The 53,175-nt window shown below is 45.9% G+C and overlaps 2 long non-coding RNA genes across 2 annotated transcripts in view; both read left to right on the top strand.

Moving 5' to 3' along the window:
* The first annotated feature begins 30,432 nt into the window (after positions 1-30,432).
* LOC148055122 (uncharacterized) lies at positions 30,433-37,799 on the top strand. The gene is made up of 3 exons (XR_015705846.1): positions 30,433-30,888; positions 33,729-33,878; positions 36,107-37,799. It is a non-coding gene; the product is annotated as an uncharacterized LOC148055122 (long non-coding RNA).
* A 14,642-nt stretch (positions 37,800-52,441) lies between these two features.
* Positions 52,442-53,175, top strand: part of LOC148055121 (uncharacterized) — a 2,801-nt gene continuing 2,067 nt past the window's right edge. The window contains exon 1 of the long non-coding RNA XR_015705781.1: positions 52,442-52,459. This is a non-coding gene — a long non-coding RNA (uncharacterized LOC148055121). The remainder of the gene's footprint in view (positions 52,460-53,175) is intronic.

Genomic DNA, 53,175 nt, shown 5'->3' with positions numbered 1-53,175 from the left:
TCTACCAATTTCTGGCAATCTAGAAGAATAGACTCCCTGATTCAGAAGATACATTTGAGGGCTACATATTAAATATAATGAATTATATTTAATCCTACAAGAATAAGTTTTCTTCTGAACCCATTTACACTTTTGACTTGGACACTATTCTTTGGCAGTGTGGCTAAATTTTGCATGAGAGTTACTGACCTACAGATTGGTTATCATAACTCTAAATCATCATCTAATATTTTTTCTGCTAGCTCTGCCAATCATCTGACTCATTCTTTATTTGGATCATTTGCAAGACATGTGAGCTAGATAACTGCAGTAAACTTCAGAAATCCAGGAATGATGAGACACAGTCACAGAAATAAACCTAGGGTAAGTCTGTTGTGTCTCTAAGGATGTCTGATTAGTCTTTTTAATTTATGCCTATACGCATAGAAAATCAGCTGATGGGAGAGTCTAAGAACAAAACTGAGAAAAATCTTTATGCGAAAGAGGAAGCAGTCATCAAAATTTGTCTATGTAATTATGGGCTATACACATATTTACTGAAAAAGAGGAAATGGAACAACTATAAACTACATGTTTAAAATGTGCTTCAGCCAATAGCCAGCATGATTAAAATCTATCTATTTTCACGCCTCTTTGCTTTAGCCTTAATTGATGTTTACACGTTTCAGTAATCTATGGTATAGAGAAGAGGATAGGAGGCCTCACTACAGTCCATTTTTATACTGTTTCTCTGATTGTTTATCAGAGAATTATCAGGGATTCTTGCTTCTAGGTACAGACTAGCCCAGGATGTTGCAGATGTTGACAATGTTAGGAATGGGGAGAAGGGGTCCTTTTAAAAGGATATAGTTTAGAAGTTTTAGAGCAGTGACAATTTTTACTAATTTCTAGGTGATGAAGCATAGAGATGAACAGGATTGTGAGGAAAGCTGCACTCAACTAAGACCATTAAACTATGTTCTCAAAGAGACTAAAAATGCAAAAAATGGGAAGATAAAGGGAAAAAACCAAAAAACCCTCCAAGGACCCCTTATGAGAATCAAAATCTTTGCCCCTCTCCCTTCTGTAGAGACTAGAGAAGTAGCTGCTACTTGTTATTTGGGGTCAGATGCTCTGCTGATGATTAAATTGCTAGATAGTGCACTGGAAGGTCACTCTTTGTTTAATGTCGATCCTTTCTACTCTCCATTGTGTCATGGAGATTTAGCCTAACCACAGCCTCTCAGTGGAAATCCCAATAGGTAATATTTTCTCTTTCCTTTATTCCTTTGATATTTGTTGTACAAAAGCTATATGGAAGTTGTTGCTATTTTTCAAGCCATTGGTGCAGAGGACAAAGATTGAAGGAGAGGCCACCCAGGGAAGGACCTAATCATCAGATAAATAATTGTACCCCTTCCCTAAGTTCTTTTCTAGGGCCCCCAGAGCTGGGGACTGAGCCAGGCTCATGGCACTGGGACAAACGTGTGAGCAGGGGATGGGATACACTGTCTTCCTGTTGCCTCAATTTAACAAACCCAGTTACACAATTTAACACTTGCATCAATTGAATGCTACCCCTTTCCTTAGTACTGGCCCCTTGACTTAAAATAATGCTGCGCATCCTTGAAGAGCTGCCCCAGTGGGTCACCTGCATGACCACAGCAGCACGGTCAGAGATGTGCCCCTCTTGCAACACCTCCTCCTCTTCTGCCATTAGCTTGGCTTGCAGAGCCCTCAAATCCCCATCCTGATTTCTGGGAAGAGGAGTATTGGATTGAAGATGCACTAAAAGGTACTACCCCTGCTCCATGTCTGTGTGGGTACGTGCCCGGAGGAGTGGGGTGTTAACCACTGCCGCTTTCTCAGAGAAGTAGATCCCCCCTCTGCGGTGGCTTCTGCCACCCACTGCATGTCAGTGAAAGTTTCTGGCCCACAGGAAAGTGAAATAATCACAGGAACTCTCAGTGGTGCTTGACTCCCTGTGTTGCAGTTTCATGAGTTCCCAATCAATAAAATTCACTAGAGGGCTGGTTTGATTTCTTCTGTTCTTCCTTTTTTTCCCCATTTTCTTTCCTTTTCTCTTTCCTTTTTTTTTTTTTTTTTTTTTAAGAAAAACATATTTGTATACCTCCTTCTTAAACCTCAGCATTTTGCATTGCAGGACTGCACAGATATCTGCAAAAAATGTTTGTACTGTGCACCAGGATGAGGGAACCTGCAGATGACAGCTCTTGGCAGAATTTCATTTAATTGCTCACTGAGGTGGCCTGAAAAGCCTGATATTCAGGTTTGCTCGAAGAGGACCTGAAATGACACATGGTCCATGTTTAACCCCGTGTTTGAAGAAGATGCCCTCATGATTGTGGAGACCCTGTTGAATGCTTTGATCCATGACAGCAAAGGTGCTGCCCGAGTAAAGAGCACTTTGGAAACTGCTTTAAAATACTGTGTTTTGTCCTCTGCATAGTAAAATTCATTTCCTTCCTTGTATTAGCAAGGCCATAATAATGATCAGTCATGCTTACATAAAAGGGTTTCTTTTAAAAAAGGGGAATGCGCAAAGGACAGAAAACAGCTTGATTTTCAGAGGAAGATGCCCAGACTTTACACAGCTATTTCAAAGGAAGCAGCACTGCTGTGTCTGATGTAGATGTATAACAACAAACAGATGTGATGGATATGCAATGAGTTTCCAAACACAGTCTTCATTTAGACACCTTCATATAGTCTCCAAATGGAAGAAGGGAGACAAGGTCTCTTTTATTTGAGCGTAGTCCCCCAAAACACCTTTCCAGCCCCCAAGAGAAATGGAGGACAGGTGCTTTCTGAGGAGTTTCTTCAGTTCAATCCTGAGAAACCTGTGATTATGCCATGCTGCATCTGCAGTGCTACACTGCCCATCTAGATGTGCCAGGGCCTTAGGTGTGAAAGAGGCAATAGAAAAAGGGGGCAATGTGGGGGGGAGTGGAAGTTTTGAAGTTTCCAGAGCCTCTGAAGCCACTTTGAAGGAGGAAAGGAAGAGGAGCAAAGAGGAGAATACAGGAGAAATGGTAAAGGATAAAAGTATGACATATTTCCATGTGCTGGGGACAAGTGGCCATGGAAACAGTAACAGGAACCTCAAAACCTGAATGGTCTCTCATCATCTTACTGCTGATAAAGCAAAACCTGCGGGTGATGCACGGAGCTCAGCGCAGGAAGCTGTTACTGAAGCTTTTCCCAGGCCAATTCCTGGAAAATAGCTGTTCTGGTGCTCTTGGAGTGGAAACACAGAGCTGTTCTGCAGAGAGGAAAACTAATGGAAACCAAAGCCTGAGCGTTCAGAAAATCCTGTGAAAATGAGGGCTTTACAGGAGGTAATTCAGGGGGAGACTGTGAAACCTTCTACAAAATGGGTATTGCATCATTTCAACAGAGGGCTAATTTGTTGCTCCACATGAGCAGGCATGTCACCGCCACCTGGCAGAGCAATGAGTCATCTGCCAAAGCAGTTCTCAGCCCGGTAAAATTCCTATCCATTATCCAGCTTTGATCAGGTCACGTATTAAGTCACCCTCATTTTACAAACCAAACCCTAAGTTACTGATTCAAACACCACAAAAAACCCAAACTCTTTCAAGGCTGGAAGAAAATAAATATCTAAATTCTTGAACTCTGTGACAATGCAGGTTTTCAGACATTACTTGCTGGTTGAAAGGCTTAATCCTGAAAAAGTCCCTGCTTCAAAGCACACTGAGATCAGTCACCCTGTTTATGTCACACTTCTGTAACTACATATATTGAAAGGTCCCCAAAGCCCAGTACACTAATCTTTTCTATTTATAATTTTGTGAAAAACCTCAGACCTCACCTTGAAGTCTTTCTCATTGCAGGTATCCTTTTGATTTAAATGTGATTGCTGATGTCTGAGTTTTTCTTCACCTTGTAGTTCAGCCCGGGTTGATTGTGGTGACTTGCCTGTAAGATAATGCCATTTTCTCTAACCAGCTACGGTAACAGATCCCTTTGGGCAAAATGGGCTGAGCAGTTCCTTTCCATCATTATTATGTGGTGTAATCAAAGATCAGTATTGTCTGATTAAGATGACCTTCATCTGTGTGGCTGACAGAAGTTTATCATCTGACTGAATGAGCTGCTGAAAAGGAGCACTCGCATTTACCTGGATTTCACTAAGTGCCTCTTATCTTGCTTTATTGTTGCTGGATGGTTGAAGAATCAACGATCATCTGAAGGTGAGATCCCGTTTGCCTTCCTCAGAGTCCACACTTTCACTTAATGGCAGTTACCTAGAGAAATAGTGCTCTGGAAGAAAGGGCCTAAGAGCCAGTTATGAGAAAGCAGCAGGTTCCTTCAGAAACTTAGCATGTTTCTTAGTCTGGGCAACTGTAGCAAACACTACACATCAAGGTTATCCCACTAGATCTCCAGCCGACCCGGGGCTTTATACCCCCAGCAGTAGGTGTGTCATGTTATAAGGGGCGGAGACAAGGGAGGGTCGACCCTTAACTCTTTCCGTACAGCACGTGATCTTCCGGTCGCCAGCCCTTATCTTTACTACATTTCCCCCTCCCTTAGCTCCAGTAGTTCTGGATCTTGCTGGGGAAGCTACGTGTAAAATAATCGATATATGGTAAGACTTATACAGACACGCATCCGTTACGTTCATAGATTTTGCCCAGTCCAGCCAGTAGTTCGTCGCGGCTCCCTCATTACTCCCCCACACCATCAGGATGCATAGGGAAATGGTAACCTGTCAAGATAAGACTCAATAGATTGATTAATGTCTATACGGTCGAATATTTCGACTGGGTACCCATTCTAGCGTCCCTTTCTCGGTTTGCACACACGCATACCCACGTCCCAAGCAACGGAGGGAATAAGGGCCCCCCATTCACGGGTTTGCAGGTCCCGTACTTGAACCAAAGGGTAAGGCCCTTCGTTCTCATCGAGCCGGAAATGTGCCTGGGTTGCAGTCTGGGTTTTATAGGTGTTCCCTCGAATGGTATGATTTAAGGTAATTAGTGCCGTCGTCAACAGACGCTGTGCCCGAAATAAGGGAGGGTCAAGGGGAGGGGGAACCCCTGTTCCTGGGCTTATCTTTTCCCCCTCCCTAAGTCGGTCGAGTAACTCTTTTAATGTGCGGTGCACGTGTTCTACAATGCTTTGGCCCGTACTGTTATAGGGAATGCCATGACTCAACTGAATATCCCAGCGCGCGCAAAAGTCCTTTGTCTTCTTGCTGACATATGCCGCTCCATTATCTGTTTTAATTTTTTGTGGGATGCCAAGTTGCGCCATACAGTCCTGCCAATGTAAAACAACTGCAAGAGCATTTTGTTTAGCATGCATAGTCGCTAAAATAACTCCACTGCAGGTATCAACTGTGACATGCAGATACTTACGTGGATTAAAGGGTTCATAAATCGTAACATCAGACTGCCATATTTGGTTGGGCTGCAACCCTCGAGGGTTTACCCCTGCCTCCCAGAGGGGACCTTTGGAACACACAGGACAAGCAGCAATCACAGAGCGAGCATCTTGCAACGTAATGCCAGCGAGCCTAGCTAAACCGCGAGCTCCACAGTGGAGGAGCTCATGCAGGCGGAAAGCTCGCCTTAGGTTAGAAGTTTCTTCAACCGCCAGTACGCTCTTTGCTAAGCTGTCCGCTATTTCATTCCCAGCAGAAAGAAAACTCGGTATGGAACTATGACTATTAACATGGATAGGACAGACAGGAGCGGTTCTCATTTGCAGTGCGGTGAGCAACATTCCGGCAATCTCTGACGTTGCCCCAAGTGCCCATCGGCACTTCTTCAGTAACTTATATACATAGCAAGAGTCTGTGATTAGATCCAAGGCCTCTTTGGGCCATTGAGCGAGAGCCATCCATACCGCTTTGGCCTCAAGATACTGCACGGATTGCCCTTGATCTTGATAACTAATGTGGGTCCACTGACCATCCACCTGCCATGTAACGACAGCTTTCCCAGTAATCGATGACGCGTCAGTAAAAACTGTGCGGCCTCCGGTGGGTTGTTCAACTATGGCACTAGCTGGCAAAAAATGGAGTACCTGGATTATCTCCCCACAGGGGTGTGGTCTTAGACCTTCAATACGACCCGTAAATTCAGCTATCGCCGCTTGCAGGAGCCCCACTTGTGGAAGTACCAACTCCCACTGTGCCAAAGAACAGGGCAATGCGATGACCTCCGGGTCCTTCCCTGTTAAGTGTTGAGTTTGCCTCCGACAGCGGAGAATAAGCTGGGATAATAATGTTGGCCAAGAAATTAAAGCCGTCTTTGGTTTGCCTTGATACAACCAAGCAAAAGGCCAGCCTTTTTCACCATTATTTTGAATTAGTAAACCATGGCCAGCGGTATCGGTCATGTAAATCAGGGCAGTGACCGGTTGTTCAGGTGTAAATCGAGCGAGACCCCAATGCTGGGCTCGCTCCATAATTGTCCTAAGAATCTCCTGATGGTTTCTTGAAAGAGTCCTTGGAGCTAGGGGGGAATCTCCTCCTTTCAGGAGTTGATATAAGGTAGTCATTTCTGCCTCAGATATTGGAATAAAGTTTCTAAGCCACAACAGTTGTCCAATTAATTTTTGTGCCTCATGGAGTGTTGTCACTGCAGTCCGAATTTCAAATGATTGTGCTGTCACGCTTCGTGGCCTCAGTTGAGTACCTAAATACTTTACTGCACGCCCTACCTGTGTTTTCCGAGGCTCAATGTGTAACCCATGTCGCTCCAAACTGACTATCAGCTGCACGCGCGCCTTTTCCAGTAACTCCTCTTGGTTGGACGCCAATAACACGTCATCCATGTAATGGAAAATGATGACCGTAGGGAAATTTTCTCGAATAGGGCGTATCGCAGCAGCTACAGCAATTTGACACAGGACTGGTGAGTTTTTCATGCCCTGGGGTAACACCTTCCATTGATATCTGGCGCACGGGTGTTGACTGTTAGGCTCAGGAACAGTAAAGGCAAAGCGTACTCTATCTTCTTCATGCAAGGGAACACTAAAAAAGCAATCTCTAATATCCATAACCACTATTTGATAGTCAGGTGGAATCATGGCTGGAGAAGGGAGGCCCGCTTGTAGCGGACCCATGTCTTGTATACATGCATTAACTGCGCGTAGATCATGTAGCAGTCGCCACACTCCCGATTTTTTCTTTATCACGAAAACGGGGGTGTTCCAGGGACTTGTAGAGGGTTCGATGTGTCCTGCGTCAAGTTCTCGTTGTACCAATTGTCGAACAGCCGCCCTCTTTTCCTCTGTCAATGGCCACTGCTCTACCCACACTGGTTTATCTGTCAACCAGGTGAGTTTTAATGGGCGGACACAGGCAGTGGCCATTATGATAAATTTGTACGCAGCACTATATTCATCTTCTGCAAGCAACATCGTCCCAAGATGACAATGGGTAACTCAGCAATGACGGGGTTACACCATGCTACCCTAGCTTGTCCGGATTCCAGATCCTTCAACATAATTTGCATTGGGTTCCTGCTTTGATGCGAGGTCTGCATGCCTCCCACGCCTTGCAGCGAACCTCTCGGTTCGAGTGGCCAATCGTCTGGCCATAGATGTGATGGGATTACTGTAACATCCGCTCCTGTATCTAAAAGGGCTCTTAACACGAGGCGTGGTGTTCCCCCCAACTCTGGGAGCCATGGGGTAACTATAATATCTACTTCTGGTCGTGTGGTCATGTTTAGGGTGAGTGCCACATACGGCGAGGCTCTATCCCCAGCCTCCTCTATTGCGCGCTCCCATCTCCCCAAGGCAGCTGAGTTGGATATTGCATCATTGGGACCGCAGGCGACTGTGCTGGTCCCGGGGAAGGAGAGACTCCCTGTGCCATACATTGCGCTGCTGTCGTCGGGCCTGTTGAGCTGATCACTGGGGCAGGTGGGGATGGCACGGCCCTCAGCCATCCCCTCTTCTCATTTCCCCAGCCTGGTCTCCTTTGCTGACTCCCCGATTTGCACTGTCGAGCTCTGTGGCCTAGTCGCCCGCAGCGCCAGCATCGTAGGTCTCTCTCTCCTTCCCCTGTTCCAGGGGTGTTTATTTTTGAAGGGCATTGTCGCGCCATGTGTCCTTGCCCCCCACACTTATGGCACATAAGTCGTGCGCCGCGGCAGGCCGCATGGACTGCAGGCACTACCGGTTGCATACTTTGCGCCTGTTCCTGTTCCAGCACGTAACGAATCATCTGTGAAAGCGTGGTCCCTATGGGTAACTGTCTTAGCAACACTGCAGTTTGTGGGTTTGCTTGCGTACGTGCACAGTCAAGCAATATCGCCTCCTTAGCCTGCTCAGGAAGTCGAGCAACCTGGAGCGCCGCTTGCAGCCGGTCTAAAAACTTTGTGAAGGGCTCACTTAACGATTGCCGTATTTGGACCCATGGAGGCTCCCTTTTATCAAGGGCCACGATGATGCGTATCGCTTCCTGGGCAGCTTTCGAAGATGCAGCAAAATCGCGCCCCCGCATTCGCTGAGCCTGTGCCTGAGGAGTTGCGAACTGCCCTTCACCCATCAGCTGCTCTAAAGTCACTCCTGCCATGGGATGGTTGGCCTGTTGCGCCTCGATAACAACTTGGGTGCACCGATTCCTCCACTCCTCCCTAAACAATACCATCATCGAGGGGGTCAATACGGCCCGCATCAACTGAATGATATCAAAAGGTGCAAGCGGCGTTGCAAAAACACAGTCTAGTAGGACTTGGGTTTCTGGGGAATTTAATCCATGACTTTTCACCGTTGTGACCAATTCTTTCACCAACTTTGCATCTAATGGTTGCCACTCATATCCTCCACCTTGGGCTGCTCGGATAGGAAATGCTTGAATCGGAGGGGCCTGGAATCACACTCCTTCCAAGACACAATTTTTTGCAATCATCTGCCAATCCGTCCCGTTTGCCCTCTCTTTCGGCATTCCCCCTGGCATAAGACTTTCCGCATTTGCCACCACCCCTCTCAATCGGCTGATCAATGCCTCAAGTTCCCTTGAAACCTCATTAGTCCGTCTCGGAAGCGGGGGCGGATGAGCAACAATCGAGGATCCCTCGTCACCCCCTTCGCCCTCACTGCTATCAGAGCTCATGGGGTAATCGTGTACAGGCTCCCTCCACTGTGAGGGAATACCAGTTTGATTTCCCATTGCCCTAGGGATAGGGGTTCCCTCTGGTGGCTCAGGTATCACTGACAGTGCCGGGGAGCCCTACCACCCCCCCTCGATGTCCTGCGCTCCGCTCTCTGTGTGTCCAGCACTCGTCGATCACTGGGATACAATGGGGCGTCCTCAGGTGTTTTGCCTTCTTTTTCTCCTTCCCACCATCTTCCTTCACGTAGTTCACGATACTGCTGGGATCCCACATCAGCCCCCGGGACCCAATCCAGCAACCTATCAGTCAGCTCCCTTTCCACACATTGTTGCAACTCGCCCCAGGGGTATTGAGGAAGTGGCAGATCCGCCGGTGCAGGAGGTGCCGAAGGTTCCGTGGGCGGCCGCTCTAAACTCCCCACTTGTATCGGGAACACCTTTCCCGACTCCTTTGTTCCCGCTGCACCATAGTCTCCCTGCACCTCCCCTTCCTCCGTTGGCTCAGCCCCCAGTAACAACGGTTCCGTCTGTGTCCCACAGGCCACTCCTTCCCAGCCAGCCTGTGTCCCCTCCGAAACTAAACTTGTTGGCTTTTCGTTCCCAGGAGATTCATGCCCCATCAGCACGCCACGTGCGGCAGGCCGGCGCCGCCTTGCCGCAAACCCCCTCTTGAGCACCCTTGTCGTTACCGACTTTAGTACCTTTATGAGTTCCGCGAGCTCCATCGCTGTTGCCTGATCACGTCGGGGTCACCACTGTGTAACAAACACTACACATCAAGGTTATCCCACTAGATCTCCAGCCGACCCGGGGCTTTATACCCCCAGCAGTAGGTGTGTCATGTTATAAGGGGCGGAGACAAGGGAGGGTCGACCCTTAACTCTTTCCGTACAGCACGTGATCTTCCGGTCGCCAGCCCTTATCTTTACTACAGGCAACATGACTTGAGGGGCCAGATCCCATCCTGGAAAACTGAGTTCCAGTATGGCTGTGTGAGGCCTTCACACACAGCTTACCCATGCACAGAAATATCTCCCAATAGCTAATTTGATATTACGTGTTTGAAATTGACACTGTAGCATAAATTCCTTCAGTTTGCAGGCAGGCACGATACCGTGCTATTAGACAGGCAACCAAAAATTCATATCAGCTGTTTGCAAACAGCTGCAAGTTATCTCTACAAGAGACGAAAGAAGCAACAACAGCCTCTAATTATTTGGAGTTGAAAAACAGATTTTAGAATATAATGATATGTTTAGGGACAGTTCTTGGCCAGAGAAACTAGTTAAGTAAGTCTATCAGAATGATATTTTGTGACTGCTCCCCAAGTCTCTAGTCTGCAGTCCCAGGCATGGGCAAGACTAATGTTTCCCAGGAAAAAACTGCACAATTTCTGTGATTTGGTTCCCTTGCCCGTAAATTGTGGAAGACCTGTTTTTTTCCCCTGCTATATCAGGACTGCATTGTTTAGTCCTTGAATGGTATTTTAGAGCTGAAGAATGATTAAAACTCCTTATCCTTTGTGGATTAAAATTTAAGAGATGGAGGTGGAAAAGGCAGGATGTTTATTCTCACACTGGCAAAGAAAAGCTGATATCCCCAAACTATTCTGATACAAAAGCAACTTTGTCTGAAATAGAAGGGTAAGATTAACTAAATGTTGTTTCTTAATCCTGATAAATGTTGATACTGGGGCCAAAACTAACAAGTCATAAGGTGGTGTCCCAGTGTGGGGTGGCCTTTGGGCTGGAGTTCCTGAAACAGGTGCATGTGCTGAGGCCAGTACCACCTGAGCAATGACATGCAGGGTGAGAAGGGGCATGCAAGGTGTATATCCATAAGCCTTTACTAAAATACATGGCTCTTCAGATTGGATTTAAGTCATCTTTTTGGACTTCACAGCTGACTCCTGATGGGGACATTCAGCCAGGCTCAGATATGAATGACTCTGCTCACCTACTGAACAACAGTGGATTCGGTGGTGTTAGAAATTATGGTGAGACCAGAGGGTTATACCTTCTGTATTTTCATAATTCCCATAAGGCGGTTAGACTGAAGCCGTCTTATTTAAGTGAGTCTGACTCTTCCAGAAAGTACTGCACTGAGTCAAAGAGAGGATATTCAACTGGGGAGTTAGCATGGCCACATAAGACACATGCTGAACTTTTAACCAGTGGGATTTTTTTCCCCCATGTCTACTGCTTCATAGTTACCTGTCTTAAATTTAATCTGCCATTTCATTGTCCAGTTTTTCACTGCTGCAAGATTATTCAGCAGTTTCTTGTAACTCAGTGCAGCAGTAGTAATCAGAGACAGCTGTCTCACAAATTGTCCTGCCTCATGAGTACCATTGCCTCATAGAGGAAAGTTGTTTCCATGTCCTCTCAGTTTTGGGGAGATTGCAAGCAACGTAGCTACTGTGGGAAGTAATTGTGGTTTTATGATGTGAAATTCTCTTCTCTGAGAGGGTTGGCCTAAACCAGAACAGGGTTGACATCAACATCAACTGAGGACAGGTTCACAGAGGAGGCCCATGGTTTGTTGGCAGATAATGGGAATCTGGAGTTGGATTAGAGTGAGCACAGAAAGGAAAAGTTTTGAATGTTGCTGCAATGCCTTAAAACCCCAGGATTTATATCCAATATGTAGAACAAAACATGCTGGTAAAAGGGAAATTGTAGAGAAAAAATTCCTTTAAAAAAAAAAATCCCTGAAAATGAAAGAATCCCAAAGACGCAGTCAGAAGCGCTGCATATGCGTTCCTGCTCATCAGCTGCATATTCAGGAGGGGTTTGGGCTGGAAGAGAGGACCTTGCCACAGGGGAGTTTCAATACTGAATGATCGGAGCTTTAGGGCAGAGAACTGACCCGAGTTATACCCCATTTCTCGGTGACAAGGAGGGGAGGTTTTTTTATTTTCTGGTGGCTTGGCTCCCTCTGCCGTGTGTGTGAGCTGAAGGCTGACACAGGAGGATTTGGATGGGCTTCCTAGGGAAATCAAAGGGGAAGCTCAGAAAAAAAAACACATTAGAGGAAATCCTGTGTCAAAATGTGCCAGGCTGTTACTCGCTCTCTGTATTTCTGCTGTCAGCGTCCAACCCCCAAGCAGCTTCACTAGCACTTGCGGTGCTGGGGAGGCCCAGGCAGACTGCTTCCAACGTTCATAACCCAGTTTATTTATTAGGAGACTGACACTTCCAGTTTCACATGGGAAGATCTTCATTTTCTTCTGACCACTACAACAGCAGCTTAATATAAAATAAAAGAACAATGTAACATTTTCACTATTTATTGCTAGGGGAGTTGTTTGCTCCTAATGGATAATTAGTGCACATATTAGCTTTTTCCTGCTGGTTTCCTTAATTGCCTTGCTGGTTTTCAGTTTCCCTTTAATGATTGGTTTCCCTTCTCACAATCACATTGTACTTCTCACTGCAGTAGGCTGAGAACAAAATACCGATTACTGCGTACTGGCAGGTATCTTATCAAAGATACCTCCAGGGCATTTGAAGTGAGTTGTTTCATTAGCCTCGGTCCTATTATGGATGAACTAGAATAATTAGTATTTTAGGGCTGCTTTAAGTGAACTCTGTTCAGTAAGTTAGGAGGACAAAATATATTAAACAGCTTTAGGTTTGGATGGTCTCTGCCAGCTCCAGCTGGAATGACCAAGGGGTCAGTCAGCACAAGACATTGCTCAAGCTGCTAGTTGCTGGCAAAAATCAGCTAGTAGCAGAAAAAGCTTCAATTCCTGTTGGGTTTGTGTGCATAATACATCCCAGATACTTCCAAGATGTACTGTAATAAGATTAAAACTTATTAAAAACTTCCCCAACCCAGAACAAGTCCAGCTAGTCTGAAGCCTAGCACGGGTTGCATTTGTCAAATAAAGCTGTTAATAACTAGGACCAAACCCATCCTTAGGTGCTGAAATAAAGGACAAGTTGTTTTTCTCCCTTTTTTTCATAGCAGTCCCATTTGAAAATTAGGCCTTGCATCCATATGAAAGCCTAAAGCAGTCAATGGGACTCTTTCTATTAACTGCAATGAGTTTGGGATCAGGCTGTAAATTATTAAGAGAAAAACTTTTGACAGCAATTAGCAACAGTCTTTGCAAAAGCTCTGTTCATTTCTTCAGGAGCTGCTGTTGAGCAATGCAGACTATTTTGAAATTTCCTCTCCAGGTACAGCTATGCCTAGGTGGGAAAGACCATAAAAAAGCTGCCTCAAAGCCTGTGTTCAACTTTATTGTGTAAATACCTGAACTCTTTGCTATTTCATAGAATCATAGAATCGTTTAGGTTGGAAAAGATCCTTAAGATCATCAAGTCCAACCATCAACCTAATACTACCAAGTCCACCACTAAACCATGTCCCTAAGCACCACATCTACGTGTCTTTTAAATACCTCCAGGGATGGGGACTCAACCACTTCCCTGGGCAGCCTGTTCCAATGCTTAATAACCCCTTCAGTGAAGAAATTTTTCCTAATATCCAATCTAAACCTCCCCTGGCACAACTTGAGGCCGTTTCCTCTCGTCCTATCACTTGTTACCTGGGAGAAGAGACCAACCCCCACCTCACTACAACCTCCTTTCAGGTAGTTGTAGAGAGCAATAAGGTCTCCCCTCAGCCTCCTCTTCTCCAGACTAAACAACCCCAGTTCCCTCAGCCTCTCCTCATAAGGCTTGTGCTCTAGACCCTTCACCAGCTTCCTTGCCCTTCTTTGGACACGCTCCAGCACCTCAACGTCCTTGTAGTGAGGGGCCCAAAACTGAACGCAGTACTCGAGGTGCGGCCTCACCAGTGCCGAGTACAGGGGCACTATCACCTCCCTGGTCCTGCTGGCCACACTATTCCTGATACAAGCCAGGATGCTATTGGCCTTCTTGGCCACCTGGGCACACTGCTGGCTCATATTCAGCCAGCTGTCGACCAACACCCCCAGGTCCTTTTCTGCCAGGCAGCTATCCAGTCACTAGGAAGACAGAAGGAAGACGTTCATGGAGAGACAGCACCATCACAGGATGCTGAGCACAGCTATGGAAGTCATTCAGACAAGAGATAAGATTTCCCATGTTCACCACTTTCAATAACAAAACTAAAAGCCCAGCCAAAATGCCAGAGAGGAAGGAGCACCTGATACTAAGGTACCAGGCCATGATTTCTGAGACTGGCGATTTCAAGCCTGCAGAAGTCAGTAGTAAAACCACAGGCACTAGTGCTAGCGTGAGGCGTAGAGCTGGTGTCCTTAACAGTCCACTTATGCTGACCCCAAACGCCTCCAGGCTGGAGTAAGCATAACCACAGCCTGGGGATTGCTGGTTTGTTAGATGTGAGGGTGGCACTAGCACTTCCCGCATGAGTTGGGAATACCCTGGTTCAATTTAGCCAACTAGACAATTGGTTACATGACATACATAAGGAAGAAAATGACTCTGCACACAGTTTTGCAAGCTAGTGAAAGAATCTGAGCTATGCAGCAGAGGGAAGACAACTTCTCCAAGTTAGGTGCTTGCATATAGGTGCCTGCAAGGCCCCATGACCATGCCCAGACTTCCCAGTGCAAACCAGTTCCAAATCCAGAAGCTGTATTTCCACATGAATATGGCACTACACATGACAAGACCAATGTCTTAAAGCTTGGTATTTCAGACTCATCATCACTCAAATAGCTATACAACTTATAAACTAGGACTGGCTTGTACCTTTCCAAAAGGGATGTTGCTTCTTTCTGTCTCTAAACCACTTCCCTCTTCCCATCACATGGGCTGTCCATGTTTCTGAAGGCCTTGACAGCCCTCCTCTTCATGTGTCCCAGGTGTGACTCCTCATCCTTGCAAGTTAGCATCCAGAACTGCACAAGCCATTCCAGCTGAGGTCTTGCCAAAGATTTGCACAATAGCATTATAAATTTCTCACCACCACTGAAAATACTTCACTGCATACAATGTGGCACCACACTTGCCTTTCTCATTTCCAGTCCCTGGTTGTCCTGTGACCAGATCTTTCCTCCTCAGCTGATGAGCCTCTCACTTCCAGCATCATGTCCTGATAGAGACAGTTGCCCCAGTAATTCCACTGGGCCAGATAAATTTATTTTACCTTCAACAAGCTGCCTCTTTAAATGACACATGGAACAGCAAAGGGTTTAGGTAATCCCTATTGTGGATCAATTCCTGCCAAGTTTTGAACACTATTTATTTTCTCTCATTCCCAAACATCTAAGTACCAGAGGCGATGATCCACCAAGCAAGAGTGTTAGAAAAGCACAAACGCTCCAGTGATTGCATGTATTCCTTTAGGAAAACACTGGAGAAAGTCTGACTGAAGTGACATTTCTAAAGCAGACAGAAAGGGCACAGAGGGCTCTCAAATTAAGTAAGATGAATCCAACCCTGAGTTTTCATTTTTCAGCTGTGTATTTGAGAAACATCATCTGTTTTCAGAAGAATTTTAAAGCTGTTTTAATGATGACAAATGTCCCAGAACAGTTGACAGTAGATGTGCTTTTGGAGAAATATACACAAAGCATGAACACACACGTATCCCTTTACTGATGTCCTCTGATTAGTCCCATCCCCACAGATGAGATGTTTCATCTACGAAAGCTGCTTCTTGTGAGAGGTAACTTTATGGAGATGACTGTGCTCTGCCCGTGTGTGTATGCATGTGTGCGCCAGGCAGCCACTTATGTGATCTTATTTTATCACAAAAATGTGATAAAAGGCACATTGATGCTTGTGAAAAGTCTTGCAGAGATCTTCCATTTCTTCCCAGAGCGTTTTCTGTTTGGCATAAATACCAGAGAGCTGTAGATGCACAGTGCAGCAGCGTTGTGCCTCGTTCATGTGCTCAGGGCTCATTCATGTCCTCCGGCAGCCACAGCCACCTGGGAAGGTGTCACACCACTGCCCGGTTCTCAGCAGCAGCGTTAGCATCCTTACAGCCCCTGGGGAGGGCTGTGTGGGGATTAGAGACCCCCCTTCCTTGCTTCCCTTATCTTCTCTCTCCTCTCCCCGTGAAGGTGAGGCAGAACCTTTTAAGCAGTTCTGTAGCATGCAGCACTTTTTGGAGAGAGGCGGTGTGTAGGTTTTGCAGGGAAAGAGAATACTTGGTTGAACCTGCAGTGTTTCTCTGGTTTGGGAGCAGAGCACTGGGGTGACCAAGGTTGTGCTGAGTGGGGAATTACTGAAGGAAAAAGCCAGAGTAGGAGCTGTGTAAAGCGGCGCACACATGACCATCCTGCTAGTTACTGCATGTCCCAAGATGCGTCTGAGCAAAGTGGGTCTGCTTTGTGTGTAATGGATAAGGACTTCACAGGCTCCACCGCGTGCTGTGGGCCACCATGCAAAGAAAGCAGGACTACGTCCAGCTGCCAAGTCCCGCTTGTACTTTCTTTCATCCTTGCTGAGGTACTTCTGACCTTTGGGCTCCAGTTGTGCCAAGCCCTCCCTCCCTCCCCACGCACAGTCCCAAGCAGTATTCACCATCCCGAACCAGCACAGACTGTGAATGAGCATTTCCAAATCGCTGCATTGCACCCTGGGTTGTTTTGGCTCATGTTTCAAATCTTTTCTGTATCTATGACTGCTAGGACTGCCTTGCTTTAAAAAAGAAAACATCAATTTCCATGTAATCATGTGTTTTCAAGGTCTAGCCTTTAGGATCGGGTGAGGAGGGCTCCATCCCACTCTCTGCAATGTCTTTCTCTTTCGTGACGTCCATTTCACAAGAGCAGGGCAGCATCTTGGAAACAGAGGTGTGTGGCTCAGCAGAGCAGCTTTGCACGGAGGACATACCTGTGCTGTGGTGCGCTGCTGGTCCTGCCCCTCTGAGGTGTGTAACACTGATGTGGACCAGCAGCATCACCCATCCGTGATGATGAACCTTAGGGGAAGAGCAGCATCCCCATTGCTCCTGGTAGCAAGGTGCGCTTCCAGCAGGCATGTGGGAATAACCTTGGCAGAATGTGTTTTAATTTAAGATTCATTAATATTTCAAGGTTGAAGTTGATAACAAGATGACAGGAAACACGTGCAAGCGTTGACTAAGCCTGTGGTGCCTCGAGGTGGGTTTTGTTTCATAGGACGTTCAGGTACTTTAGAATTCAGTTTTCACATCTGGAATGACAGTGAACATTTAAAAAACTTCAGCTGGAACAGAAACTCAGCTGTGGCTTTAGGCAATTTTCACTTCAGATTTCTGAGAAACTTGATTTTGGTGTTCTAATATTTATTCTTACAAAATTTCATTTTTTTTTCTTTTCCTAGACAGTTTTTCACAGTATTTCATAATGACAATAGTTATGAATAATATAGTAATTTAAATACATTGTTAGCGGTAGTTTAAAAAGATAGTTACTGTCAGCTGCTATTTACTATTAGCATACACACCTAATTTCTTTTCTAGGTCAAAGTATCTTTTGTGTAGAAATTAAACAAAATGACACAAAATTTATCTCACGTCATAACATGCCAGGCATAAGGCAACATGCACCACTACTAATGACCTGCTGTGCAATTAGTTAAATAAAAAAAGAAATAAATTTGAAGTCAGATGTCAAAATTCCTGAGCAAAATTAGTTTTCCAAAGCATAAATTTTTGACTGAAAGCAATTCCATCCTTTTTTTCCTCCTGCTGGGATTTTTCATGAAAATCAGCATGTTTGCAGAGCGCTTCAATAAAAATAGCATCTTTTCATCACAAGAAATATTTCTTGATTTTTTTTTTAAATTTTTTTTTTTTAAAAACAGATTTACTCATGAATAAAGATGAGCCAAATGGAGGGCCAAGCCAAAAGCAGGGCCAAGCACTGAGAACATATTGGCATTTTTCCCTGTGGTCATAGCAACCTTGTACATAATTAGATGTATTTTTCCTTTTTGAATGTATGCAGTCTGGCCCTTGGCTTAGTTTGTTTTGTATTTTTTAAAATGTTCTCTGTATTTATTTTCATAAAAGTACAGAGGAACAGATACAAAAAGCAATTGGAGCTTGTACAATATAAGGAATTGGCTGGATGGTTGCACTCAAAGAGTTGCGGTCAACGGCTCAATGTCCGGGTGGAGATCAGTGATGAGCGGTGTCCCTCAGGGGTCCGTATTGGGACCAGTATTATTTAACATCTTTGTCGGGGACATGGACAGTGGGATTGAGTGCACCCTCAGCAAGTTTGCAGATGACACCAAGCTGAGTGGTGCAGTTGATTCGCTGGAGGGAAGGGATGCCATCCAGAGGGACCTTGACAGGCTAGAGAGGTGGGCCCATGTGAACCTCATGAAGTTCAACAAGGCCAAGTGCAAGGTCCTGCACCTGGGTCGGGGCAATCCAAAACATGGAGACAGGCTGGGCAATGAGTGGATTGAGAGCAGCCCTGCGGAGAAGGACTTGGGGGTATTGGTGGATGAAAAACTGGACGTGAGCCAGCAATGTGCGCTAGCAGCCTGGAAAGCCAATCACATCCTGGGCTGCATCAAAAGAAGCGTGACCAGCAGGTCGAGGGAGGTGATTCTCCCCCTCTACTCTGCTCTCATGAGACCCCACCTGGAGCACTGTGTTCAGCTCTGGGGCCTCCAGCATGAGAAAGACATGGACCTGCTCGAGCAGGTCCAGAGGAGGGCCACGAAGATGATCAAGGGGCTGGAGCACCTCCCGTATGAGGACAGGCTGAGAGAGTTGGGGTTGTTTAGTCTAGAGAAGAGAAGGCTCCGGGGAGACCTTATAGCAGCCTTCCAGTACTTAAAGAGGGCCTACAGGAAAGATGGGGAGGAACTCTTTCTCAGGGAGTATAGTGATAGGACGAGGGGTAACAGTTTTAAACTGAAAGAGGGGAGATTTAGATTAGATATAAGGAAGAAATTCTTTACTGTGAGGGTGGTGAGGCACTGGAACAGGTTGCCCAGAGAAGTTGTGGATGCTCCCTCCCTGGAAGTGTTCAAGGTCAGGTTGGACATGGCTTTGAGCAGCCTGATCTAGTGGAAGGTATCCCTGCCCAAGGCAGGGGGGTTGGAACTAGATGATCTTTAAGGTCCCTTCCAACCCAAACCATTCTATGATTCTATATCTTTTCAGTGCAAATCTCATTTAAACTCTTGTATGTAACTGCACAAAGTACCTGGTACTAATGACCCCATCATGTATGTACAGAGAATAAGTTCTGCAGATTTGTTGATAATGTAATAGTTCAATTAGACTTTGAATTCCTACTGTCTGCAAAATTAATCAAATTTGATGAAATTTGGGCAGCATGAGAGTATGAGGCTCCAATTACATGTTACTGTCTTCTCCAGCTATTTGAATGGGATGTTAACCTGTTTCACTCTCAGATAGAAATTTAAACAATTTGTTGGCATGTTAAATTACACGAATGTTGCTGCAGTTTTCTTCAGTGCTTCCATGTGTTATCACTTGCATGTAACAATTCATTTTGTACATCTTAGCAGTAGTCCTTTTCATTACAGTCCTTCATTCATTTTAAACAGTGCTACCGTACATTGTCTCTGTGGTCCAGAAGGAAAAGCAGCATCTGGAATGGGCATCCCCTCGCTTTATCTTGATAGTGTAGCTGTGTTTTCATAAGGGGATGGGAGTGGTTATGTCATTTCCAAGTTCAGGAGGCTCAACGTGTAATCTCGTACAATTTATTAATTGGAGTTGCCCCCTGTTTAAAAAACGGCAAAACCTGATCACCTAATTAATTACAAATGCTAACTGTATATTAGGAGAGCTAAATATTATATTCAGTTAGAATTCAGCGAGAGCAGTGAAAATGATTCAGAGTGACAATATACAGACTTAACAGAAACATTTGCTAGTGGGAAGCTGTTTGTCAGTCACTAGTTGTAGGAAGATTCAAGCATGAAACAGGAAAATGAGAATATTTGTATCCCATGATTACGTAAATCTCCGTCTACTAGACACTTAAATATTGTTGTAAATTGACTTGAAAGAAATAGTCTTGCACCTTTTCAGAAATTTTTGATAAAAATAAAGGGCTAAATTAAGGAAACCAGCATGGATGAATCAGGCAGATGAAAATTTGAACCTGGATCTGCATATCCTGGAAGAACACTTTAGCTATTGCCTTCGTGGGCAAAGGGAAGGGTTTGTTTTTTTTCTTTTATTCAGCTTAAACTATTCGTCTAATTCCCTCTCAACTTGCAAATAAAGTTGACTAAATTAGTTGACTAAACTGAATTTTTTTTTTAAACAAATAGACTATTGTGAGAGAAATTATCCATCTTTCTCTGACATCACGGCGAGCATTCTCTATTTCCTGCATCTTTCGCTAAAAGTGAAGTGTGTAAGTTCCTCAAGGAACAGATTATACCCTAATTCTGTGTGCGTAGTGACAGAGGCCATTCCTGCTCCTTCCTTCTGCGGGACCCACAGGGAATAAGAGGCTGCTGGTGGTTTAGAATAAGAGTGCTTGGCAGAATAGTCCTAGATAATGATGGTAAATAAAGGCCATGTTGTGGGGCTTAAATCTTGGCTTAGAACTTCATCAACAACTTCTTTTCTAGTATTTCACAAGCAAAAGGTCTTTTAAATTGGATGAACGCATTTCAATGTGGATTGTCAGCTCCTTCATCTGATAATTAGCAGCTACAAGTATTTTACATTTCAGGTTTTAAATTTTGCTGTGAAAGATTGCTCTACGCTTCATGACAAAAAGACAACTCAAATGTCTTCATTCAAATTGCAGAAGAGAATGCATATATACTTACACCCTACTTAATTCTGATGCTAACCAGAGATGGCATGCCTCAAAAAGCATTTCTTTGTACTCTCTTGAATGTTGATATTGCTGGTGGAGTCTACTATTTTTATAGACTGTATCATTTTGCACATTCTTAAAAGATAAAAGTAATTGCAAGTAAGTTGGATTGTAGCTGTTTCACAAAGAGCAGCACTTCCACTAATATGCCCTTGGGGACCATATGGAATTCCTGGTTCCCAGATACTCAATGAGCATGTTGCAGAGCTTTCCAACCGGAAAACATTGCTGTATACAATTTTGAAGCTTTCAGCCGGAGTAAGCAAGGATGACATTTTGTCATCTTATCGTCTGACTTTTCTTTTTAGAGATTTCTTTTTTATTGTTGCTGTTGTGTTTCCTCTCTGAAGTTTTGCTGATCGTTTCAGTTTTAATAGAATTGAAAAAGCCCCAATTGATATTATAATATAATATTATAAACAAGAAATTTATCTGATTAGAGCAAAGTACTGCTTAATTTCCAGTTGTCTTGCAGGGAAATGCACTCCATGGTGGAATTTTGCTGCAAATTTAAGAGAGGATAAGATTTTGAATTTTGTTTTGGTTTTAGAAAACTATACATACACAACTGCTGTAATTCCACGGCTGCCTGTCAGTCCTTAGTTTGATTCGATTTCCTTTGCCGTGATTGCCAAGGGAACAGATTGCTCTCACTTACTGTGATACGTTGTGAATACCTCCTGGTTAAGAGTAACACCAATGCCACGCACGTGTCTGTAGGTTTCCATACAGCATTTCGGTGGCCATGACTTTCTGGGTCACTTTGCTGTCTCAGGTCCTAAGGTTACGGATCTTAATTCTTACTGAATTTTGGTGAGGTTAAGGACACTTCGCTCACCTGAGATCTCAGCAGATATGGATGTTACTGGCTGGAGCAAAGCCTCCTGCAACAAAACGTGGTGCTGCTGTGGGTTTACTGTGCAGTGTCTCCTCAGTACAGTCAGTTCACTCCAAAATGAACCAATATAATTAATGATCTCTCAGAACATTGCATAATTGCTGTGAGTGGTGCACTGAGGTAGGAATTGCTACAATTAAAGGATGAGGTCTGGCAAATAGTTGTTCGTGTAGTCCAGAAGTTTTTGATGTTCACATCAAAGCAGTTTGGAGAGTTTTAAAACTGGCGAGCTAAGAGCTTTATGATAAGTGCCCTCCTTGGTGGTTTGATCGATAATGAAATCCAGGTACATTGTATTGTGGTTTTCATCTACAGAATATAGGGTTAAATATGAACTGACTTTCCCGGGCATATGGTCTAGCACAGAGACTCCAGACAAACAAAACAGTAGCCCTAGGGCCTCTCGTGGCTGATACAAAATATGTAATAAAAATAGGCTGCCAAAGGGAATATGACTTTTGTAAATATCTTAAGTATTGTATATGCTCCCTAAGGTCAGGCTGCTTTGTCCTTAAAAAAGTGATTGCAGTCCCTCTTGCTAACAGCAGGACATTATTAATACTTGTATTAATGCTCCCATTGTGAGAGAGACCTGTTGAGCTGGATTGTTTTGTACTGATTGCAGTCAAAATAAGTAAGGCAGAAAAGGGAGGAATGGAAGGATAAAGATACGGAGCAGCGAGGAAGGAAAAAACCAGGGGCATGGAACAGGCAGAAAAAAAAAAATTAATAAAGACACAAAAAAAGAAAAATGTCATCTTACTGGTGGTTTGTGTGACAGATAATGTGTGTGATAGAAGGGAGGTAATCACTTCCCAAAGAAGAATAATTTAAATGCTTCCAGACTTCTATTTAAGTAGAACCCAGGAAAACTAAACATCAGCCAAAACCAAAATCACACATGCACACACCCTGGGGAGGATGCCTGTTCTCCCAACTAGACTCGGAGCTAAGCTACAAGAGTTGCTGCATCTTCCTTTGACAGCCTCTCCCCTTCTTTCATTTCCTCAGTTTGGAAAATCTCTCTCCCCTTCTGTAAAGCGCAAGGTCTGTATGAGGGCAGGAGAAACACCTTACAGCCAGATACTTAAATTGCCCGTTCAGTCTTTGCTCAGTTCAGTTCTGCTTAACATGCATAAGAGCCACACTGATGAAGTCCCATCACAACTACTTGGAGATACATAGGATTTCTCATGTGTGGACAGCAAAGTCAGGTTGTCAGCCTGAGTGAGCAACGTCATGCTAAGGCAAACAGCAAAACACAGACAAAACCAGAAAGCCTTGGCACTGCAGAGTGGAGAGACAAAATGTCCTCTAACACAGTTTAAGCAATGCAGTTTTGAAGGCCAGATCTACACTACTCAGGGGTTGTCCCAATCCCATGCTCAGAGCCCAAATTCATTCATGTCTATGCACAGAGATTGCAAGCCAACACTTAGTGGCAGGTTTTGGCTAACCTTTGGACCAAAAAGTAGTTGGTTGCATGGATGCCTCAGAAATATATAGGTATCTTGTACAAAACAGCCATCATTAGTGCAGCAAGATAGCAATAATTCATAAGTAATAATAAACCAGACCTGGTTCAATACCACTTTTCTCCCCCAGCATTTCTGTGTTAAAAGAAAAGCATTAAGGCTGAATAAGGTCAAAATACGACAAGAAGTGCCATAAGCAGGAAATGCCCAGCAGCAATTTTACTCATGCAAGACAGGCACTACGGGATTTTGTTGCTCTGAAAAATTAAGAATCTGAACTAAGTCACAAACGAGCAGGGGAAGGAGAAAGTGTGAGATGATCATTTTTAGTAGTATCAGCTGCCTGCTGGAGACCCAGGAAGCTGCATGCTCCTGTGGACGTGGGTCGGGGGGGGACATCACATCGGTGAGAGCCTAAACCTCCAGCTGGTCACAGCCAAGCCAAGAAGGCTGAAGGGAGGGGTAAGATAAGAAGGAAGAACTTCCAAGCTATAGGTTAAAATATATAATAATATATAGTATATATAACAACCTACCCTTGTGGGAGGACTGCTTTACAAGAACACAACTAGGCTGACATCGCAGCAAGGCAGCGTAGTTTTCCAATGTTAATTTGTGAGCAAATTACAAGAACACGTAACCCAAAACTTTCTTATTCAAAATATTTGGATCCATGCAAATGCCCAGGATGTGCATATCTGACTGAGCTACAGAGAGCACAGCTGGAGCAGAGGAGAGAGAGGGAGATACAACAAACCTGCGTGTGACAAAATTTCTGTATGAGGATGAAACACGCAGACTCAACTGGGCACGACAGCAGTGGAAAACTGCTCATTGTATTCCAGCATCTGTGAGGACAACAAGGCGTGTAAACAGAGGGAAATGTATATGCCTTCAAAGTCTTTTCTCTCACCCCAGCAAATAATAAACTGGAAACACAGACAAAAGCAATAAATTAGGACTGAACACAACATAGATGATTTATTTTTTTTCTCCACAACTCTATGAAAACGTCAAAGTTAAACAAATGTGACTTCTTTAGGCACATCCTCCCAGCACCTTGCCCACTCCCGAGGGGACTCCATGTATGAAAAATCTCTATGGCAATGTCAACCCTTCCTTTGCCCCTTCAGCCAATGGCCTCGGGGGGGTTGCCAACAGGCTGTTAGTGGCATCTGCCCTCATGCATAGATGGAGCCCCAAGGGAAGCAAGCATCTGCTCGGGCTGGTAAAGGATGCTGCTTCACAGCTCCACAGTGAAGAAACCACCAGATGGGAAACCATCTCCTCCTCCACTCCAAAGTGGTTGCTTGTGGCTGGGAAGCAGAGACAGGAACAGCCTCCTTCCCCCCACAACACAATCTGAACCAGCGTGTACCAGCAGCCCAGCTTTCCACTCAAACCCCTTTTCACTCCCCCACCCACCAGCATAAAGCACTGCAGTCCTCAAGCTGCAGTGGTGGGAAGGGGAGCTCTGCTTTCAGCAGCATTCACAGTCCCTCAGCTTTGGACAAAGACCGAAACTAAACCAAAAGCTCTGCCAACTTCCTGACTCAGCTTGCTTTCTGGCTGTGAGATGTGGCTGGCCCTGCTTCAGAAAGGCTCCAATGACAAAATCACAAGGTCTTTCCCACAGTGCCTCTCTTACACCCAGAAGCATTCCACGTTAGCCTCATCTTTTCCTCGCGCTCATACATTTTTATTGACCTGCCCCATTAGTGTACCAGTGTGAAGGACTAGCTGCCAGAAACAAACAGCTGAGAAAAAGCCAACAACTTAATTTCATCACACATGGATTTGCACAACACTCAAACAGCATTCCCATATGTAAATGCAATGGAAAGGGGGGGAAGGAAGGAGAGATGAAGACACAGTTACAGGACTCCAGGCACAAGCCACAGTGCACAGGTAGCTCAGATAACATGAGGAACATGGTCAAGATAAGGTGAAGAAACAGATGGGCTGGATGAACAAATTTCTTTCTAAAAGGGACACAGATATTAAACTGATGTGAGCTTAGCTTTAGCCCAGCTGCCTAAGGAAAGGCACTCTCCATGCCAAGCACTGCTGAGGTCTATGCTTGGGACACCGACCTAGTGGAGAAGTCACTTATAATTCATCAGCTCAGAACATCGGTATTGTAAGATTTAGCAAGTGCCTGTACTGTTGCTGACATTTCTGTGTGGGTGTGGGTGAGAAGCAAGCATACAGGACGCAGTAAAAGCCAGCAGCTGTGAATCGGTCCATGAGAGGCTGTTGATGACTGAGCATTTTAGGCTGTAAGCAGAAGTTCTGATGACTTTTGCTGAACAGAGATTTCCCTGCATGTTTTTAACGTTCCCTTTCTTCAGAAAGGGCTGCTGTCTGCGGTGACTGTCACGCATGGTCCGTTGAATGAGAAAGTGGCTTTAAGTGAATGGGAGCACTAAGCCTGATTGCTGAAGAGATTGGGATCCACTTTTTTCTCCTCTTCCTTGCAGTAACAGCACCACCTTTTGGCTCCCGGCACGATGCTGTGATTTCACATCAGCGGCTCAGTGATGTCTCTGCAGAGCGCTGACATTTCCCAAAACAAGCCCTTGCCTGCCTTAACAGTGCTTATTTAATTTGTAATACTGCTGCCTGGAGAAAAGAGGATCTCACAAGCCCCTGAAGTGAGGGGTCATCCCCTCACCCAACGGCAAGTCACCTGAGTGCTTCTTCTCCTAGCTCAATGGCTTTTCAGATAAGATAACTGGTTAGCAATTAATTCCACCTCCACCCAGCTCTGTGCTCTGAGTCCAGCAAAGCAGGTAGTAGCACAGCTCAAAGCACACAGTCATTTTTCAGCCCTGAATGTATACAAACATACCAATCCTTTGACCCTTCTCTAATTACCCTACAAACATGAAGTAATCAAATGCAAAGGAATGGTGCTCATAAACCCAACTTCTTAGAAACAATCAAGATATAGTCATTTGTCTGGAGCTTGTGGTGTATCTAGCAAAAAAACAAGAACTGGGGAATTTTTTGAGGCGAGGCGGTAAGAATCTGACATACAAGAAAAGAGATGACAACCCTGTTGAGAATTGTTAGGGTTAATAGCCTTGCTTAGCACTAGAAACTAAAGTAGTTGAAGCCTTAGGCTGCAAGAGCTGACCAAGAGTAAACTTTTTGATAAAACTAATGCTGCAAATACAGAACTAGCTGAAACTGGAAGATGCGAGCAGAATGAAGAAGAGAAGGACCAAGGAAACAATTCCAAGAGAATGAGGTAACTTCAGAAGGCGGCCAGCCCAGCGACCAAGAAAACCAATAAGAAATCAAGAGACCACTGACCAGAATTAAGTGATTGGACTTGGGGATCGGGTGATGGGTGGTACGGGTATAACTGGGGTGTGCAATCTGCAGTAGGGGTCCCTCTTTGGAGGCACCCAGCTCAAGCTGCTCTGCATGTAGGATAAATAAACCACTTCTTTACTCAGCAGACTGGCGACTCATCTTCTTCAAGCAGGAACCTAGGGCCAAGCCCTGTTGAGGTGGCATCCACATAATTCCTACCATAGTCTAGGTAGCAGGCGCATCATTCCTGCAACAAACCCACACATATTTAAAATAAAAGCTCACCTTCAATTTTCAGTCACACTTGAACAAGGGCCTGAAACCTGGGTGTTTACCTCCTTTATTGGTGACACCAGTCCTACAGCTACAACATAAAAATTGCTATTGCTTGGAGTAACCACTGTACCACAGACTTTAATCACCTCCAGCTCCGATAAATCAATCTCACTTTATTGATGTGATTCCTACCAGCTGGGCTCTGATCCTTTTGCCTGCCTAAGGGGTTAGCAACACTGGCAGAAGTGAGGCTCTCCTAATCAGGGCTAAAGCAGAACAGATGCACTCCTTTAATAGTGCAAATTCAATCCAGTTCCAGTAAGGAAAGTGTTTTGCTCAGAATTCAGCAGACTCTGCTTCATTTTGGGGATTAACCTTTCAGTTACACCTCCTGGTAAGACCCCCTTGGGAACGTCTGTGACACCAGAACTAAACCACTTCTTAAAGACCAATAAATAAATGCACTTGCAGTTAGAGGTTTAAGCAGATGTCTGAAGATGTGGAGCAGATTACTACTGTCCTAGAAGTCTGAGATTAAAAACAATTATAGATTGACTCATGTTTCCTTGGACTATGACTGTGTGTCTTGACCTTTGCAGTGGTAGAAAGTGAAGTAGTCAGGTATATTTAAAGATAAACTCACAAGTATCTACATTCTGATTTATGATATGTTCCAGTAACCTTGAATTAAATCTAGCATATTAAATCAAATTAATAGATTTTGAAAGGTGTTGCAAACAGCTAAGCATAACTAGGCAGCAACTTTCCTTCACTACTTCTGGTTCACCTGTAAATGACTCTGATTTCCATTACTGTTTGTTACTTTTCTCTTACAAAGCCCAGGAACCTAATTCTACTAGGGTAACTCTAAGGATAAAACACTGGGGTATGCGGACACCATCACAAACTTGATCACCTGAGCTCATGTGCTGGCAGTCCCTAAAAAGCTGGTATAAAAGTAGGTAAAATACCTGGTACACTTTTGTCTTTCCCAATTCAGCCCTTCCAAGAGCCCGTTTCAAAGCATCTCTCAGTAGTTTTTCAGGATCATATTTTGGCTAATCAACAGCCATCTCTGGAATGAAAACTTAGCTGAAACGAGCATATTAACCTTTCTGTCACAGTACCTAATCTGAGTTCAAATGAAAAACAAATATGCAAAGACTGGAACAATGTTTGCCTGTTAAAACAATCTAAATGAACACAACATAGAAGGCGAGGCGAGCAGCTCCGAGGCCGGCAGGATCGGCAGCGGAGCGCTCTAGCGCGGCGCACAGGGAGATTTCCCGATCCCGGGGAGCCTCAGAGGAGCCGAGAGAGCCGCCAGGAGCCCACAGCTCGCGCGACAGCAGCTGACGAGACCTGGACGGGGCCAGGAGCAACAGCGGCCAAGTGTGCCCCCCTCCCCCCCCCTTATAAAAGAAGCCCCTAGGGCGCGCTAGCGGCTAGGGCGTGGCGCGGCAGTTCGCGCAGGAAGGGTGCTGAAGCTCTGCTAGCTCGACCAAGGAGCAATGGTAGCCACCCGGCAGAAAGCCATGGCCTCTCTGAGCTCTGCACCTGCCATGACTGATGCAGCTTCCCAGACAGAGCTCCAGTGGGAACATGCTGCCGCTCAGGTGTCAGGCTGCGACAGGCCCAACAGGCAGACAGGACTCACGACACAGAAGATTCCCTATCCTCTCTCCGCCTGGCTGAACACAGTGACTTAAGGGATAGGGGGCAATGGCAACAAGTTCCTGCCTGGCGCAGCAAGCACGTCTCCTCCGTGACTGCCCCACCTTCCCAGGTGCCCTCGTATAACAGGTATGAGGCTCTGCAAGTGGAAGTGAATGATGACGAGGATGATGGTACGTCTAGCTCAGAGGTGTCATCAAGGTTAAGTTGGCCTACGTCCTGTGTCAAAACTGCTTCCACAAAGAAAAAAAGACAGGTCATTGTCATAGGAGACTCCCTTCTGAAGGGAACAGAAGGCCCAATATGCCGACTGGACCCACTTCTTAGGGAAGTCTGCTGCCTCCCTGGGGCACAGGTTAAAGATGTGAAGAGAAAGCTTCCTACCCTGGTATGGCCCTCAGATTGCTACCCATTATTGATTTTTCAGGTAGGCAGTGAGGAAGTTGCAACTAGAAGTCTGAGGGCAATCAAGAGAAACTTCAGGGTCTTGGGACAACTGGTTAAGGGATCAGGAGCACAAGTAGTGTTCTCTTCTGTCCTTCCAGTTGCAGGGAATGATGAGGGAAGACACGGGAAGAGCCAGCAGATCAATACCTGGCTCCGAGTCTGGTGTCACTGGCAGAATTTTGGGGTTTTTAATCATGGGTTGGTTTACACGACGCCAGGCCTGCTGGTGACAGAGGGGGGTACACCTGTCTCAAAGGGGGAAAAGGATCTTTTCACAGGACTTAGCAGGGCTCATCGAAAGAGCTTTAAACTAGATTTGAAAGGGGAAAGGGGTAAAACCAGGCTTGCTGGAGATAAGCCTGGGGGCAGCACACCAACATTTGAGGGACAGTGTGCTAGCGAGGTCCTTTGGTCTGCCGTCTCAGTGGAGGCAGGGGATGGAGAGCCATGCAGCAGCAAAGACGCAAGGGCTATGGATGCATTAGAAACCACGGAAGCACCTGAGAACGGTCACGTAGGAATTAGGGCTTCTCCCCCCAAAAAGGTGTCAGGAGCAATAGCCCAACTGAAGTGCATCTACGCCAATGCACTGTACGTTAGGGACTGTTTTGATTGTCTAGAACTTAATGATGGTGATGATAGGGTTGAGTGTTTATGGGTAAGAATCAGGGGGAAGGCCAACAAGGCAGATATCCCGGTGGGAGTCTGTTATAGACCACCCAACCAGGTTGAAGAGGCAGATGAAATATTCCATAAGCAGCTGGGAGAAGTCTCATGATCGCTAGCCCTTGTTCTTGTGGGGGACTTGAACTTACCAGATGCCTGCTGGAACTACAGTAGAGCAGAGAGGAAACAGTCTAGGAGGTTCCTGGAGTGTGTGGAAGATGATAACTTCCTGACACAGTTGGTGAGTGAGCCAGCTAGGGAAGGCGCCCCGCTGGACCTGTTGTTTGCGAACAGAGAAGGCCTGGTGGGTGATGTGACAGTTGGAGGCTGTCTTGGGCATAGCGATCATGAAATGATAGAGTTCTCAATTCTTGGAGAAGTAAGGAGGGGGTGTAGAGAACTGCTGATGTAAAACAACAAGATGTCTCAAACAGCCTGGTGCTAAAACCACAATGCAGAGCGACGGTTGCTAGGACCCAGGACCGGACAGTACCCTGGAGTGGGGGTGAGGGAGGGAGTCCTGTGGAGACAGGGCGGCCTTGCCTCGGCCCCATTCCCCGTGGTCTGTGAAGCCTCTTATTCCCCCCCCACACCTACTGCCTGGGGGACAGTCCTGGTATCACTCCTCTTGGTTTTGACTGGTCACTGATGTAATTTTCCAATTAGCAAAACTACTAACCACTTGTGCCTTGGGAAAGGAATTTGGGAGGGAGCTAAAAGATAACAAACTGTGGAAAACTAACGGCTCTAACCTTGAAGAAGAGCTAACAAGCCGACAAAAGTGAACATCTTGGCACCGAAGACTGGACAGTGGCCAGAGAAGATAAAACTGCAGAAAGTAGGTGAAAGGTAAATGTGGCGAGGGGAGATCACGACCACCGACTCAATTCAGAACCGAAAAGACTTGCCCCCCCACACCTGAAAGGAGCATGCGTGCTAATTTACATAGCAAGCGAGGCTAATTTAAATACAGTAAACCAATAGTGTACGAAATGTTAATCACTAACCAATAAGTGTAAATTTAGGCGGGTTTATACTAATCATGTAGCCTGATAAATGTGCTGTAGTTTGTGCCTGGTGTGTGCTCGTGTGTGTACCGGTACTCGTGTTTACGTTCGTGCTCATGCTCGTGCGTGCGTGATTTGTGGAATTATTCTCACCGAGCACCCTGCGCAGAATTAACATCTCTATAAGAATCTTCTTCTTCCCTCACCGAATACCCTTGTTGGCAGGACCAACGCTGGATCCAGGACTGGTGATTCTCTCTCTCTCTTTCTCTCTCTCTCTCTCTCTCTCTCTTTTTGTTTCACTTTTCCTAAGGTGATTAAGTTGTTAAAGTTGTTAAATTGAAGTCAAGTACTGCATGGCCTACCTTGATTTTCTGTAAAACTGCATAGCTGGGCTGAATATAACTGTGAGAGGGTTGGCGGGTATCGAATATTTGTACTCAATATTTGTCTCTATAGAAGCTTTCTATTAAAGCTGGTGTTTGTGTACGGACCTTGAGTGTTGGCCCACCTTAATGCACACCGAGAGGATTTGCGAATCTTTGTCACTCCTCCCCCTCCTCCCCAGGTGGGACGTGACATTTTTTAAATTGGCGTCACGGACAGGATCCCCTCGGTGTTGGAAGGTCCTAAGGGGATACCGATTCTCCATCCAGTGAATGCGGACAGGGAGAATCGGGAAGTGACCTCTCAGCCATAGGCCGGGAGAGGTTCGAGCAGTGGCAAGTCATGACTGCCCGGGAAATGTCAATGCTTGACTGCTCCCCAATCTTTGGGAAGTTGAAGGAGTACAAAGCGTGCCCTACGCCACCTGGAATAGCTTGGGCTCACGATAATTGGCACGACCCTGAGACAGTGGTAAATCGTATAGTCACCCTTGCAAAGGAGCAGAAGTGGCGAGCGGGAAAAGGAAAGGCTCTGGTGTGTGCTGTATTAGGAGCTGCGCTGACAGCGGCACAAAAGGAAAGGCATTTGGCGAGGCAGGCAGAAGGAGAAACAATTAGGTCTTTACAGGACCAATTAACAGCAGAACGTGAGAAAAGCGAGAATTTACAGAAACAGCTAACTGTGGAGCGTAATGCCACTCAGAGGGCTTGCGCGGCTCTAGCGGATGCATTGGACCGAGAAAAAATCTTACGGTCTGAATTAGAAGAGAATGAGCGGGGGGTTTACAATCAAACAGATTGTGACTCGATTCCGGATAGTGAGCCGGAATTTTCAAGCTTGGCAAAGTTAGCCGAAAAGTCGGCATCCAATTCAAAACCTCTATACCCGCTCAAGGAATTGGAAATTAGTCAAGAAATTTCTTACCCTGAAGCCGAAAAAGAGCAGGCAATTCTGAGACCATTAATCAAAACGGAGACCACCGAAGGCCAAGGTGGAGGAGCTCCGCAAGTCACCACCCGGATGGTGCCGTATTCAGCAACCGAACTAACAAAAATCCAGGAAAAATATAGTAGACGGGCTCAAGAATCTGAGACTGAATATGTATGGAGGGTATCATTGTCTGGCGGAGACCGAATTTTATTGTCAGAAGATGAGGCGCAGGGATACTGGGGGCCCGGTGTATTTTTAACCACTGATGATCAAAGAGAGCCATGGTCGTTAACTCAACGAGCCGCATATTGGGCAGGAGGTTTAGACCCCCTGGAACGAGGAGACCCGGCATATATTGAGACCCCTGATATAAATCATTTAACCGAAAGTTTACAAAAGGCTGCTTGCCTCCAGTTGATGCATGACAGGCGTTTAGTCCCTCAACAGCCTTCCCCGATGTTGTTAATTGCACACCCTGATAGGATGACTCCCCTGATCCGGGGTCTTCCGGACTCACTGAAGCTGTACGCGGTACAGCTGCAGGACCGTCTAAGGGATATCCTGGCTCTGAGGGGAGGGGGAGACGAGACAAACGAGAGAGAGGGGCCATGACTTGGGGGCAGGTAGCCCAGGAACTGATAAATTATGGTAGGAGAATAGGTCTCACTAGGGGGGCTATAAAATCAAGAACTGCTGTAAGGAGAGTGGAACAGCGAGAAAATCGGCCCCCTCCTCAGGCCTCAGGGGTGAGGAGAAACCTATTGTGGGCGGAGGGAATCGAGAAGGGGATTCCCCGGGAGTTAATGGATGGTATGCCTACTATAACCTTAGAGAAGCTCGTTTGAGCGTGGAAAAACAAACAGAAAGTACCCCTCCAAATTGACCAGCACACTCGAGAGAGTATGAGGGCAGAGCCCCGATCTAATGACATTGCGGGAGTTACCTCTAAGGTACCTAACGCCCCCGAAAAGGATTTAATTGATCTCGGGACGGGAAACTGGACACGCCGTCCCCAGTAAGTGAGCCGGGGGACGGCCAGTGGGTCCATTTGAGAAGGCTCACAGAAAATAATAAAGGGGACTTGTTAATTACTTTTCCCCTTGGTCCCTTTAAAACCCCAGTTACTTTCCTAGTTGACACGGGTGCTCAGATATCGGCACTTCAGGAGGATCTCGCTAATCGCAATGGCATAGTTGCTGATAAAAAACAAATTTGGGTCACAGATGCTTTTGGAAACTCTAAGCCACAACCAACGGCTCGAGTCAGATGCTGGTTACCGGGAGACACATTTCCTGTTGAGACCACAATGATATTGGGTACTTTCCCTATGAACATTTTAGGACTTGATTTATTGAAGGGGAGAGTATGGACAGACTCAAAAGGAAGGGAGTGGAAATTCGGACTCCCCATGGTTTCTATAAGACTTTTACAACCGGCACCCGTGCTCCCTCCTTCCAAAATTGTTAATGTCAAACCGTACCCTCTTCCCTTAGGGGCTCGGGAGGGTATAACCCCTGTGATAACGGAGTTGCGAGAGCAAGGGATAATTATCCCAACTCACTCACCTTACAACTCCCCAGTATGGCCAGTCCGCAAACCAAATGGAAAATGGCGACTAACAATTGACTATCGGCGCCTAAATGCCAACACAGGCCCCTTGACGGCTGCAGTGCCTAACATAGCCGAATTGCTCGCGACCATACAGGAGCAAGCACATCAGATTTTAGCAACCATTGACGTGAAGGATATGTTTTTTATGGTTCCCTTACAGGAGGCTGACAGAGACCGCTTTGCCTTCACGTGGGAGGGTGTGCAATTCACTTTCACACGTCTTCCCCAGGGATACCGTCATTCACCGACCATTGCGCACTATGCACTAGCACAAGAGCTTGCTCAAGTCACTCCTGGAGAGGGCGTCAAGGTATATCAATACGTTGATGATGTGTTGATAGGCGGCCCTGATGCTGCTGCAGTAGGACAGACCCAGACGGAGATAATCAGTCACCTAGAGAATTTAGGACTCCAAATCCCAGCAGAAAAGGTACAGCTTCCCTCTTCTGAGGTAAAATTCCTAGGCATTTGGTGGAGGGGAGGAATGGCGTGCATTCCCCCCGAAACTCTAACTACTCTTGAACAAGTAAAAATGCCTGGTAATAAAAAAGAACTGCAACATGCCCTAGGTCTGCTGGTATTTTGGAGAAAACACATTCCAGATTCTTCTATCATAGCCCGTCCCTTATATGATCTAACACGCAAAAGAGTCAGCTGGGATTGGACCCCCGTCCATGAGGAAGCCTTAAAGTTGTTGATTTTTGAAGCAGGCACGTATCAGGCTTTAGGGCCAATACACCCAACAGATCCACTCCACATTGAATGGGGTTTTGCAATTCATGGGCTATCCATACATATGTGGCAACATGGGCCTGAAGGTCCAACTCGTCCCATAGGATTCTACTCACGCAGTTTTAAAGATGCAGAAAAACGTTACTCAGTTTGGGAGAAGGGTCTTTTTGTGGTTAGTCTAGCTTTGCAGGAAGCCGAAAGGATCATACGGCAGCAACCAATCATCTTACGAGGGCCCTTTAAGGTTTTGAAGCCAGTGTTGTCTGGAACCCCACCTCCCATTGGGGTGGCACAGCGAGAAACAGTAAGGAAGTGGTATGCACAGTTGGATCACTATTGCCACACACGGAAAATAGAGGAAGGAACGCCCAAAATACTCCAAATACAAGATCCGCCCACCGATCACCCAGACACAGAACCCCCTCCCTCATGCATAAAACCTGCTCCTCCATTTGAGCCCCATCTGAAAAATGTGTGGTTCACTGACGCATCCTCTAGGAGGGAGGGAAAGGTGTGGAAGTACCGAGCAGTAGCACTACATGTTGACTCTGGGGACCAAATCATAACGGAGGGTGAGGGGAGTGCCCAAGTGGGCGAATTAGTTGCTGTGTGGAGTGTGGTCACCAGGGAAGCTGAGACCAGAGAACCAGTGTATATTTATACAGACTCGTATGCTGTGTTCAAGGGATGTACAGAGTGGCTCCCTTTTTGGGAACAAAATGGATGGGAGGTAAACCGAATACCAGTATGGCAGCGGGAAAAGTGGGAGGAAATTCTGAATATTTCCAAACAAAAATCCTTTCTGGTAGGATGGGTCGCTGCACATCAAGCAGGAGACAATCCAGCTCACCTTTTGAACAACCAAGTAGACTCGCTGACCCGCCTAGCAAATATAGCTGTAGAAAGTGAAGGGGAGAAATGGGAACATCTGTTAGAGTAGTTACATGTGAAACACGGCCATTCAGGGGTTAAAGACCTCTTCAAAGAAGCCGGCAGCAGGGGCTGGCCTGTAACCTGAGAGCTGTGTAACAGGATCATTTCTGCTTGTAGTCAATGCCGTATAAGATTAGAACATGACCCTTTGAAAGACCCACCCTTACACTTGCGAGATAAGAAGGGGCTGTGGGAGACATGGCAAGTAGATTATATCGGTCCCTTTCGACTTTCCAATGGGAAAAGGTATGTATTAGTAGGGGTAGAAGTGGTATCAGGGCTGACACAAGCAGAAGCAGTGCAGCGAGCTACTGGGGAAAGCACGGTAAAAGGTTTAAAACTCTGGTTCAGTTACCTACCCAAGCCCCAATCGATCCAATCAGATAACGGAAGTCATTTTACTGCAGGAATAGTTAAGGAGTGGGCGCAGAGAGAAGGGATTCAGTGGATCTTCCACACCCCTTATCACCCTCAAGCGAATGGAATTGTTGAACGCACAAATGGGCTTTTGAAACGTGCCCTGAGGCCTCACGATCCTAGGTGGGCAGAGAGACTGCCCGATGCAGTTTATAAAATGAATAGTCGCTGGGGGATAAATGGGTGTCCACGACTCACCGCTTTCTGTCCCCAACCTCCCACCATACTTCCAGGAAGAAGAGGAACCAAGGACCCCATTCACCCACATCATTACCCAGGACAACCCGTGCTGGTGGAGCTTCCCACTGTGGGAACAGTTCCACTGGTTTTAACGAAACCTCTTGGAATGTATGCCTGGGAAGCTACTGACGCCCGCGGGAAGAATCACCGAATTCATACCCGATGGATTGTCCCATCCTATTAATCATTGTTCATCTTTATGTATATGTTTTACAGGTTGTCAGAAGCTCACCGTGGGACTTATGTTTTCTGTTGTTGGATGGGTCATTTTTTTTTGTGTTGTTGGTCTGATTTTATTAAGCATGTTTTTCTTCTTTACTAGGGATAAATGGTGTGGGAGAAGTTTATATTCTTACTTTGTGCATATATAGTCTTGTCTCAGTCAACTGGGAATTTGAATAACCAACCCAATTTGGCATGGGAACTAATTACAGGTTTCATCCGGATCTGGAATCGAACAGACCAAGGTCTTTGTGTAGACCTCCCCACATCCGCGTCGGAGGGCTTTAAATTCGCCATCATTTGGCTAAATTTCTCACGAATTCTAAATTCAAAGCTAGAAACGTTAAACCAAAAATGTATTCAAAATGCACACTGGAAAGGAAAATGTTTGTGGGGAACTGACTCGCTCCCATTCCAAGAGTACAGCGGGACGACTTGGTACCAACCCTCTCCAGTGGCCTATCGATTTCCGGTTAATATACCCTGGAGAGATATGTGGAATGCCACCTATTGGAAGCAACAGCTCTGCAGGGGAACTACAAGTGCCACCCTTGCAGCCCAAAAGAATTGGACGTGGTGCCCCCGGGAGGTGGAGATCCCTTGCAATCTTGTACGTTGGTGGGACCCTCCCTCTCACGGTGAACCCTTGCAACATGAATATAATGTCCCATTTTCCCCGGGTTGGTGTATTCAGATTCCTAACAAACGGGGTGGCTATGCTCACTATAGCCGCTCTCGTTATGAATATGCTTGGTCCCTTAAGCATTTTTTGTCCAACCCAGATAGTACAATTGATGCACAAGAAATAAATCCCCTACCTTATGAGGATACCCCTCTAATGACGTGTTCACGAACAGTTAGTTGTGGATTGCTAACATGGGACCCCATAGAAACATGGTATATCCCCGAACTGCGAGTCTTTATTCGGGATATGTGCATTTGTTGGGGTTTTCCGGTAACAGGGTTTAAACCTGGAGATCCCATGTGTAATGGAACCATTACTAATACAGAAATTGCAATAAAATGTGGAGTCACGCTTACCCACGAGGCAAAGCGGAATTTTGCGTGGGAAGAAGGAGTCGCAATAACCGAACCCCATGACCCATCAACATGCTCCACTGCTAAGTATCCAGCCCCTCAGGGTACCCTCTGGGCATGTTCAGATGGGAAAATGTACTCACACCTGCATGCATATGAAATGGCGGGTTTACGCTGCACCATCGGTGTTCCATCAATGTGCCCCTCCAAAACATTTGGCTTTAACAACCCCAAATATAACCGGAGGAAACGGGACGTTCAGGCACCTCAGACTGCACCGGAATGGGCAGTGCAGGGAGTCCGAATACCTGATTATTATACCTGGGGCATGACAACATCTTTGATGTTAGAAAATATATTTACTCCATACGTAACCCTTAAAAGACACCAGTTTGTCTTAGAAAACCTAACCTGGCAAGCACATGTTTTGAGTAATTGGACCAGACATGCTTTTGGGGAACTAAATTTGCAAGTCCAACAGGTGTCTAAAATGACTTTACAAAACAGATTAGCTTTAGATATGCTATTGTTAAAAGAGCAGGGAGTATGTGGAATGTTGAATCTCACCGATGGAGAATGCTGTCTCACCATTCACAACGCGACTACCACCATAGAAGAAGCACGAAAGAAGATGAGAGAAGTATCTGAGCAGACTGGAGAACTTTTCCGAGCAATGCAACCGAAGGACCGGTTTAACAGCTGGAGCCCTGGACCCTGGTTCAACTCTCTCCTGAAGTCTCTTGGACTCACGGGGTGGGGAAAATGGCTTGTAGATATTGGAATTATGATTTTAACGATATTTCTGTCAGTGATAATAGGCCTTGCAGTAGTTAGGTGTATGATTTCTAAACTCCTGTCCTCTCTTTCTCCTTCTATCCGCTATATTCAAATCACCACCGAAGATGAAGATGTAAAGTATGGAACTCGAATCGCACCACTGTTTGAGCCACGGGGTGGTGTAGAGAACTGCTGATGTAAAACAACAAGATGTCTCAAACAGCCTGGTGCTAAAACCACAATGCAGAGCGACAGTCGCTAGGACCCAGGACCGGACAGTACCCTGGAGTGGGGGTGAGGGAGGGAGTCCTGTGGAGACAGGGTGGCCTTGCCTCGGCCCCATTCCCCATGGTCTGTGAAGCCTCTTATTCCCCCCCCACACCTACTGCCTGGGGGACAGTCCTGGTATCACTCCTCTTGGTTTTGACTGGTCACTGATGTAATTTTCCAATTAGCAAAACTACTAACCACTTGTGCCTTGGGAAAGGAATTTGGGAGGGAGCTAAAAGATAACAAACTGTGGAAAACTAACAGCTCTAACCTTGAAGAAGAGCTAACAAGCCGACAAAAGTGAACATCTTGGCACCGAAGACTGGACGGTGGCCAGAGAAGATAAAACTGCAGAAAGTAGGTGAAAGGTAAATGTGGCGAGGGGAGATCACGACCACCGACTCAATTCAGAACCGAAAAGACTTGCCCCCCCACACCTGAAAGGAGCATGCGTGCTAATTTACATAGCAAGCGAGGCTAATTTAAATACAGTAAACCAATAGTGTACGAAATGTTAATCACTAACCAATAAGTGTAAATTTAGGCGGGTTTATACTAATCATGTAGCCTGATAAATGTGCTGTAGTTTGTGCCTGGTGTGTGCTCGTGTGTGTACCGGTACTCGTGTTTACGTTCGTGCTCATGCTCGTGCGTGCGTGATTTGTGGAATTATTCTCACCGAGCACCCTGCGCAGAATTAACATCTCTATAAGAATCTTCTTCTTCCCTCACCGAATACCCTTGTTGGCAGGACCAACGCTGGATCCAGGACTGGTGATTCTCTCTCTCTCTTTCTCTCTCTCTCTCTCTCTCTCTTTTTGTTTCACTTTTCCTAAGGTGATTAAGTTGTTAAAGTTGTTAAATTGAAGTCAAGTACTGCATGGCCTACCTTGATTTTCTGTAAAACTGCATAGCTGGGCTGAATATAACTGTGAGAGGGTTGGCGGGTATCGAATATTTGTACTCAATATTTGTCTCTATAGAAGCTTTCTATTAAAGCTGGTGTTTGTGTACGGACCTTGAGTGTTGGCCCACCTTAATCCACACCGAGAGGATTTGCGAATCTTTGTCACTCCTCCCCCCTCCTCCCCAGGTGGGACGTGACAGGGGGTCAGCAGAACTGCTACCTTGGACTTTTGGAGGGCAGACTTTGGCCTCTTCAGGGACCTGGTTGACAGAGTCCCTTGGGAGGCAGTCCCGAAGGGCAAAGGAGTCCAGGAAGGCTGGATATTCTTCAAGAAGGAAATCTTAAAGGCGCAGGAGCAGGCTGTCCCCATGTGCCAAAAGACGCGCCGTCGGGGAAGAAGGCCGGCCTGACTGAACAGAGAGCTTTGGCTGGAACTCAGGGGAAAAATAGGAGAGTTTATGAACTTTGGAAGAAGGGGCAGGCAACTCAGGAGGACTACAAGGATGTCATGAGGTTATGCAGGGAGAAAATTTGAAGGGCCAAAGCCCAACTAGGACTTAATCTGGCTATGGCTGTAAAAGACAATAAAAAATGGTTCTACAAATACATTAGCAACAAAAGGAGGGCTAAGGAGAATCTCCATCCTTTATTGGATGCGGGGGGAAACATAGTGAGAAAGGACGAGGAAAAGGCTGAGGTACTTAATGCCCTCTTTGCCTCAGTCTTTAATAGTCAGACCAGTTGTTTTTGGGGTACCCAGCCCCCTGAGCTAGAAGACAGGGATGGGGAGCAGAATGAAGCACCCATAATCCAAGGGGAAATGGTTAGCGACCTGCTACACCACTTAGACACGCACAAGTCTATGGGGCTGGATGGGATCCACCCAAGGGTACTGAGGGAGCAGGCAGAAGTGCTCACCAAGCCACTTTCCATCATTTACCAGCGGTCCTGGCTAACCGGGGAGGTCCCAGTTGACTGGAGGTTAGCAAATGTGACGCCCGTCTACAAGAAGGGCCGGAAGGAGGATCCGGGGAACTACAGGCCTGTCAGCCTGACCTCGGTGCCAGGGAAGGTTATGGAGCAGATCATCCTGAGTGCCATCACATGGCACGTAGAGGACAACCAGGGGATCAGGCCCAGTCAGCATGGGTTTATGAAAGGCAGGTCCTGCTTGACTAACCTGTTCTCCTTCTATGACAAGATGACCCGCTTAGTGGATGAGGGAAAGGCTGTGGATGTTGTCTGCCTGCACTTTAGTAAAGCCTTTGACACGGTTTCCCACAGCATTCTCCTGGAGAAACTGGCTGCTCGTGGCTTGGACGGGCGAATGCTTCGCTGGGTAAAAAGCTGGCTGGATGGCCAGGCCCAAAGAGTTGTGGTGAATGGAGTTAAATCCAGTTGGTGGCCAGTCACAAGTGGTGTTCCCCAGGGCTCAGTATTGGGGCCAGTTCTGTTTAATATCTTCATCAACGATCTGGACGAGGGGATCGAGTGCACCCCCAATAAGTTTGCAGATGACACCAAGTTGGGTGGGAGTGCTGATCTGCTTGAGGGTAGAAAGGCTCTACAGAGGGATCTGGACAGGCTGGATCGATGGGCCGCTATAAGAGTGTTTTCCATCGTGTTGTGTTGATTTCATTGTTGATCCTGGTTCAAAAAATGAAGTACGAGTCCATAAAGCATTTAGCTTGCATCCAGCTATTAAAAACATGTACTTCTGGGTTTTTTGTTAAACTTAAGTTCTAACCACGTGCATTTTTTAATTGATGATCTGTACTGGAATTTAAATAAGGTGAAATACACAGTGAAGCTGGTGAAGGGTCTGGAGCACAAGTCTTATGAGGAGCGGCTGAGGGAGCTGGGCTTGTTTAGTTTGGAGAAGAGGAGGCTGAGGGGAGACCTTATTCCTCTCTACAACTACCTGAAAGGAGGTTGTAGTGAGGTGGGGGTTGGTCTCTGATGCAAGCCAGGATGCTATCGGCCTTCTTGGCCGCCTGGGCACACTGCTGGCTCATATTCAGCCAGCTGTCAACCAACACCCCCAGGTCCTTTTCTGCCAGGCAGCTTTCCAGCCGCTCTTCCCCAAGCCTGTAGCGTTGCACGGGGTTGTTGCGACCCAAGTTCAGGACTTGGCACTTAGCCTTGTTGAACCTCATACAATTGGCCTCGGCCCATCGATCCAGCCTGTCCAGATCCCTCTGTAGAGCTTTCCTACCCTCAAGCAGATCAGCACACCCACCCAACTTGGTGTCGTCTGCAAACTTATTGGGGGTGCACTCAATCCCCTCGTCCAGATCGTTGATGAAGATATTAAACAGAACTGGCCCCAATACTGAGCCCTGGCGAACACCACTTGTGACTGGCCACCAACTGGATTTGACTCCATTCACCACCACTCTCTGGGCTCAGCCATCCAGCCAGTTTTTTATCCAGCGAAGCATTTGCCCATCCAAGCCATGAGCAGCCAGTTTCTCCAGGAGAATGCTGTGGGAAACCGTGTCAAAGGCTTTACTAAAGTGCAGGCAGACAACATCCACAGCCTTTCCCTCATCCACTAAGCAGGTCATCTTGTCATAGAAGGAGAACAGGTTAGTCAAGCAGGACCTGCCTTTCATAAACCCATGCTGACTGGGCCTGATCCCCTGGTTGTCCTCTACGTGCCATGTGATGGCACTCAGGATGATCTGCTCCATAACCTTCCCTGGCACCGAGGTCAGGCTGACAGACCTGTAGTTTCCCGGGTCCCCCTTCCGGCCCTTCTTGTAGACGGGCGTCACATTTGCTAACCTCCAGTCAACTGGAACCTCCCCGGTTAGCCAGGACCGCTGGTAAATGATGGAAAGTGGCTTGGTGAGCACTTCTGCCTGCTCCCTCAGTACCCTTGGGTGGATCCCATCCAGCCCCATAGACTTGTGCGTGTCTAAGTGGTGTAGCAGGTCGCTAACCATTTCCCCTTGGATTATAGGGGCTTCATTCTGCTCCCCGTCCCTGTTTTCCAGCTCAGGGGGCTGGGTACCCCAAGAACAACTGGTCTGACTATTAAAGACTGAGGCAAAGAGGACATTAAGTACCTCAGCCTTTTCCTCGTCCTTTCTCACTATGTTTCCCCCCGCATCCAATAAAGGATGGAGATTCTCCTTAGCCCTCCTTTTGTTGCTAATGTATTTGTAGAACCATTTTTTATTGTCTTTTACAGCCATAGCCAGATTAAGTCCTAGTTGGACTTTGGCCCTTCTAATTTTCTCCCTGCATAGCCTCACAACATCCTTGTAGTCCTCCTGAGTTGCCTGCCCCACGTCTACCCGTCTTTTAAATACCTCCAGGGATGGGGACTCAACCACTTCCCTGGGCAGCCTGTTCCAATGCCTGACTACCCTTTCGGTGAAGAAATTTTTCCTAATATCCAATCTAAACCTCCCCTGGCGCAACTTGAGGCTGTTTCCTCTTGTCCTATCACTTGTTACCTGGGAGAAGAGACCAACCCCCACCTCGCTACAACCTCCTTTCAGGTAGTTGTAGAGAGCGATAAGGTCTCCCCTGAGCTTCCTCTTCTCCAGACTAAACAACCCCAGCTCCCTCAGCCGCTCCTCATAAGACTTGTGCTCTAGACCCTTCACCAGCTTCCTTGTCCTTCTTTGGACACGCTCCAGCACCTCAGCGTCTTCTGAATGTGTTTCCCTGCCCACTCTCACCCTTCAGTTCCCAACATTTCTTTCTTCCAGACAAAAAACAGTAAATTAGTGATGAGTGAGGGAAAGAGGGGACAACCTGTCACTTCCCGGTTTTCAGACCTTTCTGTTAAGAGTCTGCTTTAGGAGTCCAGGCTCTGTCAGCTCTCTCTGTATACAGTCAATGGGGAGAAAGGGAAGGAGTTATTCTTTAGGTCACGTTAACATGTCCTGTTTCCTCTTAGTTTTAAAACTTCTTAAAGAGAAACCAGAATTTTACTGTGCTATTGTAGCAAACACTACACATCAAGTTTATCCCACTAGATCTCCAGCCGACCCGGGCTTTATACCCCCAGCAGTAGGTGTGTCATGTTATAAGGGGCGGAGACAAGGGAGGGTCGACCCTTAACTCTTTCCGTACAGCACGTGATCTTCCGGTCGCCAGCCCTTATCTTTACTACATTTCCCCCTCCCTTAGCTCCAGTAGTTCTGGATCTTGCTGGGGAAGCTGCGTGTAAAATAATCGATATATGGTAAGACTTATACAGACACGCATCCGTTACGTTCATAGATTTTGCCCAGTCCAGCCAGTAGTTCGTCGCGGCTCCCTCATGCTATAACTTCAGTGAAGAGCTTTTCCCACAGAAGTCAAACAGACCTGCGTTTCTGGCAACTCCTCTGGGTTCGAAGTAGATTCAAAGTGCATTCAAACCTTCTCCTTGTACCTGGTCTTAAATTAGGTTCTTTTCCTGCAGAAATTTCTCTTTATGACACAGGAACTCAAGAAAACTATTTGGCATGCATGAATGTATTTAAAATGTGTTTGCAGGATTGGTCCCTTCTTGATTATTCTTAGAAGCTCACCTGTGTTAAAGGATTGCTCTTTTGGTCCCCTGAATGGGTCCTAAAGATGCTGTATGAAAAGATTTGCAGAGGGTTGTATTTCCATAACTCTACTGACTTCCCTGGACTTATGCCAAAGTGCATCAGTTTTGGAATTCTTCTTCGTAATTCTTAGCATTCCATGAAAAAAATAACACAAAAAGTTGTTAAAGCAGATTGAATGCATCTTACCAACAAAGAAAGTTCTCTGCTTGACTTTCCAAGCTGAGTTTATTGGCAAGAGCCTTGTTTGTGCTGTTTGTTGTCCTCACACTGACCCGTATTTGAGTAGCAGTTTTATTAAACATGCCTGGAAGGGTCCTTTACGGTGCCCCTCCAGATTTACATCAGCGGAAGCACTGTGATCCTGGGAAGCAATGTTGTTTGACCTTAGGATCGACTTGCCAGGAGTTCAGTTGGAGTTCTAGATCCTGGGCTAAATTTCTGTGCTCCTCAAGGAGTTGTATCATGCCAAATTCTGCCTTCAGTTACCCACTAAGGTTTACTATGGGATGTCAGTATTGGCAATTTCTCCAGCTATAAAAAGGAGGAAAAAGCCTAATATATGCCTCACAGAAAAAAAGAACTTGATAACTTACCCTGAAGATGTAGTGTTCCTGTTATAGCAAAGAAGGATGCTGTAAATTGAATCTTCAAATAACTTGCTGGAATTTGTTTACTTATGGTGATTTGCTGTCATTCCAGTTCAACAAAATGCTACTGTTTGAGATAAGAAGAAAAAATGCTCCCTTTTAAAAGTATATTTTTTCATATCCACCAAGAAACAAATTAGATTTTTGTGATGTTTTCTTATGTTGCAAAACTATCCAGAGTATTTCCACAGTGGGAATAAGCTAATGGTACATCACTGGAACATCTCCAGTGAAAATAGCTGTGGCAGAGTGAAAAGAACAGCAGAAAACAAATATTCAGGAGCAAGAATAGCTATCATGTACACATATATTTATTTACACATCCTCATTTGCAATATGGACTGCTGGATATTTTTAAGTACCAGGAAAAAAAAGACTTCAAACATTTTCATTGACCTTAGAGCCATTACAGTTATAAGTTGTTCCGATGAAAATTGTTCCAAGAAATTTTCCTTAAGGACTGGACAAAGACTTAATGCAGGACAAATATATCTTCAGGACGGAAACAGAGAGGAAACTTTCCTGCATTCAGATTCTTCTAAATTGTATATTAGGACTGAAGACCCTGGCTGTATTCCATATTTTCCAATTTGGTGCTTTGCTCTGTAGGGCTTCTCTTTTGGAAGAAAGAACCAAGCAAATATACCAGTCCTTTTATTAAATGCCATCTTGACCTTGCTTCTTGGAAATATAATGGCCCAGAGGCTGAAAAATTACAGCAAGTGTTTATTACCGAAATCCAGTCTCAGTTGTAAGAAGATTAACTGTTTCAAAAGATTCAATATCCTGCCTATTACAATGGGATGCACATGGAAAAAAGCTGCAAAGCAGCATCAAAGATCTGGAAAAGTCTGTGTAGTGTCTTGCTCTCGAGGCATGCGACTGGTATTTGTGGGAAATGCTTGAGAACACGAGTCTCAGAAGTGGTCCTAATCAAATGCTACCATCCCTGAGTTGCCCTATTAACTAAATGGGGCTTCTGTGGGGAAGACCTGGACCATGAATCCTTACATCATTCCAAGCTGCATGGTAATTATGACAGAAAGCAGCACAGGCTTCCAAAATTTGGATCTGGAAGTCAAGTGTCAAATAGGTGTTCTGCAGCTGGATATCAATAACTGAATGAAAAGCTGCTTTACTCTCTTTTTTTTTTTTTTTTTTTTTGGTAGGAAAACTGTAGTTCCTAAGCCCATTTACATAGCATGGAAAAAGTCTGTTTATGAGGAAGGCTTCTTTGGAGGAGCAGATTCCTGATGTAGATGCTAGATTCTGTTAGAAATAGCTTTTATTTTAAAAATGACTAAACTGCAGGCTTTAAATAATTTCAAGTTTTTCCTTATTACTGGAGACAAAATGAAGTTGATTGTCTTTGAAGATGCTTTTCCATCTTTTACCCCATAACAGGAAGACATTCCCCATGTGGAAAACTCCCCGAAACCTTTCATGATATCTTTATGAAGTGTAACTGTTAGTCTCTTGGAGATAATAATTTTTTTTGGCACCTCTTTTTACTGAAGCATGAGTTTTACAAGTAAATGCAAGATTTATTTTATTATTTGGTAGCAGCTGTAAAAATAACAAGACACATAGAGCATGGCAGCTTATTTGCCTGCTTTACTCAGACTAAATGCATTATCTTTAAAAGACTTTGAGAGACACAGACACCTACTGCTTTTTGTTTGCATGGTTTCTAGTAAGCCTTTATTACCTCTGTTTACAAAATCTTCTTTTTTTTTTTTTAATTTCCTTCTTAAAAAGTAAATTTTCCAATGTACTGTTCTGTTAAATGCTCCGAGGTAGTTAAACCTCAGATATACGGGATAGACGGGATAGAGTTAATTTTCTTCCTAGTAGCTGGTATAGTGCTGTGTTTTGGATTTAGGATGAGAATAATGTTGATAACACACTGATGTTTTAGTTGTTGCTAAGTAGTGCTTACACTAGTCAAGGACTTTTCAGCTTCCCATGCTCTGCCAGGTGCACAAGAAGCTGGGAGGGGGCACAGCCAGGACAGCTGACCCAGACTGGCCAAAGGGCTATTCCATACCATATGACGTCATGCCCAGTATATAAACTGGGGGAGTTGGCCAGGGGGCAGTGATCACTGCTCGGGGACTGGCTTGGCGTCAGTCAGCAGGTGGTGAGCGGTTGCATCACTTGTTTTTCCTGGGTTTTGTTCCTCTCTCTGTTGTTGTTGTTTTCCTTTTCACTACAATTTTTTATTTGTATTATTATTTTTTATTATTATTTTTATTGTATTGCAATTATTAAATTGTTCTTATCTCAACCCATGAGTTTTCTCACTTTTACTCTTCCGATTCTCTCCCCATCCCACCAGGAGGGGAAGGGGGAGTGAGCGGCTGTGTGGTGCTAAGTTGCTGGCTGGGGTTAAACCACAACAAAAAGTTAGGGGCTTGTGCAGCAATTGAGAACTTAAATATCTGAGCAAATGCTGTCCTGAGAAAGGGCAGTAAATGAATAGAGGAAAATTCAGATAAGGAAAAAGATGTTTCCTGAGAAGATCCAAGCAGTTATGAGACTTAAGTTTTTGACAACTTGTTGCTGTATCTCTCCTGAATTTCTCCTGCCTTCCATTTGGATTGACTTGCAGTATTTCCATGGTGACTTGAAAGGTGAAGAGCCTCACAGGAAACATCAAGGTTTCTACTAGGGTACTGGCTCCAGGTCCCAGGGAAATGAAAGTACCAGAATGAATAAATGCCTTAAAATCAAATGGTGCCATGTTTTTCATGTGGCATCTTTCAAGCCTGGGCGACCTCCTGGGTATATGATACCTGAAGTATGGATCATCTCTAGGATCCCCTATCCAGAGCTCATGCTACACACACCACCCCTCCTTCCACCCCCACACTCACACCCCACCCCCACACACACCCGTGTGGAAGACAGAGGAGGGTACCATTTCTGCAAAACCTGACTTGTCTCCATGGGTCACCCAAAACATCCTGTGGAAAGGCGTTGTAGACTGTTACTCTCCATGACAATGTTTTCTCATCAGATTTCTGCAAGGTGGTAGGTCAGAAAGATGTACAGGTGAGAGTAAGAGTCCCCAGGCATCCTTCCAGCTGATTCTGACAACCTGTGAGGAGGTCCCATCAATGCTGGCAGGAGACAGAGTCAGGGAGCCAGTTTTCCTTGGGACCACAAAATATGGCAGGAGCTTAAGGAAATCTTTGTGTCCATACTTGAAAAAAATCAAGCTGGCCAGCTTAGGAGTAACTGCTGTCATAGGCTTCAACAGAATCACATTTTTTTCTGATGATTTCAATGAAGGATATGAATAAATATTTTACATTTCCCTGAAGTATTTAAATATGCTATTTGTCCACACAAAAGCTTAACCAAAAAGGTAATTTATCCAGCTGAACAATGAAGGGCTTACAGTGATTTTTGGTTTTGGCAGGTTGCTTTGCTACCAAATAATGCTGCTGATCTTAGCAAGCAAATCACTGGTGAAAAAGTGCTTGCATCTAATGCATATATCCCTGGCCCCCCAGGCCAGCCTGGCCAACAAGGCCCCCCGGGTAAGATACAGACCAGAGGGATGTGAGTGTGCAACAGTGCCATGAATAAAAATAATAAGCTTCAATCTTTCAGTGTGGTAGGATTTCATGTGTTTCATATTTTGATTGTTATTATTATATTTGCATTTGTACTAAATTTTAAAAGAAAAACTTTCTGGTTATTATGGTCAGCCTCTGCCAACTGCCTAACATTACTCCATTGTGTTTCATAGTCTCCACGTATTTCTTGGCATGCAAGCTGTGTTTTTCCTGTATGTGTTAAATTTCTCCCTCTCCCTGGGATATCTCACCTGCTTCAGTTGTCATTTCCTGTTTTTTAACTCTGTCTTAAAACACTCTCCATTTCATTTCAGGAATACCTATTGCTTTAGCTCACTGTCATTAGTAGATCAGAAAATGTGCTTTCAGTTTGCGGGGGTTTGTGCCAACTGTTTTATTTTTCCTCATCTGGTTTTGCAAGGATGCATTTGTTGGTTTTGTGTTCCAGATTCAAAGGAATCTGAAAAGAAAAGTAAAACTCCACTCACACCTTTGATAAGGTATGGGTTGAAGCAATCATAGAATTGTTAAGGTTGGAAAAGACCCTTCAGATCATTGAGTCCAACCGTTAACCTATCACTGCCAAGTCCACCACTATACCATGTCCCCAAGCACCACGTCTATCTGTCCTTTAAATACCTCCAGGGATGGAGACTCAATCACTTCCCTGGGCAGCCTGTTCCAATGCTTGACCACCCTTTCAGTGAAGAAGTTTTTCCTAATATCCAACCTAAACTTCCCCTGGTGCAGCTTGAGGCCGTTTCCTCTCGTCCTATCACTTGCTACTAGGGAGAAGAGACTGACCCCCACCTCGCTACAACCTCCTTTCAGGTAGTTGTAGAGAGCAATAAGGTCTCCCCTCAGCCTCCTTTTCTCCAGGCTAAACAAGCCCAGCTCCCTCAGCCTCTCCTCATAAGACTTGTGCTCGAGACCCTTCACCAACTTCGTTGCCCTCCTCTGGACACACTCCAGCACCTCGATGTCCTTCTTGTAGTGAGGGGCCCAAAACTGAACGCAGTACTCAAGGTGCAGCCTCACCAGTGCCGAGTACAGGGGCACTATCACCTCCCTGGTCCTGCTGGCCACACTGTTCCTGATACAAGCCAGGATGCCATTGGCCTTCTTGGCCACCTGAGCACACTGCTGGCTCATGTTCAGGCGGCTGTCAACCAACACCCCCAGGTCCTTTTCAGCCAGGCAGCTTTCCAGCCACTCCTCCCCAAGCCTGTAGCGTTCCATGGGGTTGTTGTGACCCAAGTGCAGGACCCGGCACTTAGCCTTGTTGAATCTCATACAGTTGGCCCCAGCCCAATGATCCAGCCTGTCCAGGTCCCTCTGCAGGGCCTTCCTACCCTCCAGCAGATCGACACTTCCACCCAACTTGGTGTCATCTGCAAACTTCCTGAGGGTGCACTCAATCCCCTCATCCATATCATCAGTGAAGATGTTGAACAGGACCGGCCCCAGTACTGAGCCCTGGGGAACACCGCTCATAACTGGCCGCCAACTGGATTTAACTCCATTTACCACCACTCTCTGGGCTCTGCCGTCCAGCCAGTTTTTAACCCAGCACAGAGTGCACCCATCCAAGCCATGAGCAGCCAGCTTCTCCAGGCTTCTCACAGCCTTCCCCTCATCCACTAAGCGGGTCACCTTGTCATAGAAGGAGACCAGGTTAGTGAAACAGGATCTCCCTTTCATAAACCCATGCTGGTTGAGCCTGATCCCCCGGTTGTTCCACACTTGCTGCATAATGGCACTCAAGATGATTTGTTCCATGACCTTCCCCGGCACCGAGGTCAGGCTGACAGGCCTGTAGTTCCCCGGATCCTCCTTCCGACCCTTCTTGTAGAGGGGCGTCACATTTGCTAGCTTCCAGTCATCTGGGACCTCCCCGGTTGACCAGGACTGCTGATAAATGATGGAGAGTGGCTTGGCTAGCTCCTCTGCCAGCTCCCTCAGTATCCTCGGGTGGATCCCATCTGGGCCCATGGACTTGTGAGCATCCAGGTGGAGGAGCAGGTCAGTGACTGCCACCTCTTCAACAATTGGGGCTTCATTCTGCTTCCTGTCTCCATCTCCCAGCTCAGGGGCCTGAAAAACCCGAGGATGACCAGTCTGACTATTAAAGACTGAGGCAAAGAAGGCATTAAGTACCTCTGCCTTCTCCTCATCCTTCGTGGCAAGGTTACCTTCCGCATTCAACAAAGGAGGGAGATTCTCCCTGGCCCTTCTTTTGTCACTGACATATTTATAAAAACTTTTTTTGTTGTCTTTAACGGTGGTGGCCAGTGTAAGTTCTAGCTGGGCCTTTGCCTTTCTAATCTTTTCCCTGCATATCCTCACAACATCCTTGTAATCCTCCTGAGTCGCCTGCCCCTTCTTCCAAAGATGGTAAGCTCTCCTTTTTTTACTGAGTTCCAGCCAAAGCTCTCTGTTCAGCCAGGCCGGTCTTCTCCCCCGCCTGCTCGACTTGCGGCACATGGGGACGGCCTGCTCCTGCGCCTTTGAGACTTCTTTCTTTAATAACGTCCAGCCTTCCTGGACTCCTTTGCCCTTCAGGACTGCCTCCCAAGGGACTCTGTTAACCAGACTCCTAAACAATCCAAAGTCTGCCCTTCTAAAATTCAGGGTAGCAGTTTTGCTGACCCCCTTTCTTACCTGTCCTAGAATTGAAAACTCTATCATGTCATGGTCACTGAGCCCAAGACAGCCTCCGACCACCACATCACTCACCAGGCCTTCTCTGTTCATAAACAGCAGGTCCAGTGGGGCACCTCCCCTGCTTGGCTCACTTACCAGCTGCATCAGGAAGTTATCTCCCACACACTCCAGGAACCTCTGAGTCTGCTTCCTCTCTGCTGTGTTGTATTTCCAGCAGATATCTGGTAAGTTGAAGTCTCCCACGAGAACAAGGGCTAGGGATTGTGAGACTTCAGCCAACCGCTTGTAGAATACTTCATCTGTTTCTTCGTCCTGGTTGGGTGGTCTGTAACAGACTCCCACCAGGATGTCTGCCTTGGTAGCCTTCCCCCTGATCTTTACCCATAAGCACTCAACCTTATCATTACTGTCGTTGAGCTCTAGACAGTCAAAACACTCCCTAACATACAGGGCTACCCCTCCACCTCTCCTTCCTAGCCTGTCCCTTCTGAAGAGCTTGTAGCCATCCATTGCAGCACTCCAGTTGCGTGAGTCATCCCACCATGTTTCCGTGATGGCGACCACATCATAGTTTTCCTGCCACACAGTGGCTTCCAGCTCCTCCTGTTTATTGCCCATGCTGCGTGCATTGGTGTAAATGCACTTTAGTTGGGCTATAGATCTCTTCACCAACACAGGCATGCCACCCCTAGGCTCATCCCTAGCAAGCCAGGTTTTATCCCCTTCCCCCTTCGCATCTAGTTTAAAGCCCTCTCAACGAGGCCAGCTAACTCCTGGGCCAGGATCCTTTTCCCCCTTTGCAACAGGTAAACCCATCTGTCTCCAGCAGGCCTGGTGCCATGTAAACTGTCCCATGGTCGAAAACCCCAAAATTCCGTCGCTTGCACCAGCCCCCGAGCCACGTTTTGATGAGGTGGGTCTTCCTGTTCCTTTCCATATGCCTCCCGGCTACTGATGGGATGGAGGAAAACACCACCTGTGCTCCTGATCCTTCAAGCAATCGCCCTAGCTCTCTAAAGGCCCTTTTGATTGTCTTGATGCCACTATCAGTTACCTCATCACTGCCGACTTGAACAACCACTAGTGGATAATAATCGGAAGCTTTTACCAGCCTGGGGAGCTTCCTGGTAACGTTTCTTATCCTTGCCCTAGGGAGGCAGCAGACTTCCCTATGGGATGGGTCCGGTCGGCATATCGGGCCCTCTGTTCCCCTCAGAAGGGAGTCACCTACGACAATTACCCTTCTTTTTTTCTTACCAATGGCCGTTGTAATGCGTGGGGCTGACTGCTTCCCCCCAGTCAACCCTTTGGATGGATTCCTGTCTGTATCTTCATCCTCCTGGCCCTCAGGTTCCAGAGCCTCATACCTGTTGTGTAAGGGCACCTGGGGGGGTGAGGTAGGCCGGGAGAGGATTTGCCTGCTGCACCGAGCTGTGAGCTGCTGCGCCGAGCAATGAGAAAAGCAGAGAGTTCCTAAAGCTCTAACTTAAGCCAGACACCTTGCAACCTGCAGCCAGTGATGCTAAAAGTTTTGCCAACTCTGTTGAATGAAGATCTAATTTTGGGTTAGCGATAAATCCAAGGAATTTTAGCATTGTTCTGGGTTTCAGGAAGATTCTTACAGAGGACTAGCAGACATTCCTTACAAGGTTTGATTTACTACCTGCTGAACTGCCCCCCATTTATCCCCACTGTTGCAGTCTTGCTTTGGTTTTTGAGTCTTTATCTCATTTTCTTGGAGGATGAGTATCTTCAGTCTTCAGTATATCATAAATGTAAGGACAATGTGGTTAGAGATTCTGCATCAGACTCTGAAATGTACAGTGCGCCGCCTTGCAATCTCTCTAATATTAGGCCTGACTGCATGTTTTCCATCTGGTTTCCCCATGACTGAGCTGTCCAAGGTACTGTATAATTATCTGTTCCACTTGAAAACCATCCCTGCTGACCTATTCCTTTGCCCTACCATTAGCAACAATATGGCTGGATCTTCAGGAGGAGTCTGAGAGGTTCATCACTGAACTTGATTTTACTCCTTTTGAAAACCCTGATTTTAAATATTCTGTCCTGCTGAATCCTTTTTACTCTCTGCCTTTCATTTCCTGTGTCTTTCACATGCCTTCAGTATGAAGAAAAGTGCTTTTCCCTCTATTTATAAAGCAATTCAGCTTGTGACACTTTAATGGTCTTTATCGTGTGCAAATGTTGTTTCAGGTGCCTGATTGTCTGTTTTGCTTTTCATAGTGTTTCTCTTGAACTAAACATATACTTTGTTGCCTGCGTGCTTTCTAAAAACTAACATTCTCTGCTGAACCAGCAGAAGCTGAAAAGGATAGAAAGCAAAATGGAAGAACAGAGCCTTTCTTGCCCCTAATACACTGGCTACCATACTGGGCAAAAGAGAGGTGCAACCCACCACTGAAAAGGGCTTGCTTCTGTGTAGATGCCTTTGACCCAACATTCCCATGAGTTTTCTGAGGCTTTCATTTTATGAGATGTTTCTCAGATGTGACTTGTTCTTTTGCTCTTTTCTTCTTTGTGTGAAAATAAGGCATTTCTGCTTTTCTTTTCATTTCCAGTCTGTGTCCCTAATCGCCTGGCAGTAGCAGTCTTGGTTTCT

This window comes from Nipponia nippon, unplaced genomic scaffold (assembly GCF_047370975.1).
Source record: "Nipponia nippon isolate SJK-2023a ecotype South Korea unplaced genomic scaffold, ASM4737097v1 scaffold_26, whole genome shotgun sequence".
NCBI classification, from domain to species: Eukaryota; Metazoa; Chordata; class Aves; order Pelecaniformes; family Threskiornithidae; genus Nipponia; species Nipponia nippon.
This window is presented reverse-complemented; position numbering and strand designations above follow the sequence as displayed.